Here is a 70,057-nt window from a genome sequence, read left to right on the forward strand (position 1 = left end):
GTGGTTAATAATAATAACAATAATAATAATAACAATAACAATAATAATAGTTTGGGACTTGAAATTGGTATTTATAATTAATACATTACTTATATTTACAAAGAATAAAAAACTTTACAGAATATTAAGTTGTTTTGAACGAACTTGATAAGTCACAATTTTAGACTTTTGAGAAATTATTTTTTTAATGATAAATTCTGACAAAGAAACAAACAAACAAACAAATAAATAAATAAAAATCTGTTTTACAAAAACTCCACATGGGTTGTCTAAGGTCAGCACCGCCCTCCGTTTACTGGAAAAAAACAGAAGCAGCTCAAAAATTAGCGCTGCCTTCTGTCTGAGGAGTTCTCTGAATGGAGCACTGTTTCAAAATCACTTAGGTTATGACTCTTTCCAGCTAAGATTAGTAAATGTGTCCTGTAATTTCTTCTTCCTCGTCCGGCTGTTTCAAAAAATAAGTTTTAGTTTGCCTGTGGGTGGATTAATCTGTGCGGCGTTCACGGTCCCGTCAAACTGTCCTGCAGCTGATTTTAAAAAGCCGTAAAGACGCCAGGGCAACAAGACTAAACGCTACATGCCGATTTTTCTGTAAATCAAACAGCACGGAGCTGCCGCAAATCAGAGGACAAGCACAGAAAATGTACAGTAAACAGTAAACTGCTTATTTTTCATCCGGCACCAAACGGTTTGTGTTGGTTGTTCATGCAGCTGTGATATCCCGACAGTCAGCGAACGCCTCCTGGTATCACAGTTAAACGCACCGTCGCTGCTCCCTCCGGTCTGTCAGAGAAACGCTCCGATGGAGCAGCTTCTGGCGGCGGACACTTAACTTCAGTGGCCGCTCACAGGTTAGTACCGCTTTCATTATTTCAGGGGAGTTTACACAGTTTTAGCTGTAAACTTTTTTTTTTTTTTTTTTAGCCTTACCGCCTCCGTGTGTGTGTGTGTGTGGGTGTGTGTGTGAGGCTATGATAAATGTGCAGCAGCCAACATGTAAGACGCTTCACACGTGATGAAGGTGACACAGGTTGACATCAAGTGAGCAACACGGCTGCATGTGTCGTTGACATTAAGCCTTTGTGTCTGATTCTGCTTCACTGATGTCTTTTCTGTTTTCAGACCTGTTGTAACTTGTTAAGTGTAGATTTAGAAACACAAAAAGGAGGACTGGCTTTAATCTCAGTGAGTCAAAAAAAAAAAAGCTTTCACTGATGAAGGCAAACACAAAGAGGTGCTCTTTAAAAGAGTGACCTGCATTCAAAATCGTCCTCTAATTATGGAGCTATTACTGGATAAATATACTTTAAAGTATCAAAGAAGTACTCCTTATGCAGCAGAATGACTCCTGTCAGTGTTATACTGTTGTATAAACTATTGGTCTATTATTCATTAGGCATATGTTCACTAATTTATACACATTTAGGTGGTTTAATCTATAATAAGGCCTTTTATATAACTAGATCATATGTTCTCTGGGTGTAATCTAAAAAAGTAATTAGTAACTATGGCTGTAAGGTGGTTGTAATGGAGTACAATGTGCAGGATTTCCTTGAGAGATGTTGTGAATTAAAAAGATCATAAAAATACTACGACCTCAGAGCTGTGCTTTAGTACAGTACATGTGGAGATGTTATTCACATTCCCACACGGCTGCCTGTTCAGGTCGTTACACAACACATCTTGTGAGGGGAAAAATCTTTGGCTGCCACGGTCACAGAATTTCGTTTCTCATTAAATGGACTCTTTCCCATGCAGCGTCAACCAGTGGTTTCACTGGAGGACGCTTCATTGATGGAAGCTGTTGAGGGTCACGTCCCTGCGTGCACTTCAGGGACACTCTGAGTGTCTGGGCTCTTGTCAAAGCCGCAGCTGTAGTCAAAGGCTTCTGTCACACACATGGACTTCCTGTCAATAACAACAAAGACCCCCTCCTCCACTCTCGACTCCTTCTAAAGGCTTTGGTACACACCCACAGTAGTTTGATGGTGTTTGGTACAGAGCGTCAGGTGGGAGGCTCGTCTGACTTTGCCCTCTCTCATGAAAGGTTTCTGAAAGGTCTCTGGCGTTGGCACACTGGTCCCTGACCTTCCCCTTACTCCATGTGTGTTTGAGGATGGGCGAGGGTGGCATTTGAGTATCGACGGGTGGCTACAGCAAAGTCAGTCCACTGCAGCCTGACGCCTGCACACATGGAAGGGTGCGCACAAAGACAACACAACACAATACACCGTGATAAACATCAGCCACAGAGATCTGACGGCTCACGTTCATCGGACTCGCTTATAAATAACCACGACCAGCTCACTGAACGGAAACATAAAAATGATCACAAAGCCTCTTTTTTTGTTTGTGACCTCATGTGTGGAAAAGCACATTAGACTTCATCAGCAGCCGATTTACGGCATCTGAGCTGCTGCTTTGGGTCAAAATAGTAATCAGAGGTTTTACAGGGTGAAGGCCAGCAGCTTGTTTTAACAATGGCCCCTGTTGTTGGTCCCGTTTAAATCCACTTACAGCTAGCGTACGGTTACTTTGTGAGAAAGAGGGAGGCCACAGATGGATTAATCCCATTAGGGCGTCACCACAGGCCTCAAACTTTACAGTACATCAGCTCAAAAGCTGCACAGTATTTGGTGTTTTATAAGCTATAACAGAGCTCAGAGGGAAAGGCCTGATAACAATTACGCTCATCCAGGTGGTGAAGTGAGCAAAGTTAATGAAGTTGTTTGTGGCTTCCAGGCTACTACAGTTTTCCACAGACCCTGTTTTCCTGCAATGAAACAACACAACAGACTCTTTAAACCAGCTTACAGCGCCTGCAGTAACACAAACAAGTGGATTCAGGCACATTTGCAGCTTTCGAGGGAAAATGCTGAGGCTCAAAACTGAATACGACAGAATTACACTACCCACTAACAGGCCTCTCTCCAAAGATAGAAGTTTGAAACAGGTGTCACGGTCAGTTAAAGAAAACCAGGTCTCGTCCATAACGTGTAAAGTAAAAAAGCTAAAAAACCAAGTAAACAGAAATAAAAATCAAACAGATATATTGTTTTCAATGTCACAATCACTATAGACAAGAGTCGGTTCGCGGTCAAAGTTTAGTGTGTATGTTTTCGTACAGACATGAACTTGAGGCTGATGAAGGTGTGATGCTGTAAACACAGCATATAAAATAGAAAGTCAAACAAAAGGTGTCAAAAACACATATTTTTCGCTCTTCTCTGCCCACCTCTTAAGAATTTAGAGCAGACGTGTTTCATATTTGGCGTTTTTCAGTCTCTTGTTTGCAACAGCCCCACCTGCGAAGCTTCAAAAGGAACAATTAAACCGCCCAGAGACAGGAAGTGTGGTTACACTGTCGTACCTTCGGCAGCGGAAGTTGTACTCCTCTTGCTTTAAACGCAGCATTATACAACAAGTTTGAGCTGCACAGGAGGCTGCGGGGGAGGGCTGCAGCTCTGCACATTTCAAATGTTTGAATCTGTGTTGGCAGGAGGAGTGTGTGTGAGTGTGTGTGTGTGTGTGTGTGTGTGTGTGTGTGTGTGTGTGTGTGTGTGTGTGTGGTGTGTGTGTGTGTGTGTGGGCGTGAGTGTTGGCGTGAGTATTTCAATATCAGAATCAGCATCAGCCTGTGTTTGTGTGTGGGTGTGTATGCTGATGAAGACTGTCTGATTTGATTTAATGGGGAAAAAAAGTGATATTTAAATGAGAAAAAAGTGGTAACTGCTCACCACAATATGAATATTTGGCTACAGAATTCAAATGAAGGGAGCTCTGAAAGTTTAAACAGTTGGTGAAAAAGTTGAGTCATGACTTGATGTGATCACCTTCACATAATTTTAAGGTTGATTTGCATGGGATGTATTCAGTTCAGGTCATTTAAAAGTAAAACAAGAAAAAGTGGAAAAAATCTGATGGGGCAGGCGTTGTTATACGCACATTAAAGGGACAATAATTGTTGTAGCCCTAGCTTTTACAAGGGAATGCAATTCTGTACAACCTGCCACAAAAGTGTCTGTCAGTATCTGTACATCCTGTACAACCAAACATCACAGGACTAGTCTCTCTAATAAAAACAAACAGCTGCCTGCTGCTGCTGCTGGAAACGATGCTGTGAGAACAGAGAACAGCGAGAGTGAATCAAAACTGAAAATTAGTGACCTGTAAAACCAAAACAAGATGTAAGCCCTCCGCAGAACTGAGGGGATTCCTCCTCCTGAGAAATAATCACTATGTGCAACACTTCTCACGTTACACATCATCAGTTGATGTTGACATATTAATCAGTGCAACTTTACATTATCCAAAGGTCCCCTAACAAACTACAGATCTAACACAACAAGACATTAACGTGCAGAGCTGCTACTTTAATTTTAAAGAGAGTTTTTGCACCTTAGTTTCTCCAAATCAAAATTCAGTTTCCATACTTGGACAAAAATAAATCTCTACGGCGCCAAATACTGACAGTATAAAAATGTAAATACTCTGCTGGCACAAGACATTTGCTTAATATAAACTTTACATCTACCTACTGGATGTGTCCGTGTCTGTCTAACCACATGACAGAACTGACTCAGGGTCAGGGGGAGTTACTGTAAAGGAGGTGACTCATGCCAGTTGTGACGACGATGACCATGACAAGTATTGCGGAACTAAGATGCAGTTGTATATTCCTGATCCGCGTTTAGTGTTTCAGCTCTATTAATAGTCCCCTCTGAGCCTCCTCTCCCACTTACACTCACACAAACACACACACACACACACACAGCTCTCCGGCAGGCCTCAAATATCACATCGACCGTCCCCGAGTCGAAGCCTCTGCCACCAAAGTGCTGCAGTACAGGCAGTGCGAGTGTGTTACTGTGGTTATTTTCATGGTTCATCACACAAAGAAGAGATTTTTTTTCATTTCTTTTTTCTTTTTTTTTTTTATAAGAGATTATGTTATTTTTTCACGAGGTGTTCAAAGGCTCCGCCGAGTGTGACAGCTGGTGTTTACAGGTCCTGAAGGTTTGGGTGGTTTTATGTCAGTTGCGCTGAGGTTCAGAAGGCTGCTTTGTTATCTTGCTTCTCAAACATTTTCCTGCCCCCACCCACAGTAAGCACTTTTGATTTGATTGTTTTCACAGCTCCATACGAGGAGATGTCTTAATGTTGATTTAGTGTAAAACCCTGCTTTGACAGCCAGCTGGAGCAGTGAGGAGTGTTTAAGTTTGTGGGGAAACTCGCTCACAGCCAGTTCTTGTGGCTGCGATGTCATGGGTAATGAAATCTCTCTCTCTTTTTTCCTCTCTCTCTCTCTCTCTTCCTCTCTCACAGGTTGTGTAAAGCATCAAGGGCAGAAAACAGAGAACCTCCTCCTCTGCATCCTCCTCGCCTGCAAGCCCTATCTCTGGAGGAAAAGAGGCAGTCGGCAAGTACTGCAGTGGAGCGAAAGGTTGTTTGACAGCGACACAGAAGCTGTTTCCAGCTTTTTGGTAAAGGAGGCATCATCGCAAAGTTTCCTGGAGGATTTCTTTTTTGGTGGATACTTCAGTGGAAATCAGAGAGTAAAAGTCCGCAGCCATGGCGCCTTTCCTAAGGATTGGCTTCTCCAACTTTGAGATCGATCCTGGTCTGGCCTACCATGAGGAGGTGCTGAGCCCATACTGTGCTGTCTACATGAAAGAGACCATTGAAACAGGTTAGTGACTGTTTGGGTTTGTTTGGTCGTGTGTGTTTAACAGATAGAAACAGGAGAGGATTATGGTTATATATATGTTGATCAGTCATTCAGCTGTCAACAGCTGATACTGAAAATAACCCTCAGGTGCAGCTGAGACTTAAACTGTGTTTCTGTGTCTTTTCCACCCTTAAAAGATGAAAAGTCTTTCATCGTTATAATGTATTTACAAATGTAAACACATGAACACATTTCCTGCCTTTAACAGCTTGATAACACAAAGTTATGTGACTCCACATTAATTCCAGAGCATTAAAGCTTTTACATTTGCTCCTGTGAGCGCCATATGTTCACTGGATATTTCTCAGAAAAAGGAAAAAAAACATAATTCCCCTGTCACCCAGGAAGCGATGAATTTCTGCTTTGCTGTTAAGTTAAGCAACAACAGTGGGTGCAGGAATAAATATAGAAATGTAGAAGTAGTATCTTTATTTGCAGGCTTTGCTGTTTGACAGCAGAATGCCAAAACAGTGGAAAAAATTATTAAAACATGAGTCACACAAAATATTTTCTTAGACAATCAGTTATTCTCACTTTCACTTTAAAAAAAAAAAACTAGCCGTAGCACTGTTGTATCAACTGAAGCTTTTAGCACGACTAAGGCTCTGGAACGGGCGCTGGCATTTGTTGGCTACATCTCTACGTACACCTTCAACAACAGATACGAACAACACTGCAAATGCAAGCGGGTCCATGTCTTTTTAAAATAGTAAGACTCCATATCCTTCATTTTTTAAGATCTTCATTGTGGTTGTTGATTCACGTCCAACGCCACAACTTTGGGAAACTTCCCAGCGCGATAACGGACTCGAGGCAGATATCTTTGCTCCACATCTGGCTATCTTTAACCACTGGTGAATGTGAGTGAAGGACAGAGCTAAAAACAGGGTGTCACTGGGAGGAAAGAGGAGGGTTCTGATGTGTCTTTTCCTCTTCTGTGAAACCACAAGACTGGTCATACTATGTGTGTTTCGTTTACGCTGTACAGACTCTCTTGAGGTGCAGTGTCATGTAGCTTCATTTCATTTCACCTCAGATAAATTTTTTCACGGCTGGATGACACTGACCTGAGCAAGAAAACATCTCAGCCATAACAAAAGACAGTGCTATCACAGCGTCGACACAGCTCATTATGCTTAAAATGCATTTAAAGGAAAAAAGATAAACAATACAAACAATATTCCTCCCTATCAGCACATTACTGCTCACCACAGAAGATAAACATTAACGGTTTCATTGTTTATGATGGACACATTGCTCACTGGCACCATGCTGAGTTTGTGAAATGAGGGGCTGATAAAAACAAACAAACATAAAAATAGCTCCCATCAGGCATTTTGGCTCACTGCAGCTGATTTTATCTTCAAATAAAAGCGATGGAAAGTGTCGATAAACAGCTTTTCTTTGAAGTCCTCCACAAAGTTAAGAGTGTTCGGGCTCTTACAGGTCTTTTAGGTCTTTTTTTGACTGTGCCAAGCACAAGTTGTTTACTGAAGGGAACCATTAAAAGACTTTTTTTTTTGTTTGTTTTCAAAAACAGTGTAAGCATTAAATTCCTCAGTTATGATCTGCTCGATCGGCTCATGGTAATGAAGGAGCGCGGCTCACTGGCATGTTTATCAGGCTTTATTTGAAAATGTCTGAAATGATACTGTATACCTCTGTAGCTGTACTAAAAGTTACACTGAACACAAGACCTTTGCGTGTGAGTTTCAACAAATGTTGAGTAATTGCTCACATAACCGATTTTTAGCACCGTTTCCTTTTTTATTTGTTGTGGTAATATAAATATATCCCCTGTGTTAATGGAAAATCTTGTTCGACAGCTCGTCGCTGTAGTCAAACGGCGGGTCATTCTGGGTTAACTTCCACTTTTAAAATCCTGCTCAAGAGCAGCAAACCAGCTGAGTCAAGGCTGTGGAGCTCAGACACTAGTAACAGACTTGTTTCAGTGCAGGTGAATTTACACTGTGGCTCGAGAGAATTAGGGCCGAGTCCTGCTCAGGTGTAAACATACTGAACCTGGACAAAAGATTTTAGATTAAAAAAAAAAAAAAAAAAAAAACTACAATAACTTTGAATCCAAACACTCTTAACTCGCTGTCTCACTAAACATATTTGATAATACGCCTACGGTAGATAAAAAGAAGAAAACGCGAACTCCTCTGATGCAACAGGGACTGTCGAGACATCAGAGCACACCAAGTCTACATGCCACCTTAGTGCTTTTTCAAAGAATAACACAGGAACTGACTGAGAAATGGTTGACACCAAAACATGTCACCTCTCACTCTGCATAAGAGCGCAAGGAAACTTTCTCACACCCAGACACCTAGTGTATGTGTCTGGGGAGGAACGGACATATTTTCCTCTCTGGGTGCTTTAATCAGCACAGATGGCGGCTGGCAGGGCCGCTGGTCGGACAAGCCATGAGCCGATGATGGAGAAGGCTGCAGATCACTTTGGGAGTAAAAAGCTTAGCAGGCTTTATTGTTGAAGCAGCAGGATGGCATGTGGCTGTTATGTAAGTGGATATATGGGATGTTATTGCAGAGAAAAATCAGCAGATGTCAATTATCGAGGCCAGGAGGGTCTTTTTTTTTTTTTCTGACCATGTGATGTGATTAAAAATCTCAATACTGTGAGGTCTGCCGGCCAGGTGGTCAAATACCGAGATGGTATATCCAACATCATGCAGTGCAAACTAAAGTAAAGTAGAGAAGTAACAGAAGAGAATCAGATGGTTAAGTTATAACATCATGAGATGACCATATGTTACCTAGAAACAAGTCAAGGATTTAGCTTTAAATGCCAGCGTGGGACCATAAAAGAGCATCTAATCCACTGAGAGTGATACCCTGTACGTTCATCCTATCTGCCCAGATTAATTCCTGGTGTCGGTTTTCGTCACGGGCAGGAAATCTTCTCCATTTTCACGGATGTTATTAATCAAAACTCATGAGTTAAATGCTTAAAGGATACGGCTGGTGATATTCTGTCCTTTTGTTATTGTCAACAAACGGCAACAAACGACCTAAACCAACAGTGGGTTAGTCTGTCTGTCTGTGGCTTAGCCACAAGCCCATTTTTATATATTTATATAATGTTGGCAAAAGGCTCAAACAATACTGCACTTGCTGGGGACTACTTTCACTGGCGGATTAAGCCACATTTTGCGTTCTAGTGGAGCGTACTGGAGTATGTGGGACTGAGTCAGAATAAAGTACAGTGTGTGTTCATGGTTATGAAGGAACATGTCGCCCGGTGCACCACTATGGTCGCATTTCTTTTCTGTTGCTGAGAAAAATCAAGTATTTAAAAAAAAAAAAAAAAAAAAAACAGTCCTGCAAATACAGAGCTGTCTGTATGTTCTGTCTTTATAGACAAGGGCCCGGTGTACAAGCAGAAGAAGCCCACCATGTACCCGCCGTGGAGCACCACATTTGATGCCCACATTCACCGCGGTCGCATGATGCATGTGATGGTGAAGGACCGGACAGCAGAGCTGAAGTCTGAGGCCACGGTGGCCTTGGACTCACTAGCAACACGCTGCAAGAAGGAGAACGGCAAGCTGGAGATCTGGGTTAGTGCAGAGGGGTGTGTGTGTGTGTGTGTGTGTGTGTGTGTGTGTGTGTGTGTGTGTGTGTGTTTGCATCCACAGACGCTCTGTTTGGCTCTTCTGGCAAAGTCCAGATGGGCAAACTGTCTTTTAGGTCCTTTTTGTCCCCTTTAGTCTTCTTGAAGAGCCATAGCAGGAAAAGCAGAGGTGTGTTTAATAACATTAATGATGCCTGACGTGTCTCAGTGCGACCTGTCAGTGAGCCAGCATGCACAGCATCCAGAGACCGGGACACCTCACTGGAATAAAGCCGTTGTTATTGTTACCACACCTGTGCTTCTCCCACCATGACTCCTGCTGCATCGCCCACCAGGTCGAGTCTTTGAGCGACAACAGGCGCTTCACGCCGACTGCATTGTCTGCCAAAAGGAACTAACGAATCAACAAAAATAAGTGGATGAATGAAGTCAAATACAGTCTGGTGCTAAACTTCCTCCCTCGTCCAGTCATCTGTGTGTGTTTTCTATGTGCCAGACAGTCTGTCTGCCTCAGTGCAGCCAAACAGCAAGACAAGCACTCTGCTCCTCTGTCATCAGTTCATGCGTCATCCTCCTGAATCCACACACTGATCTTTTTTTTTTTTTTCTTATGATGATTTTTTCACGATTCCAGTTCTGAGATAATACACGTTTGTTTCTCTTCGTTTCAGCTGGAGCTGAAGCCACAAGGTCGCCTTCTGATGGAGGCCAGATATTACCTGGAGAAAAGTGGTGAGTGACTCAGTCTTTTATAAGATGATTCAACCTACTGGTTATAGCAGCTACAATATACTGTAACTAGCTGAAACTGCAACCAAACGGAATCAGTTGTCCAAACAAAATCTGCAAAGCCGCAAGTGAAAATAAAAGAGATTGTTCTCATTAAGTCTGCCGCAAACCTTTCTGTCTTTAATGCTAAGCGCTCTTTGCTGTGGTCTTCCCAGAAATGACTGGTGCTGCTTCCAGAAACAAGAGGATGTATAATGCGAGCACCACACAAATCTTTTTCCACAAAATTGAATGAAAATTTAATCATTTTATGGAAAAAAAATTATATGTTGAAGCGCTGTTAAACCAAATCATGATAGAAAAAGATTTTTTTACATAAGTTTTAGCCCTCGACGAGTTCGCCTTGTGTTAGATCCTTCTCACCGGTGCTTTCCTGACATTAACACCATGCCAAGGCCTGAGATGTCACCGAGAGCTAAAAGGAAGAAGCCATCTCACGTTCCTATATTTAGACCCAGCAAATAGGAAATCACTGCAGAACAACAGGTGGCAGAGCGACTGGTAAACTCACAATCTGGTCTGCACAACTTCCTTCTCAACGACATACAAACTGTACAACTTGTTGTGACAGATTGTCTTACTGTGCTCAAAATGACAGATAATCTGATTGATTCTGCATTTTTAAAGGCACGGCCACTGTGTCACGATTTTCAGCAGAGCTCAGACTCCTTTCTAAACACACATCATGTTTTTTTTACACTTATTTGCTGTTTTTCTCAGATAGAGAATAAGAACAGAGGGAATTTTCTATCAGTCTCTTTGTCTGTTTGTTAAGATCTGAGCTTGAGGGTGAGTTACAATTTGTGCTGGAGCTGTTTCTTGGCAATCAGCAGTCGTGTACAGTGACTGTGACCCTGCAGCCGGAGTAAATTTCTCAGATCGACTTTCCCGGACGGTTACAGACACACAGACAAAAAAAAAAAAAAAAAGACCAGCTATTACATATCGTTAAAGTTAATCGCCTCATTTTTCCCCCACTGGAAATACGTCTGCAGCAGTGTCAGCATGAAGCACTCTCATCATTTCATAAAGCAAAAAGCAACATTTCTGTGTTAAACTGTAAAAATTACGAACCTGGATCATAAATTGGGGCCACAACAGAATGACTCACCCACATGAGACAGTTTAGATTAAGTCTTCGGTACAACTGAAACTCTGATGCACTTCTCAATCCACAGAAGGTGAGAAACCTAAGTGTGAAACCTTCTTGGCAGTAAGCAGTGACTCTGTCCACAGAATGCTGAGCTCAATGTCTTTGGTCTTCCCCCCCTTGTGAAATAAATCTTGTATCATGTGTTTCAGATGCTGCGGGTCAGACTGAGGGAGACCCCGAGTCTGAACGGGAGAGAAACGGTTTGTTCGCCCTGCATCATCGCCGTGGCGCCATCAAACAGGCCAAAGTTCACGTTGTCAAATGTCACGAGTTCAGCGCCACGTTCTTCCCTCAACCGACCTTCTGCTCCGTCTGCAAGGAATTCGTCTGGTGCGTAACACGCTCAGAAATGATAAATCTCCAAATGAGTCATTTTCTTCATTATCATATTAGTCATTTCACCTGTTTTTTTCTCCACGGCAGGGGTCTTAACAAGCAGGGTTACCAGTGCAGACGTGAGTGTCAGATTATTTTCCACTGACAAACTGGACGGCCGAGTTTTATTAATGATGCTTTCACCCGTTTCCCATGTGTCTCACGGTGCCGTCTCTGTGTCTCATAGAGTGCAATGCAGCTATCCACAAAAAATGCATAGACAAAGTCATCGCCAAGTGCACCGGTTCAGCCATTAACAGCAAAGAAACAATGGTAAGAATCTGCCTCACACTGATTTTCAGACTTTACACACTCTCATTGTTTCACGACCGCTCGCTCCTTCTTCCCAGCACTCAGGGTTAAATCTGGCAGTTGCTGATGCAGTATGTGTAAAAGATTTGTCAGCTTGTGGTTATAATGCTTGCTAACCAACTATTCACCTCGCATCATCACACTAGACCTTCTCGTCTTGTCTCATTTACTGCTTTTATCTTCTTTCTCTTGTTTCACTTCCTCCTCAGCCACGTGGCTGATCGCGTTTTGCAAATCAGTTTGCGAGGCCAAACCCAGGCTGGGGCCTCCGTGAGGAGGTGCATGATGTGATGTCTGTCCACCGTGTTTTGCAGATCCACAAGGAGCGCTTCAAGATCGACATGCCCCACAGGTTTAAAGTCTATAACTACAAAAGTCCCACCTTCTGTGAACACTGTGGGACTCTGCTGTGGGGGCTCGCCAAGCAGGGGCTCAAATGTGAGGGTGAGAGGCGGGAGCTTTATGATTTCTGTGGCTCTATGCATCTTGTTGTGCCTTGTAAAGTTAAGCTTACACCTCACTTTCTGTTGCTGTCACGTGCAATGAAGAACAATAATTATGCAAAATTCTCAAACACCAAATTTTGAAAACACAGCAATGATAAAATGACAATGTAGCCCACAACATGACAACAGCTGCCACAGCAGCAGATATTTCAACATTTCCAGTCAGAAATATGCACAGAATTCTTTGCATGTGTTGGACGATCGACCAGAAACAAACTGCAGCTGCCGCAGCAGGTGGGCGATGCCGTGTTCCATGTGACGTTAAACACATGCAACAACAACAAAAGGAAAATCGCTCACATAAAATTTGAGAACAATGTTATTCCCTGGCTGTCACAGTATATTATTATATACTCTTATTCAGAACTGGAGGATAATATATCATCAATTAATGTCATTGAGCTAAGTAGTTCATTAAATAATGTTATTTTTGTAATAGTTTCTAATGGCTCATTATTACACGGTAACCGTGCTAACTCTGTCTGTCCCCTGCAGAATGTAGCATGAATGTCCATCATAAATGCCAGAAGAAAGTAGCCAACCTCTGTGGGATCAACCAGAAAATGATGGCTGAAGCTCTGGCCATCATTGAGAGCAAACAGCAGGTGAGACGCAGTTTTAGTGTCTAAAAATGGTTTACACGCTGTTTTAGTGACTTTTCTGCCCAGTTAAGATTTAAGACATTTGAAATATTCTGCTTATATCGTCTGTCTGATGCTGGTCCTACCTTCAACCTTCAGGCCAGAAGCACCAGAGAAAGTGATATCATTGGTCGAGAAGGTCCAGTAGGTGTTGGTCAGCCAGGCATGGTCCGAGCTCCATCGGGGTTAGTAACGGGTTTACCGGCCACAGCTACACCTGCAAACAAAGGTACACCAGCTCTAAAATCACCCTTTTCATCACACCTGTAATTTCCTGCTATTTAATAACGCGCTGTTCTTTCATTTGTGTTTTCTGACATGCCTCTTGTAGCAGAGTTGCAAGGTGTTTCGTGGGAGGGACCAGTGGACATCAGCAGGTCGGTCAGTGAGGTCGTGACACTCGAGGAGCCTCTGTACGCCGTCCCAAGGAAGGACCACAGATTCATCATCGATGACTTTGTGCTACATAAGATGCTCGGGAAAGGCAGCTTTGGCAAGGTACTGGAGATGATCTGGTTCACGGAAGAAAAGCAAAGCACAGAACAGGATTTACATCAAAACTGAGCAACATAGTAACAGTAACATCGAGGGTAAATATTTAGCATCAGTCTCAGATTTGCTTCATCATTTGGCAATAATAAACTGTACATACAAAAAAAATGTCAATTATTCAAAAAGGAGAAGTGAGATGCGGCAGAGGTGTTTCTCCAGGAAGATAAATTAGAAATATACAGCAGATAATTGCATTGTTTATGGAATTTCTTACAACTTAGACTTTTTATAGCTGTCAGAAATAATAGAGAACACCTTCAGGGGAAAGACGTTTTCCATTTGTTTTTCATAAAAGCATGATAGTTCTTTCTAATCAACAAGCAGCTTTCACAAACCACGTAGTGAGACCTGTGGTTTGTGCAGCCAGTTTCCACAGAAAACCACAGATTTTCTCTTTTCTCTGACGTCCGTGGCTCTTTGCACCGGAACCAGCGTGAGAAAGCGGGGCCTTACACGGGTGGGCGACACGAAAAGAACAGTCCGACAGCTGCAGTTTTTCAGACGTTCTCGCCGTGTTTCCAGGTGTTTTTAGCCGAGCTGAAAAAGAGTGGGCAGTTCTTTGCAATCAAGGCTCTAAAAAAGGATGTGGTCCTGATGGACGATGACGTCGAGTGCACCATGGTGGAGAGGAGGGTCCTGTCTTTAGCCTGGGAAAATCCTTTCCTCACGCACCTTTACTGCACCTTCCAGACCAAGGTAACAACCACGCACTCATCTGTACACGTGAAGTCCAACCCTCCACAGCTCTGACGTCTGTGCATGTGTGTCCAGGAGAACCTGTTCTTCGTGATGGAGTATCTGAACGGAGGAGATCTGATGTTCCACATCCAGAACTGCCATAAGTTTGACTTGCACAGAGCCACGTATGTATCCGGTCGAAAATCACAATCACAAATTAACTCAACACGTCTGTCAAGATGCATGATGGGAGCTTTGTGCTGTTTGGCGAGTTTTCCCACACGTTCACTAAAAAGACCAGTAACACTCTCCATCGTTTTCCTCTTCTTCGTTTTTGTCTGTCTGCAGCTTCTATGCAGCTGAGATCATCTGTGGGCTCCAGTTCCTTCACTCCAAAGGAATCATTTACAGGTAGAGTCTCAGTACAGGCTGGAAGCTAATGATACACAGTTCAGAGTTTTCTGTTTTCTGATTTCTTTTCTCTGTCTTGCCTCCTCCTCCTGCTCCTCTGTAGAGATCTGAAGCTGGACAACGTGCTGTTGGACTCTGAGGGCCATATAAAGATAGCAGACTTTGGCATGTGTAAGGAGAACATGCAGGACGACTCCCGCACATCCACCTTCTGCGGGACGCCCGACTACATCGCCCCTGAGGTGACCGCACTCTCTGACCTCATACAGCGCGTACAGCACTGTGGACTAACGGTTAAATTAACACCAAATCGCACAGGGTTGGACAAATCCTGCAGCTCTGAGCACATTTCACATGTGACAGGTGACGGAGCCGATGCAGCTGCTGTATCAGTTACAAAACCCCCTGCTGCTGGAGTGCGCATAAAGAAATATAGCCAAGGGCTAACTTGTGTTATATCCTTTAAGCTCTGTGTAATCATTTGGCACAACCGGCCTTTTTCTCAGCAAAGGGTGATGTCGAGGGAACAGCCATGAATTTATGACGGCATATTGGAATCAGAGGAAACATTAGAGGCTGCCTGTTTTAACAGTGTGTGTGTGATTGTGTGTGTGTGTGTGTGTGTGATTGCGTGATCAGATCCTGCTGGGGCAGAAGTACAACAGCTCGGTGGACTGGTGGTCGTTTGGGGTGCTGCTGTACGAGATGCTGATCGGTCAGTCTCCTTTCCACGGCCGAGACGAGGAGGAGCTGTTTCAGTCCATACGCACAGACAACCCTGTTTATCCCCGCTGGCTCACCAAAGACGCCAAGGACATTTTAGTCAAGGTCAGACCTGTTTGTGTTTATACACCTGAATGATTTGTGATATTAGGGGAAGTAATTAATCTCTCGGAACAGTAACTCAGAAATTCTTTTGTTTGGGGACAACATCCCTGCTTTGTCGTAACGATTTTCCAGTGAAGTTTTAGCTTGTATTTAATTTTTTTTTTTTTGGTTAAATCAATAATAATGTGTGTAGACTATTTAACCTCAGCTCTGGTGTATTTGTGCTGCAGCTGTTTGTTAGAGAGCCTGAGGAGCGGCTGGGAGTGAAAGGAAACATCAGGCAGCACAGTTTCTTCAGCAGCACTGACTGGAACGCCCTGGAGCAACGACACGTGGCGCCTCCCTTCAGGCCAACCTTAGTAAGTACAGCTGGGTCTACGTACAGGCTCAAAAACATGAGACAAACCCACATATTATATATTGGATATACAATATATCGATGCGGTTTTCATTTAAGTTTCTGTTTCTTGCACACTGACGCTCTTTACAGGCAACAAAGCAGAAGAAACTCAACTCATTTAAAGGAACTAACATAAACTGAAATACAGTGAAAAACACACACTCCTGAGATGACTCACTTCATTAAAACTCAAAATCATTTACACCGAATTTTGTCATTTTCTGGAAACATCTGGATAAAATCACAACTAACACATTAAAATATAGATAACTGCTTCAGTAAAGGAGTCAGTAGAAACAGGTCTGGTTAAGGCACCTGACACCTCATCCCACCTCAGACTAATAGGCTTTTTTCTGAGATATGAAAGTTATGAAAGCGTTTCTCATTACTGCATGACTAAAACCTTAACCAGTGATTAATAAGTTAACCCTAATGCCAACGATGACTGGCAGCGTTTTAGTTTTTTTTTTCAAAACAATGACTGGTCTTTTGGTTTTGACTGTCGATTGAATAAAACAAGAAATTTGATTATTTTACCTTGAATTTTACAGCTGAGAAAATAATCTGCGCCTTCAGAGGGAAATGTATTATTAGAAGGCAACACATTCTACCCGCATGAATGTTTGATTATTAACTGAGAACATGCATATTAAAGTTTGTTTTTTTTAATTCTACCCTCACAGACGTCGCCCAGTGACTGCAGCAACTTCGACAAAGAGTTCATCAACGAGAAGCCCCGGCTGTCGTGCGCCGACCGGACCCTCATCAACAGCGTCGACCAGACGATGTTCAGAAACTTCTCCTTCGTTAACCCGGGGATGGCTCGCATCGCAGCCCGCTGACCACCTGACCAACAACCTACTACCTACAAACAAGCCACTCAGTCACAACCAGCACAACTGTAACTGAAGCAAACTGCAGAGACTTTAGACGGTGAATGTCACAAAGCTCAACTGTGTCCATATACATGATGACAATAACCACTAAGGAGGTGTCCCGGGTATAGGACACATACAAACGCAACTGTGACGAGATATTTGTTGCATGTCCTTCCTGTCTCCATCTACATAAATAAAAATAAACAACTTACAGGACATAATTTACCTGAAGTCCATTATGATACCTCATTTATAATTAGTCAAATTCATGTTTGCATAAGTCGTAACTCGCCAGTTCCTCTCAGTTTAAAAGCATGTCGTTAATTACCTATAGAATTCCCCCTCAAGGTTATTCATCCCCCTGAACTTGCTTATCAGGGTGTTTTTATCGATAGAAAATGTGCTAGTCATTAACTTATGGTGCCTCATATTACTTTATGAAGTTCACGTGTTCAAGAAAAGCAAACTGAGAAATGTGTTTACACCAAATTAAATCTATTGTGTTACTGTTTTATTTCTTGTCCTATTCTCGAGCATACTGAGTCGTTTACCTCCACTTTGGGCACAGATGTTAAAAATACATTTTAACAGCCCTTTGTTGTGTAAATAACTGTAATGTAAACATGTTGATATAATGTACTGTTGTAGGAATAGATCTGTTATTGGGTAGCAGAGGTAAATGACAGGGTTTTTTTGTTTATGTATGTTTTCTTATTGTACCTCAGGTGTTTCATTGCTGTTTGGATCAGGTACTTGGATCCCTGCACACTGTAGTTTGTTCTGAAACCTGTACAATAAAAATGTGTTTTTTTGTTGGGATTTTTTTTGTGTAGACCGCTGTCTGTTTTGTTTCTGACTACAAACAACTTTTGTTCATGTGTAGTCATCAGACACCCTGAGAGTGTGAAGGTGGAGGTGCTGACAGACAGAGGAAGTGTCTCAGTCTTTCCACTTGACATTACACTTAAAAATATATTTTCCAGCGTTCCTAAGAAATGCTCAAAGCCTCTCAAATGGCTTACAGAAGCTGTTTACAACAGTCAGTGTGTGTGTGTGTATATATATGTTTTAGCTTTTGCTAAAAACCAGACATAACAGCATCTTAGAACTAAGTTTACGGACTACAGAAGTCTAGAAAAAATATATTCAAGACCTTTGCATTTGAAATTTAAGACTTCTTTAATGTGTGTCCTGCACTGTAGAACAGGTTGGATACAGTAGAACCTCATCACCTCAGTGAAACTACGGATATTTAATTGCATCACATGCAGCATTTAACAGGAAGCTAGACAACAGAACCACTTCTTTTTTCATGAGTATTTCTTCATCTGGAGCTTTCAGTTGACATCAAACCTCTTCCAAGTAATCGAGGATAATTTCATGTAAAGTACGTAGTACTTCCTTTTAACATGCCTCCACCCACACAACCGGGGTTTTATGTGGAGCGTCACTGGGCTGGAGTCATTAAATAACAGCATTCCTGTAGTTTAGTGAGTAACAACATAAGGAACAAGATGAAAATCCCACAAACTATGGCGGTGGAAACCAGATGGAGCAGCCGTAGCAAAACACAAAGAATGAATGAGCTCAAACACACTTAAACAGACATTTGGCTACTGAAGATAAAAATAGTGGCAACAAACATTGTCATGAGGTTGTAAAGAAGACGAAAATAATGTGTAAAGCTGCAGAGACGCTTGATGGCACACAGAGGGGGATAACACACTTGTGGTGGCTGACAGGTGCTAAGACTAAAAACCATCCTTGTCTCCCCAGAGGATTACTGGATCTGACGCTCTATAACAATAGTTGAACATATATTATCATCATGGAGAACAATAACAGGACAAGTGCTAACACCAGCACACTGCCTACCATGATGGGCAAGCTGTTAAATCATGGCTACCTTTTGTACCAGGAGGGTGGTTTAACTGGCTGTTAAGGTGGGCTCTTTTAAAAAGCAAAAAAAAAAAAAAAGGCGCTGCAGAACTTGCCTGAGAATCATCACGTTTTTACGTTTTCTTCAATATCAGAGTAATCCAGTGACACTTGTCTGTACAATCACGAGTAAACTGCAAACTGGAACGGCTAACAGCTAATTCGGCTAAATTAACTTTCCATAATGTGAACAATTATAGGCTAAAAACGAGGCTAGTTGTAGCTGAATACATGGCATTCAGTCAATTATAGTCCAGACCTAGACTTTTACATCAAACATCACTTTTAATGTTTAATGTAACTGATTTTTGTCTGTATAATCTGGAAACGCTGGTTGTAGCATAGCTCTACCTGTGAGTTCACCTTATTTCAACACTGCAGCCCCGTTCAGGGAGTTAATCCCACTCACAACCGGCGTCTCTGGAGCTTTTCACTGACCACGTTTTCACTTTATCATACCAACATCATAATAATTCTCCTTTTGCATATTCACCAGAACTTTGTCCCTCTTATTCAACATCTCGGACTGTTTTACTTTCCCATAGCATCTAAACGTGTTAGCAAACCCAACTTTGAAAACCCCGGCAGATCAGAAACTTACCACCGTTTTGAAGAAACCTCCACGTTCCTTCACGACTCTTCAGACCAAAGGAAGGAAAAATAATCTGCCTGCTGCACATTAAAGACCATTTTAACTCGTCTCACAAGACACCGCTGTTCTACCGAAGCAAAGATGGCAAGCGGAAGCGATGTGTTGCCGCGGTGCACACCTCAATATCTTTCCCCAACTTTGGGGGTCAACGGTCATTATGGCGAAAATTTAACTAAACATTTTTAAAAACTATTTTCGTAAAACAGCCGGGAAAATAAATAAATACCAAATAATAGCAGTACCCAAGGTTGGTTTGAGTCAAGGCTTTGAAAGTGTCAAAGCAAACGTCTCAAATGTAAAAAACAATGATTTAGAGAGGCCCGAACTGGGGCTAAATATTTTCAGACATACTACTTTACATGTCATGATAAAAAAAAAAAAAGGACACAAACCTTGCTTTCTAAAAAATTATATTGCCTTTAATTTGCATTTTGACTAATCCCTTCTCTTGGCAACATCTGTGCTGAAAGCAGGATGTTATGCTGCAGCTGTGACATTTATTCCACTGAGAGGTTGTTGTTGTTTCTCCAGGCCATGACATGACTGACCATACTGGGATTTTTCCAGTCTGTCTGGACTGCATTTAAAGCCCAGTGACAAGCAGCAGCCTTGTGGTAAGTTTCCAAATAGGAATGCTTTCAGTATTTTCTGTAAACACAGCAACTAATGTGAGTTGATATAATATTTTTTCTGCTTCTGACGTATAAAGCATCACATTACATTTACCATATCTGAACACCACTTAAATTCTGGTCATGTTTCAGAATGAAAACCTTGACTTACATTTAGATTTTCCATTTTTCATTTATACTGTATTCACCTTCCAATGGCCAAAACAAAACTTGTCCAAGCTGGTCTCAGTCACATTCTCATTCACACTTACTTCATTTTTGATCGAGACATTACATTCCTCGTGTTCAACAGTCGAGACACATCACACACAGAGAATTATTTCACCATCACACAGAGAACAAAAGATGTGCAGTGCTTCAGGACATCACAAGTTTTATGAGTGGGCAGGAGGTTTTTTTGGGGGCACACACACATTATGTTTTCATGATTCTTCATTTACATTAATTCTTAGGTATACCTTATTTCTTGTGTTGTTATTTCTTTAAATACTTGGCATAGAAACAGCTGGATGGCTATTGTGTAATCACATATGAAAAAGGTACTTCAATGTGTTGATACATATGGTCTCAGTGAGTCCAGAAGGACACGTTTGTCCAGGCCAGAGTCCCCTCATGTGTCAGTCCGGGGAGAATCCTCATTCCTCAAGAGATACAGGTTTCCAGAACCAAGTGTAACTTAATGCCTCACCGAAGACACCATGTAGAATGTGTTTGCCTTCACATCTAATGTCTCATCTTTGTCTGTCATGTATTAATTATGGTCTAGAAGGACCTGCATAGGCCACTGTAAAGGGCTTTATACTGTGACAGTCCTATAGTCCTGTGTTCCACCCTCCTCGGCTTTACGGATCCGATGCAGCTGAAACACTAAACAAACCATAAAGAAATTTCCTTCACACTTACTAGTTCTTTAATGTTTGTCTGTAATGGCTTGTGAATTTCAGGATGACCCTTTTATCAGGTGAACCACAACCTTCCTCCTTCAGTACTGATAATCAGGCAACTTCTCCACGAATTTCAACTTTACATTTCTAGAACTTTCACTCCACTTTAAATAAGATATGGGTTATTTTGATACGCAGGAGGCAACACGGTGTAATTATAGAATGATTTTTCATATCATGTAATAACTGTGTGTTCCCAGCATCAGTTCAGGAGCGCTCAGGATTTCATCGACTCCCGGTGGTGCCGGCAGCACTACTTCGGTTGAGGTTGCGGCTGAGCTGGGGAAAGTGTACGGTGGGTGTTCTGGATGTGGGGCCGTAGAGACCGAGGTTTCTAGCTGCGGCTGATTTCCTCGGCTGCTTTACGCAAGGGAACGGGGAGAAGACGTGCTGTTTAGGAGTGGAGGTGGTGGAGGAGAACGCTGGGGTTGACGGAGAGGCGGAGATACGAGATTTGGAAGATGAGGAGACAGAAGAGAGTGAGGGAGTGGAAGGGCAGGAAGTTTTGTAAAAGGCGGAGGAGGCAGGAAGAGAGAGAGCAGATAAGCTATTAACTGATGAAGAGGATGGGAGGTGGAATGTGGAGCTTGGTGTTGGCGTGGAGGGTGGTCTAGGAGAGGATGAGCAGGATGGACCAAGAGAAGGCAATGTTGGGACCGCTGAGGGGGGTGGACTCGGGGTGGATGGGGAAGAAGAAGGGATGCCGGAGTTGGAGGAGTGGTGAGGTGGAGGTAGCACAATGGAGGGAAAGTGTCTGTCAGAGCTTCCTGAACCTGAGGATTCGGACTCTTTGTGTCTGTTTGAGGATGGCGGAGGAGGGAGTGGAGGGACTTGGGGTGCAGGTTTAGACTCTGGGAGTGTTGGCCGTGTTTCTGGGTTTGTACTGATGGGGGAGGTCAGGTTTGACTCGTCCTCTAGATCCAGGGAGTCCAGTTGCACCACCACCTCTGCAATTTCTGCTTCTTTTGTCTCATCCACAACCTGTGGAGCTTCTTCACATACAGACCCTGTAAAAGAGAGATCACGAGGTGGAGAAACGGAGGTGTCACTCCCCTCTTCCTGTTTCTCATCCTCTCTCTTGGTTTCCTCAATTTTTGTCTCCTCTTCACCCTCCAGTCTCACTGATCTTCCTTCCTCCTCCTTGTCATCTTCTCTTTCCTCTGAATCTTCAAAGCCCAGCTGTGCTCGAGCCCTGGCTATATTCCTCCGATGAACCCGGACATGAGCACGCCAAGGTGACCCGGTGCCTCCTCCAGAGCTGCCTGGAGATCCACTGCTATTGGAGGGCAATGAGCCACAGCGCTGCCTGGCCGGGGAGCCCTCGCTCTGGGACTGAAAAGCAGGTCGAGCCCCTGGCAGTGTGGATGTGCTAGTGGATGTGGGTCTGGAGCCCCAGGGACTTCCGCGTGGTTTCCGACCCAGAAGGAGGTGGTTGATCACAGAGCTGGAAGGGTTGAGTTGAGAGGCCAGGACACGGGTGGCTGGGCACTTGTCTGGATGAAAGGTGAAAGATAAAGGGACAAACAAAGACAGACTTACAGTTGATGCTAAGCACAAAGAGTCTCTAAAAAAAAAAAAGAAGAGGCAAGAAAAGAAAAAGATATTTGAGATATTAATTTCAGAGTGTATGTGAAATTGTGAAAATATTTTCATTGATTAATATTTAGTTGATTTCATTGATTAATATTCTGTTGATTGACTAATTCAATACTTGTGTAAACAGTAAATTAATGGCAGAGATGATGTAATTGTCCATTTGATCAGACAGACAGCTGTTCAGAGCATCTGCTGCCAAAAGCTTAGCACGTCCATCAGACACCAGAGGGTGTCCTGAGCTTTTGGTTTGTCTCTCACTGAAAAGACGGTTTTTGGATTATGGACATAATCATGTCTTGCTCTTTTCCTCTAAAAAAAAACTTAACATTACATTACATAACAGTCGTCTGCAGTGTTTTGGCCTTTTCCCAATGTCAGTAAACCATGTTAATGTAAACATGACTTTATAAAAGCTGATTGCTGAGGCACAGAGTTTAAATGGTGATTAGAGTGTAAAGCGATGAGTGTGTGTGCAGATGTTTGTATCTGAAGGGGAGTGACATCAAAGCTCACTGTAATACTGTTACACAAGCCTCAGAAATCATATGTTAGCAAGGGATGGGAGGAGCGGCAACAGGCAGAGTTAGAGTTTGTTAATGAGGGTTAGTAACAGGAGTTTGCCCAAAACTATACCACTACTGCAACCAGAACAAAAGCATCACCAGCTGTCCCAGCCACAGTACATCCTACACCAAACACTGCACTGCAGCCACCTTTGCTGTTTTTAGAAAATGAACCATACGCGTACAGTGTGAACCCTGCAGCATTTTGAGAGCGTGGTATGAATTCACGTGAGAGCAGCCATAACCTGATGTTGTAAATTTAGTCACACAGTGTTCACCGTTATACAACCTGGAAGAGATTCAATATTTTTGAGCCAGAAGTTCCTGCACCAGATTTCCAATGTTTCTTTTCCCCCACAGGGTTTTCAGTTCATCAAGAAAATTCTCACAGTGGTTCAGATACGAATGATAGAGCTTGTTTTTTCCCTACAACATAGAATACAACTGTTAAACTGCACAATGTACTGTACAATGTCAGCTGTGTACTTATCTTGACTGTGCGCGGTTAAAAAAAACATGACAATCATGTTCTTTTTGTGATTGCAATAGACTATATTTTCTAATTTATCCCAAATTGGAAGAAGAATTGGAAATCTGCCTTGGGAACCCCTGGTAAATGTATAGTACTACTACCCTCCTTAAATCAGCTGACTGCTTTTCAAACACCAATGATTGATTAGAGACCCTCAAATCAGCCCCAGAACACCCAGTTTCAGATGGTTCGGCACCAGTACCCTCAGTTTGTTGGCTGGTACTGTCGCTGTTGAGAGACTCCTGAAGAACTCCTGGACTTGTGGCCACTTCAGGTCCAAGTCCTATGAGTCACACATCATCGTAAAACATCTGACTTTCTGTTGTAGCTCGGACTTCATCTTTATGCCTATTTACTAGCTTTTTACTCTTCCCCCCACCTGTGCGTATGTAGAGTTGCATAGCCTGTTGCTGCTGCCGCCTCTTGATGCGTGTGTACTGCTTCTTCAGGGCGTAGATGTCGGTGCTCATCCGCTCCATCATCATGCTGTTGATGGCTGCTTGATGCTCCGCCCTGGCGCCTCCTCCGACTCCTCCGCCTGCCCCTCCGGCTCCCACTGCTCCTGGGCTCAGCTCTGCAATGTTTCCCTGCTCTGCTCGCTGGTCTGGAGGTAGAAAACAGAAGATCAGGTTGACCCAGCTTTTTACCGAACAAGGCTTGACTTTTTTTCTGCTTGTTAGGATTTTTGTCTTGACTGTGATGTTTGCTTTGACAAAGACGAATTTGTGAAACTTAAGAGATTGAGGTCAAGGGCTTTGGTTCAAAAGAAAAAAAGTAAAGATTCCAGCAAAACACATGAATCAGACGTAATCCAATGTGCCTTTTTTTAGGTCTTCTAAAGCTCCTTTTCTTACTTATTTGCTCACCCACTTTTGCTTTCATCCTTTTTAATCAAGATCAGCTGACCACTCAAGACAGCAAGAAGTACCAGAAAGAAAAAAGCCTCTTGATGCTATCTAAAGTAGACGATGCAGCAAAATCTGGCTGCGTTTCTGCTGAATTTATTTTAGGACACTGCACATGACTGAGACTGTTTTGGAGACCACAGTAATGCATTCAGTCTTCAGTTACTATATTCAAAGACTTTGGCTCTGAATGAAACCACCCCACACATGTGAGTCACTCCTTCCTGTTGTTTGCCACTGATGGCAACATGAGCATTTGAAGACAAGCTAAAAGTGCATTGTGTTGAGACATGTTTGACATTCACTTTACTGCATTTCTGTTTGTTTTTGCTTTATTTTCACTGAAGTGGGTCAGTAAGTTATTTTTCCATCAGAAGCTTTTCCTGCTTTTGTGCTGCAAAAAAACAAATCCAACCCTGTGGCGCACAATGTAAAATTCACTGTACAAGCCTGTAACAGCTGGCAGTCTAGTTTGTTTACTCTAATTATACTGCTGTCTCAGAGTGACTGTGGTCATGATTTATTGATGTTCACTGGCGACATGTAGCTCTTAAAAAGGTTCCTGTTCGAACCACGTCGAGTCAGTTGTACTGAGATTTAATTATGAGATTGAATTAAACTCTCAGGTCATTTCAAAATCTCTCTCTGGAGTGTGACCCTCAGGCTATTTGCCTTTTTGTCGTTGAAGGAGGAGGAAGTGGGGATTTGTCTGGAGGAAACAGATCAGAGCCGGTTCGTACTTGAAGTCAAATCGAGGGCAGAACATGAGGATTTGGGGCAACAGCTGGCCTCGAACCACTTGTCTGCAGTCCCTTCTAACCTCTCCCTGGGTTACCATTTAAATCCTGAGGGTCATCTCTTATGTCTGCTGCACTGACCTTTGAGATGTTTCTGGTATCTCTGCAGCTCAGGGGCCAGTAGGCCACCCAGGGGCCCGAGACAACCGAGTGCAGTCACCACAGAGTCTTCATCATCCATGTCGGCGTCATCATCGCTCTCCCAGCTGCCCAGACCACCACTGGAACATGACAATAACGTCTTCATCACCAACACTGTCAGTATCACGTTCCAGCTGGTCTGACTGTGCTCAGATCAACCTCAGATCACGAATGTATGTACTGGAATTTCTCAGTATAAAACAAACCTTCCATTGGATTTGACTGAGGTAGGGAACGGAGTGATGTTGTAGGTGTATTTCTCTCTCAGCTCAGCCAGTTGAGGGAAAGGAAACACTGCCATGGAATAAACCTCCTGACAGACAGTGGGGTGTATGTTAATATCACATATTGTATATCAATTTAACAACATCATGGAATTGTTTTAAAAGGCGTGAGCAGTTTGTTTATCCCTCACCTGCATGAGTTCAGTAGGATCGATGAGGTTGTGCTCCAGCATCTCCTGAGTGAGACAACCCATCGTGCTGTAAAACTCATCTGCTGTCTGACAGTACTCGATCCTCCTGGACAAAGACACAGGGAGGAGGGGAGACAGTGGTTGAAAGACATGAAAACCAGGGACAGGGGAGCAGGGGGAAAAGACGAGGACATAGAAAATGAAATTTAAAAAAACAAAACACATAAACAAAGGTTTGCTTACTCTCCCAGTCTCTCCCAGATAGCGAGGGCCACCCGAAACAGCACCTCCGACCCCTCGAAGAAAACCGAGTCCCAGATCTTCAGCACGGTGGACGCCGGCAGGCAGGTGGCGAACATGGTAAGGAACCACTGCATAGTGAAGACGTTGGTCAGTGGAGGCTCGTAACTGCCTGAAAGAGGGAGACACATGTTATTTGTGATATTAGGTATAATGTGATTAGTGCATACACACGCATAAACACTGACACACACACAGATTTGTACCTCCAGCCTCCCTGTTGGCTGCTTTCTGAAGGTGGTGGAGGTGCTGGGACAGTCTGGGCAGCTTTAGACGCAGAAGGTCTCTGAACACCGCCATGTCCACTGACAGGAGGAGACATTACACGGTAACAGGATAAGTTGGTTAGAGATTAAATATAACAGTCAATAAAGTCTCAGATCAGTAGGTACCATGGGACACAGACATATTCCAGACCTTACAGTATACCTAACATTTTCCCTTTTTTATCCTGTTCAGGATGTCTTCAGTTTCAATATACATCAGCTTGTGTGTGCGTCACCGTGTTTACCTGACAGTGCTCGAAGGTTGTTGGCAAAATAACTTTCTGGCAGCACTTTGTCAATCAGATAGATCATGACCTGAATACAAAAGAGCAGAAAAAAAGAGAAATCTGTTGCAGCACAGTGTTAAATCATATCAAAACAGAAACTCCATCAGAAAGTTTAACTCCAAAGACTTACTGCATACAGCATAAAGTTTGAGCATCATTGCTGTAACATCATTACTGTTGTTGAGTGCGTATACCTTAAGTGCATCGCTCTCATTTCCCTCTGTAACTTCCAGTATGAGAGCAGCCAGGACATTGAATCCTTGGCAGTAACCCACAGCTTTATTCCAGCGGGCGTATGCGAGCAGCACCCTCTTCAGCACCACCCTGTCCTGCTCTCCCTCCTGGCCACAATAAGAGCTGCAGCCAGTCCTGTGCAGGTCCTGGATATGAGGAGGATGTACAGCATGGATTAAGGCACAAGCCTTATGCTTTAACCTCAGCGGTCAGGAGAACAAATACATACAGTTACACCAATGTTTCACAGCCACACTGTGCTCGGTCTGCTGAGGCTGAGGCTGGGCACCGTGCTGCTGACTCAGGACACACAAATACACATGCAAACACAAAACACAAGTGCCTGGAAACTCCCCTGCACATATTCTGTGCACACACATTTGTCTCATCCACAAACCCAAAGACAAAAATGCTATCTGGTTACCTTGACGATTTGAATTCCGAGGGAGTCGTCGTCTGGGTTGCTACGCTCGTTAAAGGCAAAACGAAGAGTCTTCTCCCAGTCAATAGAGATACTGTGCAGGTACTGGTCTGCTAATGTTAGCCAAACCTACACAAGAACAACAATAGTAGATACACAATGAACTACATAGTGCTGCAAAAATACCTGTGACTCTAAGAAGGTGAAGGAAACTAGAGAAATGGTTTCGATATCAGGAAAGACAACAAATACAGATTTTCACTAACTGTCCCCACGGAGTTATATGAACAAATATTTAAACCTTCCTTCCAAAATATTCTCAGGTTTCTGTTTCCTCCAGCACTTCTTTGTTCACAGTGACTCGTTTTGTTTTGCACGTTCACTCAAGAGACAAGATTTCATTGTTTATCTCCTCTGACAGGATGAAAGTAATTGCTTCCATTTCTTTGCTTGCTCATCCCAGGAGATAAAGTTAAGATGTGTGATGAATGGAGCATTGTAGACAAAGTGCCTCCGCATATTTTTCTTTTAGAAAATGCTGTCTCTCTCTCACGCCTGTAAAACTCTGCTTGCAGGTTAACAAAAACAAAGAAAACATACTTTTCTTCTAATAGCACAACTGGGTCATCAATTTCTTTTCCCCTCTGGGTTCAAAACAGATACAAGGAGGACAGAAATTCATAAGGTTTTATTTATCAAAATGTTTTTTTGTATGGAAGATATTTCGGGTCCAAACAAAAGTAACACCCACGGGTCATGGCTCACAGTTCACACAGGCGTTTACTCAGCATGCAACAATTACAGGGCTGCAATGGAGCTGCTAAATTTAGCTTTTCAAAATAATCTGCTTCTTAGATTTTCATGCCCAGTGAGGCTTGCTGAATTCAGCAAAGCACTACATTGACAACAAGGAAAAAAGGCAACTGTTCCAACAAAGCCATGTGATGTACTCAGTTAAAGTTTCATACCCTCTTCCTCCATTCCTTTGGTATCCCAGTAGGAAGCCTGGCCACTGCTTTAAGGGCATCGTACCACTGTAGGCAGGAAAACACACACAGTTTTATTTTACATTTTTAATTAACCAGCACACTCCCACTGAGGCTGTGGTTGTAAAAGTGTAACCTGCCAATACAATATTAATAAGTTAAGAGAAAATAGATTAAGAAAATAGTTAAGAGAAAAAAAAGAGTAAATCACATTCACTAAATCACTAAAAGCAGAAACAAAGCAGAGCATCTGACAAACTGAGGTCTCTGCTGGAACATGCTGAATTTAAACTGAGCTGATGGGCTGTAGCTCACCTGCTGGAATCCATTCTTTCCCAGCGATGGTTCAATGGTAAACTTCAGCCTCGTGTCAACTCCTGCAAAATAACAGAGACATCTGGTTGGTTAGACTAGTGCTGAACCACGCGTGGACGACTGTCACTGTCAACAACCCCAAGTTCCCAAAAGTCACTGTACAGAAGATGACAAACTTAAATTTGGAAAAATATTAATAAAATGATCATATTTTATAATGTATGTGTTCAAACTATATACACAATGTGTGGTTATTTTACTATATACACTTTATTATGTACATGTGAGCATCATGTGTGTTGGTAGGCTCCTGCCAATGCTTAACTGATCTCGCATATAGTTTCACTAAGAGAGTTTATGTTGTGAATGAAAACGGAAAAAAAGCTTCAGAGAACAGTTTAGCTTCACTCACACCGGAAGCTGTGGGCGTTTTTTTTTTTTTTTAACCTGTGCACTAAACTGCCGCGATGAATGAATATATTTAACCGCCATCAGGTGGTATCATAATCAAATCGCCTAGAGTTGTTATATATATATATATATTTATACCGGCTGTAGTTTTGATATTTAATCTTTCAGAGTCTGACGAGTCGCTGTCCACTTCCTGGTGGTGCTGAACTCCTTTCGATCTCCGCCTCACTGAAATCTCGTAAAATCTCTTTGCAAATACACACGAACTTTCTTATAGAAAGTATTTAGACCAGTAGGCTAAAGCCCCGCCGAAGACCAAACGGAAATGAAATTTTGATCTGAGGTTGCGAGGGATGGTCCTGATATGTCTCGGCTCTGGGCCAAACCGCTCCGGCTGCAGCCATTTCTCCTCCTCCCCTCATCCGGCAGAGTCTCTGGGGGATCAGTCGCTCTCTCACAGGGCAGCAGATTACACTGGGAGTATGAAGAATATATTTATCTCTCCGATAACAAAGCCAAAATAAAAGACAAAATGGGTGTTTAACCTGCATGGTCCGCCTCTGTCGTTCTGTCCTGCGCCATTCTGCATGAGCGCCGCTTTATTCTGCGGTTTGCTCTCACAGCTTTGGGAGAGGATTAACACGGAAAACCCTCCTACTTCCCTGTCACAGATTAGTCCAACAACTCTGACACACAACGTGTATTTAACTGAGGTCGGCGGCATCAGCGCGGTCCAGAGGACACACATCGTAACAGTTGAATTTCTCTGAGGTTGAACTGAACTGATATGAACCCAGCTGAGACCAGTGGAGGATGAATGCATGACCTATATCATAATTTCCTACAGATGCATGAAAACAAAGCCGTAACCCTTGGTGGTAGCTGGTGTTCGGCAGCTGCAGAACTTCTCAACAACAAAATAAATGTCCAAAAAGTCACATATCAGATCGTTTGAAACAGGTTATATGAAACTGGTCATCTGTACTTCATTTACAGATTTCAGTATCAGGCCAGCTGACAGCACCTGGTGTCTGTTTCTTTAAACTGTCAAAATGTCCACATTCCAGCAAATGTAGAGAGACGTGGATGTTTTTGCTAGTTACATAGATGAAACCACACCTGAAGCTCATCAACACTTTGAACTCATTGGAAGTCAGATTGGTTATTCAGTCAGGTTTAACTCTCAGTGATGAAAATCACCTTAACACACCTTAAGTTGGTTAATTGTAATGTGGCAAATGACAGGAATTTATCAGCTGACAATTTCAGCAGCCAATTAAAACTTTATGAGGGTATCTGTGAGAATGTTACTGGTGTTTGCCCATTAAACCACACGCTTACACATAATCAGTCCTGATGTTGTACCACTTTGTTTCCATAATGTTTAATACTAAATACTAAACTATGCGATGAGCCTGTCCGATCCGGACACGCGTGTTCTGATGGGTCACCTGGCTCTAAGGTGCAGAGCAGCCGGGGTGCGCTCCTGGATATCCCGTTCCGTTTCTTCAGGACGTTGCTGATGATGTTACCGACCCCTCCCGATCCCTGCTGCCGCTGCTTCACGCCCACCCTCGGCCTCCTGCCGGCGGCGGGGAGCCGCTCCTGCCTCATCGGGAATCAAACCGTTCAGTCCGCTCGATCACCTCATCGCTTTGTCCCCGCTTGATTGCGTCTTCGCCGGAGAAAGAGAAGCCATCCCACAGGCCTGGGGCGCAGCTGATCCTCCAGACGCCTTCCGCCAAGACGTTAAAAAAATTAATCGATTAAACTGATGTTTCAAATCTCTTCCGGTGATGGTTTGTGTTTCCGACTCATGCCCAAAGAAACGACAGATCATTCAGTTTGTTATTCTCGGTGCAGTGAAATCCAGGAAGACATGTTCATGCGACTCAGATATCTAAATAAAATATGACTGAAATGTCAAAAAATAGCGGTTGAAGAAATAAGGGTTTCTGCTGCTTGTGGTCGGTAGAGCTGCTGAGGCTCTACACCTCCTCATCCTCCTCCGGCGCAGCGTCACCGGGAGGAGGTGCAAGGATGGAGGGATGCGGTAGGATGCAGAGACACGTGGGGAGGAGACAGAGAGGGATGAGGTAATGGTGGAGGAGAGCATGAAGAGAGAGGGTGGAGGAAGGATGGATTTTTGTTTCCTTAACCCACTAAGTGTTTGGACAGCTAATACAACAATCACAGCTTGTACTGTAAACGTGGAAAATCAAACTCAGACAGGGATCTGACGTCTGAATAACAGTCCACTGAGGAAATACTGAAATATTCAGATTAAACTGTAAACAACCCACACGCACAGAGAAGGTTTTATTCCTAACATTAAAAACAACACGGAACAAAAAAGTCCCACTGGATCATCTACAGCCCACGAGGTGAGACAGGATTTGATTTAAATACAGCAAAGACCTGAGGCCAAATGACTCACTGCCAGATAAAACATTTAGATTCTCCTCTCTGTGGCTGCTACTACCAGCTATTTTCATCAAAGATCAATCTATCAATCATTTCTTCAGTTAACTGATTAAAAAATACCCATCACAAGTTCCTCAGACTGTCTGAGCAACAGCTCAGCTGGGTCTGAATTCAAAACAAAAATCATTCTTTAAAACACAGTGTGCACTTTCCTCATACCTGTGAGGCACAGCTTCCACCGAGACGCGAGCCTACAGTCCACTGCAGACTTAAAACTGAGCAAACATTGGCTGACTGATTGATACACAGTCACCTACTGAACCAAACGGCTTGGCAAATAAGTAGAGGGCAATCAAAGAGATGACATTTGCAATCTAAATCCATGAACCACGACTGCTTCCTGAGTGGAAAAGACATCCAGTATTAATGACGTTTTCAATCAATATCTGCAAACAGCCTTGATGACGATAATGAAAAAAAGGCCTTGATGTTAATGCTTCATAGCCGATGCTGCATCATAATAAATGACCTTGCTGCTAGATGTTTTTGCCACTGCTCTTAATATTGTATTTTCTTTTATAACTCAAGATACAGGCCGGCTCGTTCCATCTTCATGCTACTATAAAATGCAGAGATCAGATTAATATTAGTACTGAAATGGCCGTGTGGTATTTTACACCCTACCTCCATGTGAGCCCACCATGCTGCATGTTGAAAGAAAAAGACAGTTAAAAATAAAAGCAAAATTATAACATGCACCTAAATTCTTTCAGTTATGTTATGTACTTTTTTCTTCATTTCAAGCACAAAAAACTGAACCACTCTAAACACCTGTGGGGAAAATCCTTTACAAGGCTAACTGTGTGAAGAAGCTCAGAAACTGTCGGCTGACATGTTAAATGTTTCAGTAAAATGAAATAAAGTTGACATCATAGATTTAGTCCTGTTCTTATTCTCCAAAACTTCCAACAAGTTCCTGGTTAGGCTTTTGAATTCCCTGTTTATATCAGTGAAAGATGAGGTTTAATCCATAATCTTTTCCCTGGAAAAAAAAATTACCTTATCGGCCATGTTATTACAAACATCTCTTACATAACAGAATATTCAATTGAATTGTTTCAGGAGCAGCTTTGAAGCTGAAGAGTCGGGAGATTGGAATATAAAAATGAACATACAATTTCCCCCGAGTCTTTCACTCTGGGCCAAAGTCACAGTCCATTATGTAAATTCAAGACCGTAATTTTCATACTACACTTGATACGACAACTAGTGCATGCAATGCATTCACCCTGCTTGGCTTTTTGTACTTTTGGCTGAACTTTGAAATGTGTTTACTCTGGATTTTAAGCCTGTGATTGGTTTTCAGAGAACCTGATCATATTAAAGATTTGCAGAAAATCACATGAGAGCATAAAACTATGATTTTTAAATAAAGAATATAATTCTATTGACTCACTTTTCTTTGTTTGGATTGAAATGCAAATTTTAAAGAAGCTTGTGGTATTACACAATAGTGGATTTTGTTTGTGATACTATTTCGCCTTTATAAAAATGAATGGGTCCTAATAAGAACTCCCACAAGGGCTTTCACAGCAGCTGCATTTGTACCTTCTTCACTACAACTGCAGGCCCCCAGGAGCCCTTGTGAGTGTTTAGTATTAAAGCAAAGAGAGAACTATATATTCTTACGTCGTTTCTGTGAGACAGCTTGAAGACACGCTGTGATAATGTCATAGTTCTTCTGCAGTTTGTGGTGGAGTCGGTCTCGTCTCTTCAGCTGGCGAATCAGCTTGGCCGACTGCAGGCCTGTGCGATATTTCACCTCCTGGATGATCGCATGCAGCTCCTCAGGGGCTGAGAAAGCACACAGAGATGTCTAAAATATAATGTATTCTAAATAAGGCCATGTGATAAAGTTTGGACTAACATGTGATGTCTGGACTCAACTGAACAATCAGAACATCACAGTCATTTGTCTGTTTTCCAAGCTGCAGGCAAAGAGGAAATGAGAACCAGAGCATCGCCCCACATAAACACACATCCTCCTCCCATTCACACAAAACCTTTTTAGGCTGAAGAAAATCTGATTATTAGCTGAAGATTACACAGTACACGAGACATTAACAAAACTAACTAACTTTAAAGCAAAAGAGTATAAATGCAGAGTAAACACCAGCAATAACAATAATGAAGAAATAACTTTATACTGAAACTGCTATCTGCCACAAATGAGGCAGTCATCATCCAGACAACCAAAAAGGTTTTGTCTAAATCAATGGAAATAAAACTAATCAATTTATTATTCCTTTATGTCCAGTATTAAGTCAAAATATTTGCTCTTTATGGCTTTAAACATATCTGCTGCTTTTCTTCATTACATCTTTGGATTCATTAATTCATTAATCAAAACAAATGACAGATTAATTAATAATGAAAATACTCATTATTTTCGGATATGAATAATAATCATCTTTTTGCCTCCATTTCCAGAAAAAAAAACCCCTTGAAAATTCACATTACCCCTCATCCACAGGGAGGTCAGACACCTATAGACAACTCCCTGGAGCTCCAAGGATTTTCCTGAAGCACATTTTAGCAAGCTGAAAGCTTACTTAACGAGCTTACTTAATATACCACTCAGCTGCTGACCAATAAACAACTGTATAGCTTTACCAAAAGAGACCTAAACCTCACTACAGCCCTTACTACACACATTAGAGGCAGTGTCCACATGTTTTATCTGTTCTTTGAGACATTATCAGAGCCCTTCCTCTTCCTGAGTGGCGGCCGTCTGCATTGTTTAACTTGACTGAGGCTCACATGCGAAGAGGGCAAACAGTGAACTCGCAGGCCTGGCAGTATTTACTGTAGGATTCCACTTTAACAGAGGAAACAATGGCAGCGCGGCACTCACAGTAACATGCCTTTCAAGGCGCTGAGGCAACACTAGAAAATGAGCTGTCAACACACTAATCGTCCTCTGGGTCTGAGTGTGTTTGTGTCTGCATACTCCGGCTGCTTTCTCCTGATTTCTGATTACAGCAAACCCTTGCAGACCAGCCAGCTACACAGCTTGATAAACCAAACAATCTTAAAAAGGCACATACCTCATATTACAGACTAGTTTTATTGAAGGAATTATTGCGCATATGAGTAGTTCACGAAGCTAAGAGCAAATCCATGTCAGATTAAGTCTCATATTATTAAAGTTCATCTTCTGTTTGCTGTCTCCCTTCCTAGGTGACTTAGCTTTAAAAATACTGTTGTAGTGTAACTGGTTCCTGTGTGGGAGTAAATGAAATGGGTGGATAATTTCTGATTTCCAGTCATGGCCTCCACAATGCTATTTACTGTTAATTAATTGTATTTTCTAAGGATGCAACGGCCCCTAATCTGACCTTACTAAGCAGATCAGGTATCTGCCAGACATGACCAATACACATTAAATAGTTTCTTTGTCTTGGCCATAATAAAATTCAGTGTATCTGCTAAACATTTCAGTACTGGGAAAATATCCTGAGTCGGATCCATAACATTGTCATTTAAGTTTACATCTGATATTTGATGTAACTGTGATGCTTAGTGTGGCTGCAGATAACTAAAAAAAACACTGCTTGTTCAGTACATGCAACCTCTCTGGCCACTGGATGGCCTTGTTTATCCAGCATGCATCTGTCTGCAGGGTGAACACATTCTTCACCAGCCCATGCCACCTGTGGTCAACGCCCCTGCAACACACAAACACCTGTCCACACGCCCCTCACCTTTCTGGGCCAGGTAGTTCATCTGATGCCTCCTTGTGTGCTTCTCCTGGAGCTCCTGGAGGAAGCTGGACCCGGAGTTACTGCGGCCCAGGAAAGCATCTGATCCAGACGCCTCGGTGGAGCTGTCCCAGCTGTCCACATTCCTCCTGCTGCCTCCACTGTAGGTCTCATAAAGCTCCACCAAGAGGCAGTCCACTATGGACGTCCTCGGAGCTTTAAGTCCATCACCTTGGAGTTCAGAGTCACTGTCACCGGTCGAGTTGGCCCTTTGGGTGGCAGTACCGGTGCCAGGAGGAGCTCCGTGCTCGCTGGGGACCTCCTGCTGTCCCGGAGGTGATGATGTGTCATTCGGTGACTCAGCGGTGCTCGTCCACTGCTGAAAGCCGGAGAAATCCTCCTGGAGAGAGGCGGCCGAGTTGACAAAAACGCCGCTCTCGTCTTCGGAGAACACGCCGCCGTCGCATATGTCAACTTCCAAAAGTTCGTTCCCATTCAATTTCAGCTCCGACGCCATTTCTCCATTGGCGACAAACTTAGCTAAGACTAACGCTCTGATCCTCCGATAGTTCTGACGGCTCGAACTGTCATTTTTCATACAACACCGCTAATGTTTGAAAGTTTTCTCCGAGAGTCTCGAGGAGGACAGAGCTCGCGGACCACTCCATTCACATCCAGAACGGTAGAAACTCGCCCGACAGCTTCCAGTTTCCTCCTTGTGTTCCGGACTCGATTTTCCTGGTCCCCCCCCTCCTCCCCTCTCCAAGATGGTCCAGCCCACTCTAACTTCTCAACGGCTGTCGAACTTTCTTCAGGTCGCGCGACAGGTGCAGCAGGTGCCTTCCAGCTGCAGCGTTGACCAATCAGAGAGGAGCCGAAAATGTCTCGGCCAATCCGCTTTCACCTTTGAGAAAAATGCAAGGTGGCAGTGAGGCGGCAATCAGAGTACGGCTGTTAGTGTAAAATTAAAATGTAAAATTCACTTAGACAACATTGAACGGCGTAAATGTGAAAACCAAACTTTACTATGCAGGTAGGTAACATCTGTACAGCATTCTCTGTCCTTTGACTTTCGATTCAGATAATGAAAAACTTCCTAAATACCCCTTTAATGGGGAAGAAACCTCAGTCTACTGTACTAGCTACTGTGGCTAGCTAAAATCAAAAGTTGAAATGATGGGTAATCATATTAACTGTTAACTGGCCGATTAAATAATTGAATGATAGTGTTAACTACTCGTAATATTATTGCTTTAACGCAGTTCCTACAATAATAAACTGTATTTCTGCTCTGTCACAAAGTACACTATATTCACAGACGTCTGGTTTCCATCAGTCTTCGAGTCTGCTGTAGCCACGGTGACCTACAGTAATGTGAGTTTTCCATGTGTAATTATCATAATTAATTGCTGCCATTCATTACATAGCATGTCTTTTACTGTACATAATTCATAGCTTGAAGATACTTGATTTTTTTAGGTCGATACTAATATGGATACAATTAAAATAATGTCTGTATATCAACAGATATTTTTCCCTATGTAGTATGTGCTTTTTCCCCCATAAGCACATAGCATAGCATAGCAAGAATTGTGGTCATGATAGAACTGGCGAGGACACTTAACACTAGAAAAAAATGATAGTAAAATGTGGAATAGAAAAAATGTCTGCTTCAGACATATTTTGCTGCAGTTGTGGCTTATTGGCTGCTATGATATATATTTATTATTGAGCCAATGTCAGCACATTTATGACTGATTTCAGTCGTCATGCTATTACAAAATTAGAAAATGTCATTTGATTTTTAATTGCAAAAATATAGCCAATAGAATACACGTTTGGCAAACAGCTGTCTGATGTTTTTGCTATCTTAGACGATTTAACAGGCAGTTTCTATTTGTATGACAGACGCTGGCAGATTTTTTTTTATAATCAGAAAAACAACATACAGTAATGCAGCGATAAAACTCGAGATAAACTGCCTGGGAAAATGACAGATCATACATCCGTCAGTCAGGGGGCATCGTCCCGTCTTCAAATCAGCTGATTCGGGCTTCCGTAGCCGAGCAGCACATGACCAGGAAAGAGGGAAGTGCTGTCTCAAACAGAAACGGGGCCGAGTGTGTTCCTTGTTTCTCCACCGCAGCTACACGCTCGGTCACAACATTTCACGCCGTTAAAAGGCTCAGAGCCGAGGGAAGAGACGGACAGACTTCTGCCGTTTATGACTGAATGGTGAAAATGGGCTCAAATCGCTCCGGTCGGCCGACGCTGTCGCTGTGTTGTCTCCTAATCTGCGTCACTTTGTGGAGCAACCTGAGCAGCGGGGTGTTTGCCAAATCACACCGGAAACCAAACATTGTTTTGATCCTCACCGACGACTTGGACATCGCTATCGGGGGTCTGGTCAGTGAGTTTCTTTCTTTCTTTTTTTTTTTTTCTTAATCAATTTAGTGCTTTTCTTGCTTGTCGCTTATTATTTAATGTCTTGTTTGACATGTGTGTTTACACGTTTTGTGGGCATGTCATGGGGAAATATGTGATTAATTGGTCTTAATTTGACATTTAGTCCAGGCCGATTGAGCTGACAGCTCACATTCCTGGTTGGACACATCATTTAGGCATCTCACAGAGTCAGCAGCCTTATCACCTGCTCCAATCCGCTCACACAGTTTTCAGCAAACACCCACCCTCCTTCTCCAGCCCCTTACCTCTCCGAATTCCATTGGAAAAAATGGCAATTTAAGCTGTATGCAGAGTGGTAGCTTGCCAACAGCTTTCACTGTAAAATTATCTGGCAGATCTTTTCAGATAATGATTAACACTAGACAGCCTAACATGTTGCAAAATATCTCAGCACTAGAGCTGCAAAGATTTGTTGATCAATGTTTTCACTTTTTTTTTTCTATATTTAACGAAAAAAAAATAGATTAATCAAAAGGACAGCTTTAGATAGTTACATCAATCAAAGAAGTCACAACTAGGGCTGCACCTAATGTTTATTTTCATTATCGAATAATCTGCTAATCATTTGCTTTATAAAAGATCAGAAAACAGTTAAAACACACAGTTAAAATAAAAAAGACAAAAAATGCTCCAGAAATGCAGATTTTAATGAAACATTCAGTCTTTCAATGAACATCTGATTGACAATTGTTTTGTAGATATATATAGAGATATATTCATCACAACACTGGGTCAGGTCATTTACACATTAGTGTTCTTTGTTTTCCTTTAAATGAGATGACATAGCATTACCATGTTAGGCACTGATGCAGCAGGCTCCAGAAAGAACAAGCTTAGTCATGGAGGCTGTAAGACAGAGAAATGCAGCTTCATGGTGCTTTTGTTGATGGCTGTAAGAAAAGAAAAGGAGATTGTTGCACAGTTTAAGTGTATTTGAGTGACACAGAGGCCAGTAAATGATTCAGTTAATGTTTTTTGCATGATAAGATAATTGATTACAGAGAATTTGTCTCATCACACCAAATCTTTTCCCTCCAGAGTCCGCTTAACAAGACGAAAAAACTAATTGGAGATGCAGGGATATCATTCACAAATGCAGTAAGTATCATCGGCCTCCTCTGGCGTCACTCACGTTGTTCTGTCTCACCAGGGATCATCTTAAAACAGAGCCATTTTCTGTCTCTCTGGTGCCCTACTTCCTCAGTTTGTTGCCAGCCCGCTGTGCTGCCCCAGCCGAGCCAGCATCCTGACGGGGAAATACCCCCACAACCACCACGTCATCAACAACACCTTAGAGGGGAACTGCAGCAGCAAAGCTTGGCAGAAGAGTGAGGAGGCCCACACCTTCCCTGCTTTACTGAAGGCCCTCGCAGGCTACCAAACCTTCTTCGCTGGGAAATACCTCAACCAGGTGAGGGAGAATATATTTCCAGCCTTTCTTCTGCCTGCAGCACTGGAAAAACCCTTGAATGAGCAGGATAGTGTGTAACAAAACAAGGTTTACACTAATTAAGATCAAGGTCCTCATTTGGCCTCAGAACAAGGCTGGTGCTCTTTGTTCTCATAGTATTTCATTTTTAATTGGTCAAGAAGGGAAATCTGCAGTTATCTGAAGAATGGAGGGAGTTAAAAATAATTTTCCTCCATGGTGTAGTTATGTTTACATCTGCTAACTGCAGAACAAAGCAGATTAACTTCCCGTTGTTTGTTAAACTGCTCTGAAGGAAAAGTGATTGCACTGCACGGTTTTCTATGACCCATATCAGTACAGTTCCACACTACATGTGATCCATATTTGGACTTTACAGCTTGTCACATATTCATCATTCATCGAAATGAACAGTACATGGAAACTATTCTTTTTCTTTCTTGCCGATTTTTAAACTTAATCATGAGGCGATTGTTAAAAGTGAAAGCAGTCATCAGATGAGTGATCATGTTGTTTGTCATGAGAACTGATGATCGAAGGGGAACCAAGACGTCCTGTTTATCAGTATGTTTAAAGGGTCACTTCACTCAAAAATCCTGTTTTTATTCTTCCCGCTTTCCCTATTTTCACTTTGTATTTCAGTGTTTCATGACCTTTTTAGCTTTTGACCCTGTGCTTGTGACCTTTGTATTTCTAGCTATGTAGTACATTGATCTGTCATGTGACTGATAAATCACCAGATGCACAATGCACACAAAAAAACATTATTATCAACCTTTTCTTACCTTTCTCTGATTCTTTAGGTATTTGACATTTCTGATTATTTAACTCCTAATTCCTAAACAATCCCTCTTCTTTTGCTTGTCCGGGCTTCAGTTTCCCTGCCTGGGCATCATAACAGTTTAATCGTCTTATATTTATTCATATCTTATTTATCATATACTGTGTATATGTCATTAAATAATCAATGTAGCTTGGCTGTTTGTGTGTTTCAGTATGGGCACTCAGAAGCTGGTGGAGTGGAGCACGTTCCTCCAGGCTGGAACTACTGGGTCGGACTGGTAAGACTCGTAGTTCAAATATTTAACCTTTTAGCCTCACATTTACTCTGAGGCTCCGTCCTGTCTGACATCATGCCACAGTTTTGGGCTGAATGAAGCCTTGAGTCACCAAACTAGTCCTGTCATTAAAAAACCTAAACCTCTTACTTATTCAAATCCAGCCGAGTTTGTTTTGAACAAACCCGAAATAGAAATGAGAAAACAAAGGTTTATTTCACTTTGTTTTACTATCTCAGAACTTTAGCAAAAATGTCAGAATGAGCCTTTAAAGCTCTGTGTTGTCTGAAAAGTTTTTCACATATTGTTTTATAGTACAGAGATGTACAGAGGTGTGAGGTTTAGCCTCACAGACCCTCCTGTGGGACGTTATTTTTTTTTGTAACAGCGCTTCAGAGCGGTGATCTGAGTCTGGGTTTATGTGGTCATGTGACTGGAGGGTCTCTGCAGAAGGAGCTAGACTAATAAATTGGCTAAAATTAGATTTTCTTGAATTTTACAGAAGTCATTACACAGAGGTCACGTAGAATACGACTGCAGTGCAGACTAGTGTTCAGTGTTTCTCACTGAGCAAACACAGACATGAGAACTGGTCTCATGTCCTGTCAGCTTCTCATACGGTTTCTGCAGCCACACCATGTCAAACAGCTGCCGTGAAGCATGGAAAGCACCGATTTGAAGGCTTATCTCGGATCTTGTGTCAGTTCATGTGACCGTGATCAATTTGAAACTTGATGAAAACAGTGTTTTTGATTTCAAATGGCCGACGCCCAGTGATAAGAAAGCTGCTACTTGTTTGTGTGGAAAAAAAAAATAAAAATCATGGCCTTATCACTACTGTGGCAACAAGAACACGACTGAAATTAGCTTCTCAGACTGTTTTATTAGGAAGTCCTGTGGGGGTCATTTCAGTCCTGGAGCACTTGCATTGTTATAGGGAGGAAAATCTCCATTTATATTGTTTATAGGCATTATTATAGAACAACTGTCATTATTCTTTCATAAAGTAACAACAGATTAAACTCAGTTTAATCTAATTAGGTGCTAATAAGTTAAATGCAAGCTACAAATCTTGCCATGCACTGGGGAAATCACTTATAAATAAAAGCGTTTTTTCTTCTGAGTGGTTTATACCTTGCAGACAAGTGTATCAAGAGTATTTCATGGCAACATATAATACTGTCCTTTGTATTTTCCAGGAGAAAAACTCTAAATACTACAACTACACACTGTCAGTGAATGGGAAGGCTCAGAAACATGGAGCAGACTACAGCAAAGACTACCTAACAGACGTACTGGTGAGAAACACTACGAAGGACCAGTGTTGTTGTTCTGCACATTTTATATTATTATATACCCTCCTTGGTTTCTTCATATTCTGTCCTCAGTAAGTTTTACTTTTGTTGTCGGTTTTAAAAACAAATTAGAAGAAAACACACAAACTGAGTCTGTGTGATAAATTACTGAGTTTACTTGTTGCTCTAAAGCCAAAGAATAATCACACTCTGTGAACGTCCCCCCTTCTCTCTCTCTCTCAGGCCAACATGTCTCTAGACTTCCTCCAGTATACATCCAGCTACCAGCCGTTCTTCATGATGGTGTCCACACCGGCCCCCCACTCTCCCTGGACAGCAGCCCCTCAGTACCAGGACCGCTTTAATAACACCAAGGCTCCCAGAGACCCTAACTTCAACGTTCATGGGAAGGTAGGAACCTTCTGAACAACTAAACAAGATCATTTTCAGTTCACTGAACCCTTAAGATTTAACGAGGCATGACTTTGGGAATATTTTTGTACTTACTTACCGTTTCTCTCTGTAGGACAAACACTGGTTGATCAGACAGGCTAAAACCCCCATGTCCAACTCCTCTGTCCAGTTTCTGGATGACGCCTTCAGGAAACGGTCAGTCTCTTCACCTCCTCTCCTTCCTCTGTCCTTTCCATCTCTTCCTCTGCTTTCTCTCCAGTATCAGCTCCTCGTCACACCTCTTCTCTTCTGTCAGCGCTTGCTTTACTTTTACATAAAGAGAGAGGGACACGTGTCATTTCCTCATGTGATTTATGCACCTTTAGACCTACCTTAGAACAGATAGACTCAGCTGCTTTGATGAACAAAAACACTTCTCACACTGGGGTTTTTGTATTTGGGACGTCACTTTATTCTGAAAAGCCTCTGTGCTGTAACACTGACATTCACAGTCTTATGACACTGCAGGTTTCTTGTTGTTCATCCTGACCTGTAGGTGGCGAACTCTGCTGTCAGTGGACGACCTGGTGGAGAAGATAGTGAAGAGGTTAGAGGTCAGAGGTGAACTGGACAACACGTACATCTTCTTTACCTCTGACAACGGGTACCACACTGGTATGTACGTGCATGTAGACACATAAATCTGTCCACTGTCTTTACCTTTACCAAGGAGAAAATGTTTTGATCCTGTTTGTGTGATTAGTCACCAGGATATTTTAAAACAAGTTTTGTGAAAGTAATGACTTTATAGAGTCTTTGTGGAGGTGTGTGCTCTGTTTCTTTGTTTTCATACTCTGTTTTTCTTTTTTCTTTCAGGTCAGTTCTCTCTTCCTCTAGATAAGAGGCAGCTCTACGAGTTTGACATCAGGGTTCCTCTCATGGTCCGTGGACCAAATATCAAACCCAACCAGACCAGCCAGGTACAGACAAACATGCACACACCTGTGTTATGTTCAAGCTTCAGACTGCACCTGTTTCTATAACTAAGATTAGAGCATAATATCTTTTTTTTTTTTTTTTTTTACTGGCTTTAATGTGTTTATTTTTAGCGGGTTATTACCTGTGAATGTAGTTTGTAAACCTGATCAAAACTGCACTTAAAGTCATAGATATTTATTTGATCACTGCATAAATGTTCACTGTGGGTTATTGGGGATGACATTTATATTAATGTGACTGTAAACTCCACCACTTACATAGAACAACATGTTTCTGTAGGTTTGTTTTTTTTTCCTTTATATATATCAAACCCCTCAGACACAGTACATCCATTCTGCTGTGTTATTCTGCCTTCCCTGGAGTCTGTGTTGGCCTGAGCTAAACTGAATTCATCATGTTGTCAGATGCTGGTGGCGAATGTTGACCTTGGTCCAACCATCCTGGACATCGCCGGCCTCAACGTCAGCAAGACGCAGATGGACGGCATGTCCTTCCTGCCCGTTATGGTGAGATCACTGAACTTAAACGTTTTTACACTTAAGTCACACTACCAGCCCAAAATGTTCATTTCATTTATTCTGTCAAGGGTTAATAATAATCTTCATAAACAAGAGCTTAGGTAATAATAATTAGTCTTGCAATTGAGGTTAAGATGATGATGATGATGATTATTATTATTATTCAGATAAGATTAAATTAGAGTGACAGTATTTTAAAGCTGTTATCAGTGGATATTTGCCATAAATATAATAATATGTACAATACCACACTTGTGTACATCTGTGTGTGTGTGTGTCACAAGGAGGGGAGGATGAACAGCAGCAGCTGGAGGACAGACATCCTGGTGGAGTACGAAGGAGAGGGAAGCAACGTCTCCGACCCCGCCTGTCCTCTGCTGGGACCCGGAGTGTCGGTACGAAGGGACGGGGAGATGTAACCATAATATGATCTGTAGAGAAAAGAGCAGAAAAACACATAACTGTCTTTCTTTAGGAGTGTTTCCCAGACTGTGTGTGCGAGGACTCGTACAACAACACCTACGCCTGCGTACGAACCCTCGCCCCCTCTGCCAACCTGCAGTACTGCGAGTTTGAGGACAACCAGGTACTGTTGGTGTTCACATCACAGCTCTTATTATTTGTTATATTCTTAAAAGGTTAAGAATGTTTAAATGTGCTTTGTAGCGTAGATCCACATGTGCGAGTTAAAAAAAAATCAGTACTTTTGTGCCATCTGGTGGTTGTAAATGAAAATAAGGACATAGTAATGCTTTTATCTGTGTACATCCCCTGTAGGTGTTTGTCGAGGTCTACAACGTGACGGCTGATCCTTACCAGTTAACGAATATCGCAGACTCCATCGGCCAGGACTTCCTGGAGAAGATGAACTACCGGCTGATGATGCTGCAGTCCTGCTCCGGGCAGTCATGTCGGACACCCGGCGTGTACGATCCAAGGTCTGTTCAATGCTGCGAAGTCTGATGGAAAAACAAACAGCTAAACACTCTGCCTGTGTATCATGCTAAATTATTTGCTGGGCTTCTACAGAACTTAAAAACAGTCTCTCGAACATACAAGCATTAATTAACTGTCTTTTCTCAGGTATAAATTTGACCCACGACAGATGTTCACCGGCCACAGCTGGCGGCTCAGCAGACTCAGACAGACGATGAAATAAGAAGAACAGGAGAAAGACGAGGAGACGGAGGAAGAAGGGCTGTAACATATTTTGTATTCAGCCTTTCCTGCTGTTGCTGAATTGTTTTCAGGCCTCCAGAGCCAGTTGCTTTTGCAGATGGATGGAGAAGGGATCAGGTGGGGTCATATTTTGGGAATAGGTGGGTTGCCATGGAGACAGGAGGCCTCTCTGGGGGGGCAGGACCCACCTTTTAAAGCTTTCAGTTAGGGCTGCTGTTTAGTGAGTTTGTCAGCAGGTGTGCAGCAAAGCCAAATTATCATTAAGGATGGATTTACATTTGACCCAGTTCTTACACTTAAATATTGGCGACACTTTATTTCATGGGTCCCATATTTTCCTGACAAGTTTTTGGAAACTTTCCTCATAATATCCTAAAAATTAGCTGTGAATTATGATGATACACCCCCCCCCCCAAAAAAAAATCCTGTGCAATTTGTTCCTAATTATAATGGACATGGAGAAAGTGTTAGTTGCTACAGTTTTTCTGAAAACTAAGAGGAAAAATAAACTAACAAAAATTCTTAATTAACGAAATCAGTCACATTATTTTCCAGGTCTGGTCTGTGGACGTGAAATTTCATAGCACAGAGTGTGTTTTATTTGTTGACCAAATTCCTGGCCCCACTGAAACCTACATGTTTTCATGTACCTCAACCAATATGCAGCGTGAACATTTACAGATCTGTAACGTGGCGGCTCAAAGCCATGAAGAATCGAAATTTAGAATTTTTAATAGTCTAAGACTGAAGAAAAATGACACGTTTATGAACTATTTTCATTTACATACCACATCATTTCCTAATTTTACTTGAACATAATGAGCAGGTGATTATTATCAGTAGCTACTAACACTTTCTCCATTTCCATTATAACTAGCACCAAACAGCCAGAGAAATATCCCAGTAACTTACGGCTAAATACCGGCTAATTTTTAGGAAATTATGAGAAAAGCTTCCAGGAAATTAGGTGGAAAATATGGGGACCCACAAAACAAAGGGTTAGTCAGGACATCATATCAATGATCCAAACATGGGCCAGTTAACAGACACGTTTCCATTTACTCGTCTAAGTGCAGGATATCAGGTTGGTTTTTTTTTTTGGTACATTCAGATAGTCCTCAAGAATGGGTTAGGGTTAGGGAATGTAGCAAAAAAAAAAAATCCTCTGTTAGACAGTAAAGGTACGGTCACATTACCTGCATACAGCCCTGAGAAATGACATGATAAATAAATATTGGTCTGAGGGACGCAGCACTTTGTTGACTGTTAGATTGATAAAACTAAAATCAACACCTAAATAACGTCTCTGTGCAGCAGTGTTTCTGTTGGAGCACCTCCGCTCAGTTAGAGTTAAACAAAGGAGAATTCTGACCTGTGAGTCCGTCACACTTGTCTGGAGGTCGCAGCAAAACAGGAAACCTGCGCTTAAATTCGTCTGCTGCGTCGGCTTCGATGGGTGTGAGCGGGAGCAAATGTCCGTAGGATGGAAGAGTAATGTGATCGTACCTGGAGCAAAAAGAACAAGGTGGTAAAGAACAAGAAGAGAAAAGAGCGCCACCTACAGAAAAATCTAACTTCTGAAACAGGCAGTCCAACAGAAAACACAATGAGTGCCTAGAAAGAGAGATGGAGACCAAGGCCTAAAACCATCCCCCAGCCATTACTTCACAGTTAACACTGTACTACATATGTGACAGTTATGAGAAGTTATATACTGAAAACAGGCAACCACTGACTGACTGGTGGCTTCAGAGGAAAGGTCGACAAACTCGATGCCAATTTGGACAAAATATTTTGGTCACAAACCATCAGAGGAATCACAGGAGCTGTTGTGCTCAGTGACAAGAGGCCAATTAAATAAACGATTTAGAAACAGAATTGTCAGGAAATGATTCCTGAGACTCGTTAAAACCTCCATCCAAGTTAAATTCACAAATCTGATTTAATGGTTCATAACTGACACTGCAGACAGACTCAGATAAACACTCAGACATGGTAAGAGTGTCGTCTCCAATTCTACATAAAGTTGTGTTGTATTTTTCTAAACTGTGAGAAGTGTTAGTGCGTCACGAAATTCATATTAACAGTCACTTTCCTCACTGTTCTAACTCTCTGTTATTTTAATTCGTCAGCGTGCTCATGTTGGGGAGAATTCAACAACTTAAAATTAAGTATTTCACGTGTGTAGCATTTCATTCAGACAGTGTTGAAACACTACTTTGGTTCAGTACATAGATCGTCTGCCTAATGAGAAGGAGGCGGCAGTGATTTTAGATTGTCAGGGTTTCAGTCAGGTCAGTTTTAGACTGTTCTGTTATTTTTTGTTTGGATTTTTAAAATTAATTTTAGTTTCTAACAATTATTCAGACTTTCTTTCCCACACTAAATATTTAATTTGACCAGGGAACAGATTTTTTTTCTTTGGATTTATGTTTATGCCATAAACTACACTTATACAAAAACACTGAATTAATCATTTCCTTAATGTTTTTATGACCTAAATTGGAAATTTCTGAAAATTTCAGTGTTTCCTATGCTGGGGTTTGGGAGTCCACATATTTATATTCAATAGACTGATATCAGTCAACTGGAGACTCCTGGCAAATAGGTAAACAGTTATATTTCCCAAATGTTGAACTGATCCTTTGAAGCTGATTCCTGCAGATTCTTAACATCTGACCAAAGATTTGATTTGGAGACTTTTGAGGGAAATTTTCCACCAAGTTCAGAAAGTGTCATTTGTTGTGAAAGACCGAATCTTTTTGCGTGTGTTAATTTTGATTGTGAATTACTTTCTTACTGACAAGCAAGCAAACACAAACCGGCTGTTACCTGTGAATTTTTTTGAATTTAATCTGTTCCTCTGCTGCCGTTGTTGTAATTCAAACAGCTCTTTCTTCCTCTGTGGTCAGTTTGTTCCAAGTCTCAACTGGACTGGATTTAAAACATTTCATGTGAGAACACTGAGATTAAAGTCCTGACACCACAGGACTCGACAGAAACACTCTGTCATTATTGTTCGTCTTAAAGTCGATCACTTTGTTTCAGTTCACTGATGCACTTTCCAATCTGTCAGAACTGTTTTTGTTGTTTTGGCACCTTTTGGTTTTATTTTTCAGAGTAGTTTTTGATGATGATGATGATGATGTATTTTTGGCTTGTGTTTTTGTCCAAATAAAGAAATTCTCAATATCACAGAACAGACTTTCGTTGACTTTTGCTGCATAGTGTTTAAAAATGTGAATGTAAACAAATTATTACATAATTTTCCTTTTAAAAACTTTCTGCAATTCTACATTTTACAACTTTTAGGCCGCTGAAGTTAAGTCTTTTAATTTTTAAATTATTTTTTTTTAATTGTGAAGGTTTGAATATTTAATTATGACATTAACTTTTTAAAATTGTAATGATCATTTATCAAATTTAATGTTTTTCTACCACAAAAAAATCTTAAGATTTCCTTACCTTCATTCCTCAGCTGCTGCAGCCACCTGTCGGGAAAAGGAAAATCTTTATTTAAACAGACAGTCAAGTTTCCGTTTTGACACTAGAACAGAAGAAAGACAAAACGCACAAGTGCTTTGCAAATAGAGATGAAACTAATGATTAATTTCTCAATTCTTAATCAATAAACTGTTCTATTAAATATCAGGAAATAATTTTTAAAAATACCTGTCACAGTCCAAAGAGGCGTCTTCAAATTCCAACCAGCAGCCCAAATACTTGACAGTTTGATATTAACGGTTTACCTTTTACCTTCATACCATTTAAAGTTTTTCACTGGACTTAAGATGCTGAAATTTCAATAAAAACTGGACAAAGTGGGGCGTTCTGAAACTTTTGACACGTGGTTTACTTTCTTACAATTTTCACAAAGTCTAAAATTAAAATATCCAGGGTTAATTTAGAATTCCTCAGGGGAAAGTTAGACGATTTTTTTTTTGAACAATCAAGGCTGCATCTCAGCCTCAGGGCAAAAGCAGATGAAATTAGGCCAATGTGTCCAAGAAGAATCACTATTCAGAGTCCATTTAATCGTCCAAGTAGCTCAAAAAAAAACTGAACTACTAACAGATCCTGTGTGTTCAAGGATGTGTGGGAAGAATGTAGGTATCATTAAGTGTCTCTGTTAAAGTTTTAAGTTTTATTCCTGTTGTAAGGAAAGTTGATGGGTTCAGTCAGTGTCTCCTCTGCTGCTCGTGTGCAGACGTCCAGTCCAATAACAGCTTGTGAGCCAATTTATCACAAGTTTCTGATAAACTTCTGACAGTTTAACAATATAATGTGAAGTGTTTTGGGACACTTCACGTCTTTTTGTGCTAAAATGAGGACATTAGATTTTTCTAAAAATGGTCGGATTAATCCACAACATCCACATGTTGTTCCAGATGTGAACGCTGACTAAAAATGATTAAAAATGTCAAATCCAGACGCGTCACAAATTTCCTCGTAGCTGCTCGACACGCACAGAACCTTAAAGTGTCCAAAAATAAAAAAGAATGAGCCTACATTTAGTGTTCTGTGTTCACTCAGCTGCAGTCTGCCGTCAGCTCTCCCAGCCTTCCAGGACGGGCAGGAACGGCAGGTCGGTGCTGCCCAGGTAGGTCCTCCCTCGGTGCTGGAAGACGTCGCTGATGGCCCACGTCAGGCGGCCTTCAGGGTCGTGAAGTGTTCCCACCAGCTCACCGTTCAGCCCCAGCTCCAGGACCAGAGCGTAGCGCGGCAGCAGGAGGTTGTACCAACTCAGAGGAATCACCTGGAAACACAAACATATCAAGTTTAATATCGTCACAGTTGCTGACACACAGCCACCTGTGTGGAATTAAACCAGTTATAAAAGACCTTAACCTCATTTATGTTCCTCCGCTGTGATGAGATTCACATTTTGGTGAAACACTTCATAGCTTTTTGTCAATGTCGGTGTAAAAGTTTTAAATAAAAACCTTGCGCACACATGAAAATTCACTGTAACATTTCAATGAATAAAATAATTAACTCCTCACTAAAATTGTGTCAAACCTTTAGTGAAAAAAATAGGGTAAAGGGTAAAAAAATAGAAGAAATAAACATTAATATTTTAGCATATATGTTAATTTAGAATTAAATAAGAATTGATAAAGTTTGGAGGAAAGAAGAAATGGTAACACTTCATTTTACAGGTCTGTAAATTCCAATTTACTTCCAAATTATCTCCTAAGAAATTTCCTGGAAAGATAAGTAATAAGTAAAGCTCAGTTAAAATCCTTTTAACTGACGGTCCTTTAAAAAACGTTTGCTGTCAGATCACCTGTGTACATTCGATTCCATATTAAGACTCACAGGAAAACACTTTAATAAACGGTTTGTATAATTCTGAGATCATGTTTAAATAAAGTTTAACGGAGCTGAAAAACAGTTTAAGTGAAGAGAATGGTTCATAACACATTTCACAGCTATACCCAAGAGTTCACCAAGAGTTCAGACCTGCTCCCTCAAGAGTGTGTGTGTGTGTGTGTGTGTGTGTGCACGCGCCACAGAGCAGTGTATTCAACTAAGAGCTTGTGTGTTGATCTAACAAATCAACACACATTGTTACTAAAGGGTCCTGCCCCTGTCCTGTCAGATTTCACACTATCTAGTCTCGGTGCAGCCTGGAACAAAGCCTGTTATTCTCCACTGACTGACACACAAAATAATTGAGAATCACACAGCGTTTCACAAGGAGCAAATGCATCATGGGAAAGTAGATTTGGTTTTAACTACTGATTAAAAAATGCTCCTGTGCATGGCCTTAAAAATGGAGTTTGATCTGTTCTGAAGGCTCAAACCTCTTTGGTTAATATTAGCTTACTTTACTTTAACTTTAAGTGTGGCTTTGATTAGTTTATCTTTTTAGCTTATAGTTAATCTTAGCTTTCAGGAGCTAATTAACAATTTCAGCATAATACTCATCCATCTGATTGTATTTGTTTTCATTATTTATTTTATGACGTTATCAGATATTCAGTAAAAAAAAATAAAAAAAATAAAATAAAATGTAAAAAGTGAAATACACTCCGACCTTGGCCAGGAAGCGTTTGACAGCAGGGTACGGGGCGATCATATCCAAGAATGGAGGCATGAGTTTCCGGAACCGTGGCGTCGTTATGCCAACCAGGAATGTTCCATGGTCGCTGAGGCGGATGTTGTCAGGGTAACCGATCATGTTGTCCATGACGATCTCCTTGGCGCCAGCCTTCGGGCCCTTTAACCAATATCTGAGTGTAGAGGGAAAATATTTGTCCTCTGAGTAACTGATGTCTATCGTATCATGTACAGTAGCTGTGTGTGCGTTTGTACCTCAGTATGCGTCCGATGCTGGTCTCAGCCAGCAGCAGGAAGTCCTCGTCGGGCGACAGGACGATGCCGTTGGGCATGTAGAGAGAGTCCAGCAGGACCTTCACACTTCCTGTCTGAGGGTCGTAGGAGAGGAGACGACCGAGACTGTTCAGCTCGATCACCTACAACGTCAAACACTTAAATTCAGCTTAGTTTAGTTACGTTTCATCCATGGTAACAGCAAACACCTTTAACTGAGGTGAGATGTGGTTGAAATGCCCAGAGATAATAAGTGGACCTTGAGAAAAGAAATCTTTGTAACACTACATTTTGTTAGTTTAATTTTAAACCTTAGCTTAGTTAAGCACAGTTTATTTTTGTTCATATTAGTTGAGCTTAGTTTATTTCAGTAGTTTATTCAGCCTGAGAAATCTGTTTTCTGCTGAAAGCCTGGTGGGAATAAGTAAACACCGTCTCTCCTCAGCAGTGCTCAGCGGTTGGTGGAGGTGAATACACTCTCTGCAGCCTCTCTTTTCTTTGGGTAAACAGGCCAGATGGACGGGTAAAAAGAAAAGTGTCCTCATGTGCTTTTTTTTTTTTTTTTGGAGAGCTGCGGTTTCCAAGCAATGCTGAAAAAAACCTTAATGAACGCTGCCTGCATCAGCTTTCCTTTGCTTCCTTTGCCTTATTATCTACAGAGTCTTCTGGAAGATTCCTCTGAGACATGAACATGAACTGATCCATGTTTTTCTTCTCCTCACCTCCAGTTTGACGTGTCTGCGTCCCCAGCGACTGGAAGAGTCTGTGAAATAAATGATCCCAGTTTGGGAAGAAATCTCGAGGCCGTTCAGAAAGGCAAAGGGGACGCCGTCAGCACCTGAGGACAGAGAGGACAAACAGAGGAAAGAAGGGTCACGGACAAGCAACTTATAATCAGCTGGGCTTTATTTAACCAGCACAGACACACACACTATACCCTGTGAGTTAGGCAGCAGCAGAGTCTTTTCTCCAGTGTTTGGGTCGACGCTGTGCAGCCCAAAGTAAGAGTCAGCAACGATCAACTGACCGTGACGATCCAGGCGAACACCATGAGGACGACCACAGACAGGCTCATAGTCTGTACTGCTGCCTGCAGACACACACAGTGTGTTCAATTATGTGTTTGTTAGAAAATGGCTTCATGGTTTAAGACGTTACAGAGACTGATGCTGATCTGAGCCGAATGGGAAAACTTTACTAAGAGGCCAGGCGGTCTTACTGACTCCGTGTTAAAAAACAAAATAAAAATAGTAACACTGATATCAGGTCATTTAGAAAAGTGTGACTGTGTGAAGGGAAGTGCTGGAGGAAAAGAGAAAGGATACAGAGGCCTCTGTATAAACACAGAAGAAGAAAAACAAACCACATTCTGGTAGATTCTGTCCCATCTGTGTGATGAGGGTGAGACTGTCATCAGGACCGATCCTCCACAGCTTCCCGTCCACTGTTCCTGTGTACACATTATCTGAAACACACACACACATAATGAAATGTGTGATGTGAAATAATCATTAGTTAAAACCATATTTAGACCACTGTTTCCCTGACAAAACTAAATGTGCGTGATCCAGACTCACACACACAATCCAGCATACTCACCGTTCTCATCAGCAGTGAAGGATTCTGGTCCGTGTAGTTTACCGGTGAACAGTCGCCGACCCTTCTGCAGATGGGTGTTGACAGCCAGTGGCCCCTCGAGGGCCGGAGGAGGCCCCTTCAGTCTGGAGGAGCAAGTCAGGATTTGAATGGACTGTTACCAATAACTTAGTCAAACTATGGTTCAGACATGTTGTGATGGACGACTGAACGAGCCCACAGGGCACAGGCCGCTGGGCCACAGCTTCTGTTTGAGGTGACTTAATATTTCTCAATCAAACAATTGCTAAAAGACACAAAACAACCACGAAAACTACTATAACACAGAGACAAATAACACAAGTTTAAAACCTTTTACTGAAACATTTCTATGAGATTATCAGTTTTTATATAAAACTATTTGTGCTTCTCTCTGCTGTCAAAAAGTTCCTCTCTCCACTTTCAAATATAAAGAAACGTGGACTCGTTTATCATCTCTGTAACAGCTGAACCCAGGCCTGTGTGTGACAACATGCATGCGTGTCCATGCTTACACGTGTGGTCTGGGGTCTATGGGTGAAGGCAGCAGGTAAACTCCAACAGCCACAGCGAGCACAACCACAGACAATGATCCCCGACCCAACCTGACAGAGAGCAGGAAACACACACAGACTCACCATTAAACACACACTTACACACACTCACACACACACAGAGCAGCTGAAATCCCCAATTCTCTTTATTCCTTTATTTGTTAAAGAATTTATCCACTTTTTGGGGCATTAATTGTTTTAAATGTACTAAACCTTTCTGCTGAACACATCATATTTTTCTAAAGTTCAAAGTACCTAAAGTTCAAAGTAATATGTGAAATATAGTGTGTGTGTTAGATTTTGTGGTCGTGGTGTAAACAAATAACCATCTGGGATAATAATAATAATCAATAAAAAAAAATCTAGCATGTGTTTACAGCTCAGTGTCTGCAGTGAATTAGTCCACAGTGTTGTGTCACACCGGCTGAAGTGAACTTTGACTTTGTATAAGAGGCTTCACAGGACGTGAACAGCACAGTTACCTAAGTGGAAATGTCACGTCGAAGTAAATAAATAAGACTGCACAACATTTTCACCGGTAACACTCAGAATCAGTATCTGCTTTAGCCAGAGCTTTGCTGAAGCTACATGATGCTTTTACACACAGTGTCATGCATCACTACATCCTCACATTAGTGGTTTGTTGGCTTTGCGTCTCATTCACAGGTTGTATAATGTGTTTTTACTGGAATATGAAGCGCTGTCCCTTTAAAAATTCCTTAAAACTTAACTTGGTTGTGCAATTCATCCTGACACATCTGGTATCTCTGGGATGTAGACAAGATAAAAAAAGCTTTGCTGGTTCAGCAGGACTGAAGAGGTTAATGTGCAGACTGTTGGTGGAGGAGGGAGACTGTGTTTGTGCAGACTCTTTAAAAAACTTGAAACTTAAAAAATGATTTTATGTAGAAATTATTCAGATATTGTTCCCCTGAGACTCTTAACCAGCACGTAAATCTGATTTTAACTGTTATTCGTTTCTCAACAAGATGAGCAAGTCAGCTAATGTTGCCAGGACAAGCTGACAAAGCTCTGCAGTGGAACAAAGAAAAAAAAAATCTGCATGCAAAGTGTCTCATACGGATGCATCATTAAAAACAGAGCGTTTTTGTGAACAGGCTTTTTGCAGAAAGCGCCAGAACTCCATTCTAAAATATGTCCATTTTATTCTTTCCTGCACGCTGCATATATTACAGACGCTAACATACTTTACAGGTGTTCAGATGGTGAAGTCGGTGATCTGAACGCCAAGATATGTTTAGGTAACACTTCAACATTTCCCACCGTCTCCAACCGACCGCAGCCGCGTCTTCCGTTTGTCTTAGCTCAACAGGTAACAGCTGAACCGACTCTTACAGCTTATTTTATTTAAATATCAGGTGCTGTATGTGTATAATTGAAGCCGAAGCGTAGGTAAACTCAGAGTGGTTCCCCAAAACGTCTTGAATTCATTTTTTACAACGCGTCTGTTTTGTGATAAACAAACAAACATTAAATTGTCAGATTTTTTGAACGCGGTTTGGCAACGCGGGGGAGCTCTCTCATTCTTACGGCGTTTTCACAAGTTAAAAGCCAAAACAGGCGAACTGCGCCTTTTATTCTGTGAGAGCTGAATTTAAATAAAGAGTCAAACTTACATCGTTGACTTCTGAGTCGGCGTCTCTTCCCCCGCGTCTCACTGAGCGAACCGAGGAGCGACAAGCGTGTGTGAGTTAGTGTTTGATACTGAACGGTGTGTAAAGCTCACCCGAGTATAAACGAACACATCCGGTACGGACCTTCAAAATTAAAGCCGGTTCATTTGCGCCTCAGTACGGGTGAGAGGCACGTTACTTAAACGCTTCTCTTTTAAAGGATTGTTTTAACTTGACTGCATTACTGGGGGAAATGTACTTTAAGAGATTAAAATATATATTATATTACATAATATATATAATATTTTCTCATTATATTTCTCTCTGTGTAATTCAAATCTCAAGACCTCACATAGGATATCGTTATGAGGCTTTTATTTTGAAGGCAGCACTGTCTCTCAACCTGGATCTTTTCGGGCTAAACTGCTGCAGCTTTACAGGTGACAGAGTTTAGAGCGTGTGTGTGAGACAGCAGGGGTGTGGGGGGGGTTCCCACTTCTTGATTGTGAGGTTATTTGAGTTGGGGTCAAACAGAGGACAAGAGGAGGAGCTGCTGCTCCTGCTCCACACGACAGAACTGCTAATATCTCTGTATCTACATTTAAATCTTTTAATTTAGTAAAGATCTTTGTTGGTCTGGAAGCTGCAGTGGAACACGGGGCTGCAACTAAGGATTATTGTTAAAGATAAATAGTTTGATGAATACCAGGAAGTTGAATGGATGAATTAGACAAGGAGTAACAGGGTCCTGTGTGGTAAATAACCAAAGGTGTGATTTAAAGATTAATCAAAGTAGTGGCTGATTCATTTTCTTTTGATTAAGTAAAAAAATCTGCAGAATAATCTTATGAACTGTTTCTTAATTCAAGGTCAGACAAAAACAAAAGAATAGCTGCAAAGACACATGAAGACACTCCGACACACACAGACCTTTGTGTTTTAATTTCACCTTTAATAGACGCAGCCCGCCTTGTGTGAGGAGAGGCCACGTTTGATTCCAAGAGAAACCGAGAGATATCTACAAAAATAAACCTGCCTCCGTTAACTGTTCGCCCGCAGAGAGGAAATCTACATCCGATGAAACCTCCACTCTCTGCTGCAGGTTTGATTTTCTGTTGCTGTCAAATGTTTTACGAAGGCACTGCCGAGGCCACAGATCGGGACGTTTCAGACCGAGCTCAAAGGCCAAAATTCAACTAAATCTTTCAATAAATAAACCTTCCATTGAGTAGACAGATTAGTGAATTGAAATAAGGTGATTTGCCATTTTAAACCTCCTCTGTGCTTCTTTTCGTCCTTTCTTTGATTCTAAAGACGACAATAATTTTGGATTTTGCAGCTCAGGTCTGAAATTAAAACCCGTGACCATTTTTCTTCAAGTGTAGAACGACAACAGAGCGAGCTTTGTGTTTTCAGATGCTCACAAGGAACGAGATAAACCTGATGAATCAATGAGGATCTACTGTGTTGTCTGTAATCTCTGCCTCCCCGTGTACAACAAAAACAGTATCACTGGAAAATAAAATAAAATCAGTAAATAGCAGAAGAGCTACACGCAGATCTTTGGCATTTTAACGTTACAGTCTGTGGCTGTTGACACCAGAGTCACAGATCGCACAAAACTCAAGAGAACTGACCTGAAGAACCTAAAACAGGATCAGTTGCTGATTAATTTTCTGCCAATTCAACTATTAATTAATCAACAAGCCATTTTAGCTCGAATATATTTGCTGTATTTGCTTTGGAGTGAAATATTCTGAAATTTTTGTCAAGAATAAACCTTCAGGCTCAAAATTCAGGCAATAGTTTGTACGTTCTCTGACTCTAACTACAACTGAACAGCCTTAAAACCAGATCTCTGAATACACAACAGGTATCATATATCAACTCTTCATACTTAAACACTACTGGCCCAAAAGCTTCATAATAGATAAATTGATCAACAAGCCCTAATTTATACAACCAGCCGCTCTGACAGCATTTGAAAAGTAGTGTTTGTTTTTTATCTTGTTGCCAAAAACTACTTTCCAAGTGACGTCTGTTCGCTGCTGTTTCATACACATGCTTTAAAGTCGAACAGCCCAGTAGTGTGTGCAGAGAGCGTGTACAAGGAGGCAAACAGGAACACATGCAAGAGTCGAGATTCAACCAAACGTTTCACAGTCTACAGCTAACACCGAGCAAAACATACGCAAGCTCGTTGAGACGTTAAAAAATAAAATGAGCTTAAAATAAGAACAAAAATAACTTCTGTCACACTGTACTTCCATTTGTTAAAACAGAAAAACATATAATAATAAGGAGAGCTTAACAACACCTTTCAAATTAAGATGACAGCGTATTAGATGTTAAGATAAAGTACAGAGTGTGACGGCGGTGCTTTGCGGATTAAGCCGGAGAAAAAGAAAAATCAAAAACCCGTCTTCCCTGAATTCAAAGTTAAAGTGCCCCAAAAAAAAGAAAAAAAAAGAAAATGAACTGATACAACTAGTCTGGTCTGATGTGTTTAAACAGCTAAAGTTGTTTAACAGATACATAAACAACAACATGGCTTTAAGGTTCATTAACTGTTTCTATGCAGACTTTTGTATCACGTTAAATTATTTCATACGGAGGCAAAAAAAGAGGCCAAAACAGTTTGAATCTTATCTCTGAAATATCCAATACTGAATTTCAAGTCTGAAATTTACTGATAATTCAATAACTTCTTTATCACCCTCCTGGCACCTAAATGCACAGGTCTTTCAGAAAATTGGTGGAGTGAACCTTTAGATGTCACAATTATGGTTTTCAGTTTTCACTTTTTAGATTCAAATCTTTATGTCCTTTTTTTGCCTCCATAGATTAAACCCAGTGTTTGATAATAGAATAAATCAGGGTTAAAACCCCTTTAAATAAAACTCTCAACTATATATGTTTTTCCCTCCAGTGGGAAGAAGCCTCTAATATGTTTTTGCTCCAGGCAACACCACAAAAATATCTTTGGTTATAACAACAAAAATTAAAAATAAAATCTATGTAAGATAATTAATACATTTGACACAGAAATGAGAGAACAGTTGCAGTGTTTGTCCACTGGACGGCGGTGTTGTACAACATCCCTCTACAGAAATGCAACCACAGCACCATCAGTTTGACTTCATTCAGTACCTGCAGCTCAAACAACCAAGCTTTTTTACATCAGTTTTAATAAATGATGATAATTTAAACAGTCTGAAGTGTAGTTCTGTTTGTCTAAATGATTGTCTTTGTGATTTATCTTTACTTGTTTGTCTGTTGTTTCCTCAAACACCAGAATAACTGCTGATTCAGAAAGCAAAAAAAAAAAAAAAAAAGAAGAAAGATTTTTCTACAAGACTACACTGAAAAAAAAAAGCCTCTTTGGTCTCTAAGCCATAAATGATAAGTTACATTTGCCAAAGAAGATGTTGCATATATATTTAAGGCAGCTATTTACTTGCATCACCATCAACAGGCCTTTGTGACCTTAAAAGGAGCTTTTCATGAACCCAAACTGCACAAAAAGGCCTCAACTTTTCAACTGTTTTACCTTCTTTTGCACTTGCTGACGTACATTTATCTTTAATCTTTGATCGTCTACTGCGTATTCCTTCTGGCCTAATGTCTACCCTCCTCTCCTCATATTTTCCCCTATTATCCAGCAGAAGAAAAAGCTGAGGTCCAGGTTGACAGGGAGGTCAGGGCTGCGCGTTTTAACTTGAGATAAGAGGACAAAAACACAGGCCTTTTAAAGCAACGAGAACGGGACAATGCAGCCATTTTTCCTCCTGTTCTCTGCAGCTATCTGCACTTACAGACCTCCTTTTCTCTCAGCAGTGGATTACAGGAGCTTTCATAAATGCAAAAAACGAACAAGCAGTTAATCACGGTGACTTGCGGTTTGAGGAAATATCCCGTCATCGTCCCCGAGGCCACAGTCACACTGCTTTTTATGAAAATCCCTCACATATTCTGGCTCCTCTGAAACAAAACTTATCCTCTTCTGTTCTTTTCTTTTTTTCTTCCTCTGTCTAACGTCTGTTTTCTACTTCCTCTAAAACTGCTCAGTCCACTTCCAGAAACCGGTCAATTGTCACTTCTCCCTCCTCTGACCACGCGGTGTCAGAGGTCAGGGGTCACGTCTATCCGAATCACATCAGCGTGTTCAGTTCATGCCTCATCAAACAAATGCAAACAAAGTCTTTAAATCCCACCAGTTCATCATCCTCATCATCCTCAGTCTTCACTCCACATAAACAACCAAAACTCATCTACTTCCTGTGCTCACAAGCTTCTGAGACTCTGTTATTCTGTTCTTTCTATTAAAAGCTTTCCTCTTCCATTATGTGTCAGTATCTACAGTCGAAGAGTGTGTGTGTCTGTTTTCAGTCAAAGTTTCAGGCCAATTTACTATGGAATCTGAAGTGTGCCAATAATAATAACAATAATAATAATAATAAAAGATTATTTAAATCTGCAATAACATGATGCATTATGAACAAAAAGCAAAAAAATGTAAGTATATATTTACTTTATTTTTTATTTAGGTCCTATATCATATCTAATAAGTGATTTCTGCTGCTTATTTATAATGGAATAGCTAAATTAATTGTAAATAGTTTTATTTTGTATATTAATTTTTGTTATCCGACTGACTAATGTGTCTGCTCATTAAATTAAAATAGTAAAAGTTACAGCAGGATACAAAGGATTTATGAGATGGAATATAAAAAGGCAAACGCGTTAGCAAATGGAATAACAAAACTACACTTTCCATAAAGTAACTGTTTATGTTTCGCCCCTGCTCTGTTGTTATATTTATTTTGACACCTTTCTGTTAGAATAAAAGCAACAAGAGAAAAACATCTGTATCGACTCAGATTATCATTTTAACACAAAAAAAAAAAAAAAGAAAGACTTTGGCACACTCGAGACTCCACATCGGAAATATTTCTCAACTTTCAGAGTAATTCAAGTGAAACATGTCAGCTTCTTAAGCTCCAGCGTATTCTCTAATTTCTCTGGTATTCATGTCATGTAAATACAGATGCAGATTCTGGGTCTGTTTGTGATTTTAAACCGACAAACTTTAAATCCAGTGACATCTGATGCTCATGTTGTTTGTGTATTTACCTCCAGTAGAAGTCTGGATAAACTATTCTCTGTGTCTGTGTCAGCAGTCAAACTGTTGCTCCGCCTCTGTAGAATAAACTAAAATAAGACTTTGTTTAAAATGAAAAAAAAAAAAAAAAAAAACAAACAATAAAAAGCTTCACCCATATAAATTAAGAAAAAAAATATGTACAAACCTTTAAAACAAACAAATTAAATAAAACTCTAACTCAACATATGGCCTTGAGTCTTCACGAAAACCGAGGGAAACAAAAAGGAATCAGATGAACTGCATAAATTATGTGACAGCAGGACAGAGTGAGAGAAGAAGAAGAAGAGAGAGAAGAGAGGGATGGACGGAGAGAGGGAGAGAGGACGAATGAATATGGCACAGTTAAGTGAATCTTTGGTGTTTGCAGGCAGACGGAGCACAGCGGGCAGCAGTCTGAAGTCTCAAACTCCAAGATGAATCAAACTCCATCAACCATTCGAATTTTTGTCCGTTCGTCCCTTTAATCACTTGTCCTTCATTTGCTGTCTCTGAGTTTTTTCTGCCGTCTTTTATCATCCCTCTTTCCGTCTGTTTCATCCCTTCTTCCGTGCACTGGATCCTCTCCACTCATTCTGTGTTCACGTCCCTCTCTCTGTCAAAATTTACACCATTTTCTCTGAGGAGGTAAAAATCACCTCCTCCGTCCCCCCAGGGGGCAGCAGTCCTGTCTCATGGAGGTTAAATCCTCTAAGAGGTCCCTCGGACCTCCCTCAGCGCCTCCTGCAGTCTCTGGCGGTAGGCCTCGTAACGGCGAATTACAGCCTCCTTCTGCTCCTCCTCCTCCTTGTCGAGGATCCGCAGGAAGTTGCGCAGCTCGGGGATGGAGAAGGCGTCCCACTGAGGAGAACAGCAAGCGAGAGGGTTTTTAGTTTCCCATGGAAACAGAGAAGGAAAAAATAATGTCAAGAAAAAGATTCGAAAAGAGATTCTTAAGATTCATAAATACAATCAAAGTTGGAGGAAAACTGAGAAAAAGAGAATGATGAGGGAGGAGAAGGGTAGAAAGAGATCTCAAGTAAGATGGATGAAGATAAGATGGAGGAGGAAGAAGAGGAGGAGAGGAAAGCAGAGAGCAAGGAGGACAGAGTGAAAGGAAGAAGGGAAGGAGGAACAGGTGAGCAGGACGAGGAGGTGTAGGGCAGAGATGTAGATATGGAGGATGATGGGTGGAGAGGAGGAGGGGAGGAGGAGGAGGCAGGGAGGTGTAAAGTCACCATGACTTCTCCGGTCTGTTGTTCCCTCAGTACGAAGCTGAGCGTGTCGACGTCGGGTCCCGCCATCAGACGAAGAAACAACGGCTGCTCGCCATCCGCCAGCTTACACACATACACTGCAACACACACACACACACACACACACACACACAGAGACACACACACACACACAAAGGTTAATTTAGTCTGTACATTCTGTGCTTCCATCAAACCACATACATGCAGGCAGCACTGCGGTCTCTGCAGTTAAATCTTGCATTTCGTGTGTGTGTGTGTGTGTGTGTGTGTGTGAACATATAAACAGGCATGGCAGAGGATGAAAGGATGGGTGCGGCACATTAACGACCAGTAATTTACAAAAACAGAGGGAGAAGGAGAGAGATCCGTGTTGTTAGACTGAGCTGATGTTTCAGCGAACGGTTTTATTTTCTGTATCTGCAGCTCGTTTCCACTTATATCTGGTCGTGTTTCTCACTCTGCAGTAGTTTTTTTTTTAAAAATGCTCGCGTTGTCAGATCGGTGAAGATGTTTTCTCGAGTGTGTTTTGTCTGTTTGCACGTGTTTTCTGAAGCTGCAGTGTGATGAGCTCTCAGGGCCACCGTAGGCACAGATCCTCTCATCTGACTGCTTTCAGGAAAACGAGTAAAAGAATTTAGCAGACAAATGACCTCGACTGGAGCCGCTGTGGTTCATCCTGAAACTGAAGGTCACAGACATTTCTCCATTTCTAGGTCACAGTTCAACCAAAACTTTATTTATATCCCTGATGAAACAGCAGAAACAGGGCTCCACCGCCTGCTCGGTTTTAATGACTTTATTCAAAGATTCACCCCAACCACTGTCTGAGAAGCTTTGTATCTGAGCTCATGTACATTTGCGGTCTAAAATACATCTGTTGTCAGACGTGTCTAGACGCAGTATTTTTTATTAGCAGCCTGTCTCACTGCACATCTCCAGTAACGAGCGAAGACCAGACCGGCAGCTTGTATGACAGAAGTAACACGCCGGGGAAAAACACCCCGAATCTCTATAAAGGTTTGGGGGCAACATGTTTCACAGACTTCAAACGAGACATAAAAACAAGTCACACAAATTCAACGAGTAAACAACTGACTCTGGGTTTTGTTTTATGGTTTAAATTCATGTATGAGGCCAATAAACTCAGTCACTTGGAGACACTCATATCTGACACCCAATGACCTGCAGCAGCTGTTGATTCATAGAGTGTGTGTGTGTGTGTGTGTGTGTGTGTATATTCCTGGTGAGCTGTTGATAGTGGGGAGAGCCCTGAGGCATCCACCAACCAGGGGAATGAGAGTGAGGCATCCAGAAATACACACACACACACACACACACAGATCGTCGACACTATGTCAGTGCCAAAGCATCTGATGCCGAGCGTGGCACGAGTGGCATGAAACACAGTCGCCTGTCGTGCTAACTCTCTCTCTCACACACACACACACAGACACAGACACACACACACACAGGGTCGGGGGGCTCAGTCTTACCCTGCTCCTCCCTGCGGTAGCGTTTGTACAGGGCGTATTTAGCCGGGTTGTCTGCGACTGTGAACTTGTTCAACAGGGCGACGATCACCTGCACACACACAAGAACAAATCATCAAACATCCTGATGGAGACAGAGACACCGTGAACCTGGTCTCATATCACCGCAACAACTGCTGACACCGAATTTATTCAATGTCAGAATAAAAGGGCTGAAGATCAGTGACCCTTTTTATTTCAGGTGTGTTACTCTTTAGCCTGGTTGTCTGCTGACACGTTTCTTTTCTCTTTCACTGTGTTTGAATATTGTTTTAATGACTTTATTTGCCTCTGAACTGACTCAGTGTGTGAAAGGTCCTACAGGAGAACGTCTGCTGCAGCACACTGATGTGTTCAATCAGTGCAGGTTAATGAACACGTCAGAGCCAATCGGGTTTTTAATAAAAGTTCAGCATCAGCCTGTTTCTGTCCAACCTCGACTTCAACCCATATGTCCTCACATCCTAATTAAGTTATTCAGCAGGCTGGGAGGTGTGTTGATGTATGTGTGTGTGTGTGTCTGTGTGTGTGTGTGTGTGTGTGTGTTAGCCACCTGTCTGACGGTGTTATTGGAGCTGATGTGGAGGGTGTTGATGACTCCTCGGGGCAGATAAAAGGCCTCCTCCACCACGGCTCCTCCTCCTCCTCTCTGGCCCCCCCTCACCGTCACCGGCCTCCTCAAATCCATCTGGACTTTGATGAAACCAGTATACACACCAGAGGAACCCTGAGGGAGAGACAGACAGAGAGAGAGACACAGACAGTTATAGTCCAACCTCATGATGTTTACAGAAAAATCACAGGTAAACGTACGACAGTATCACCTGATCTGTTTGTCTTCGGTTAACTGAATATAAAGTTTCCAGAGCTCTGGTCTCTCCAGATGAAAACCAGTTCACCCAATTCCAACCAGTGTGTCCCGCAGGACAGATGGCCCCAGACGGAGGAACAGCATCCTAATCTATTTACTCCATATGGAGCCTGGACAAGTGTGCGTGAGAGTTTATGTGCAAGCGTGAAGGTTGTAAGTGGACAAACAGGATCAGTGTGAACAGACGTCAAAAAACACAAGCCAGCTAATTAATCTGCAAATTGAAATTTTAAGAATAATACACTGCGGTGTGTAGTATTACTGTCCAGGCTTCAATTGTACTGTGATATTAATCTGAGGCTGTACTGCTCCGGCCTGGTGGACAGGAAGAAGAGAAACCTGCATCATCTCAGACGAAGCTGAAGACGTAAAGAAATAAAAATAAGAGATAAGACAGAAATAGAAAGAAAGAAGTGAACTACATGTCTGCAGGCTTCACACAGTGATGTGATCAGCTCTGATCATTTCAGCCATGACCACAGTTCATTTCCACTACACCTGAGCTGAATTCATTTCCCCTGTATTTACTGATTCTCTCAGGAACTCAGCTGAACTTCCCCTTTATGAAAACTCCTGGGAAAAATACATAATATTTCAAAACAGAAGGTGAAACTCCAACAAAGTGCCTTCAGTTCCTGACTATTAAAAATGAAGAAAGATCTGATGGTGACGTTGCACGACCAGTTGTACAAGGCACGTCTGAGCGGACTAAACCTCTGCTTCGCCTAAAACCCTTCATCTCCGCTGGATTTAACGCAGAGTTATTGTGCCTCGCGGTGTGAACACAGCCTCGCACACCTTTCACGCTGCCAAGGAAAACACTGTGGGGGAGAACAATCGCAGGAATAACATCACATCACTCTGATGTGACTGCTGAGGAATGCTGGGAGCAGGAGGAAGGCTGAAACTTCAGCACACCTCGGATGTTAAAAGTTAAAGCCTGTGTGACTTGGCATGTTTGGACGCTGCAGCGGGTTATATATTCATATCAACATGTTTCTTCTTGTAGCAGGGACAGAAAAGTTGGGTAAGTTTTCACCTAACTTAACAAACAGTTCAGGTCTTCACGATGATTATCCACCTTTTTAAAATAAGTCTTAATGTTGTGTGTGATGGCGGCTTCTGCTAATTAAATCTAAAGGCACAGTGCACCTGTTTTAAAAAGGAGAAATGAGAAATCACTGACTCAGCCAGTGTGTGTGTGTGTGTTCCCCACTCACCAGTGTCATTTTAAGGTGGTCTCTGGTCACTGAGTTGTAGTGCTCGATCTTCTGCCTGATTTCCTCCCTGCTGAACTCCGTCCGCAGCTCTCTCTCCTTCTCCACATCCTGACAGAGGGAGAAAGAGAATAAAAGGAAACGTGACATGATAAGTCACAAGTCGACCCGAGATGGTTTCAACAGTGCGGCCTCTGTTTGGACAATAGCAGCAGGACATGTGGATGAGTAGGTTTCCTCATCCAAATCAACAGCGTCATGTGTTCGTGTTCTTCAGGTCCCTTCCTGCAGCTCCTTCTGATCATGTTCCTCTTTACGTCTTTTCACAATTCAGACGTTCCATATATTTTTTGAAGCAGATAATCGGTTACATCCGTCCTGAAGCTCTTCACATCAGGGCAAAGTCAGAGCATGAGTTAGTGTGCCGACCTCTCGTTTCTCTGTCTCTAATCTGCATGGTGATAGATGAGGTCATTAGAATAAAAAAAATAACTTATTATGTTAATAAAGATTAATTATGATGAAAAAAAAATCTTACCACTGCTAACTTCTACTGCATGCAAATTTACATTCCTGCAGAAATAATGATAAACTAATAAAAGAAGCAAACTTCTGACATAAATCACACTGGGTAAGTGTTAAATGTATTTTCTGACACTATCTGAATCTAACAGAAGCTGAACTGATTCTGTACCTTTGTGATGGAAACCATAGGATGTGAAGGCAGCTGGAGCGTGTTTGCTTTGTCTGTGTTGCATATGCAGAATGTACTTTAAGTCATTGCACAGGGCTCTGGGGCACAATAGAGCATTATGGTGTCTTTCATGTGACCCAGCCCACTGCTATGATAATAGTGAGGGAGGAGATCACTTGCAGAGGTCACATTTGTGGTGTACGTGCACTGAGAATAAAACACAACGCACAATGCTTTTAGAACTCGTCTCATTTGAGCACACGCCTTCCGTCAAACTGCTGTACGGGCGCCCAGGTCGAAACCACATTATCTCAGGCTCACACTCGAAGCGCAGACTCGAGGATCCCGGTGCTGGAGGGTCAGCACATGACAAAAACACATTTCTGATCAGCCCGGGTCCCATGCTGAGCGACTGACTTCTAATTTTAGACCAAACGTGGAAACAACCTCCTGCAGGACAGAGCATGTCATGTCGCACACAAAACAAAACTCAAACACAGCAACAAAAACAAAAAAAAAAAAATGTTTCCAAAGTTGGAAAAGTCATTAGTTTGAGCCACGTGGACTTGAAGAGTGTGCGTAACTGATTCAAACAGCTTGCGATGTGTGCAGCATGTGTAGCTTCACTGTATGTGAGGACTGAAGGGAAGCCACAGTCATCAGTCGACGCTGTGTTTCTGTATAAACAGCCGTAGAAGGTGGGGAAGGCCAGAGGGCGGGGAAGGTCAAAACAAAGGTCAGCTGATAGAGAAAGCTCCAGATAAAGACGACACACAGACACGTGTACGGTGCAGAGGCAAACATCTGCACGTGCAGGATAACACGACTGACACAAGGTCGAACACACACGCAGGAACCTCGCGAGCTGATGTACTCGGTCCAACTCTTCTGATCAAATCAGATTTAAATTCAAATCAGCTGCGACTGCAGAAAACAAACAAACAAACAAAAGTAGAGTTATAATTTAGGTCACACGACGGACAAAGCCAAATCTGTTACATAATCCGTTATAAAAAAAAAAAAAGGCTGTCGACTGACCTCAGAGCCAATTAAAATGTTTTCAAGCAATCACTGCACGATGCACGCTGCTCGGTTTGGACCAACCATCTCCACCCTGACCAACAACTTACGCTCAGAAATAACGTCTGTCCACAACTTTGGACCTGATTCATATGATATGATATGAATCACATGACTCTACACAGAGTCAACGAGTCACAGACAATAAACCGAAGAGTCAATGAAGGCAAACCAACGCTGTGACCGTCAGGGCAGTGATTCGTCCTGATGTTTTCTATCTTCTGTCTGTACAGAGTGAGTGAGTGAGTGAGTGAGTGAGTGAGTGAGTGAGTGAGTGAGTGAGTGAGTGGCAATGCAGAGTCTTTAGACTGAGTTTAATTCCCCAGCGTAGTGTGTGCTTACATGGGCATAGTGCAGCTCTCCTCTGCATCTATTAAAAACCACACACACACACACACGCACGCACACACACACACACACACACACACACACACACACACACACACACACACACACACACGCACGCACGCACACACACACAGTCCAGAATCCAGAGAGGCTTTGAAGGCACATACACCCATATATGGAAAACACACACTGCTCAAGGAAAAGACAAGGTGCCAATACAGCATGTGCAAACACTGCAGACTCACAGACACACACACACACACACACACACACAGACACACACCGCAGCTCTGAGAGGTTCTAACGCTGTAATGTGTCCACTGATAGGTTTACAGCTCTGAGGGAGAACAGGAATGCCAGTCTGGGTGTGAGCTAAAGTGAATTATATACAAGAGCAACATGAATCTGAGAGACTTTAGCTCCACCCCCGATGTCTTCGATCGCACGTTTAGATTATATTAAATGAAATCCGATGATCTCTGCGGGGGAACTGGGCGGTCACACCAGGAAGCCTACAGAGAGAGAGATGAGGATTTTAGATGAAACGACACATCTGGCCCAGTCCGTGTCCATCACAGCTGTTTAACTGTTGAGTTTAGAGCTGATGATGATCAATTAGTGGATCAGAGGAAAATTAATTTGCTGCTTTTCCTCCTAAAATCAGCTAATCAAGAAAATAACCGTGCGATTCATTAACAATACACTGTCCTTTGCATATTTTAGACTGGATTATTAGATGATCAAAAAAGTTGCTGATTAATGTTCTGTAAATCAACATGATTGACTGATCGACTCAAATAAAGTATTTTTGGTTGGACTCTAATAAAAATGTTAAAATGAGGCAGTAAAGTTAAAGGGAAAATATCTAACACATGGAAGTAGGAGAGCTCAGTAAAACCGGTGTTCCTGACCTGCATGTCTCACTCTGTCTGTCAGTCTCACAGAGACAGACACTGACTCATCAGGATTAAAGGGGGGACACACGCAAGGACAACAAATCTGATCACACAGACACACACACACAAAGTCCTGACACCATGAATCTCCCGTATCTTTCCCTAATGTGCGTCTGAAATACTCCTGATGAACTGAATTTCGTCATCGTTAAATTCTGACCTTTTCCCACAACCAGGCTCAACTTTAAGCACCTGCCAGGTCAGATGAGTCACAGCGTATTAGCAAGAGGTGACAGGTAAGACGATTAACTGTCATCTCACCATCCACAGAGAAGAAAAACGACAAAACAAAACACACAGAAACAAGAAAAAAAAAGGGAAACATGATAAACGATACTCCCTCAGGGGAATCCTTCCTCTCGTGACTGTGGAGTGTGTGTGTGTGTGTGTGTGTGTGTGCATGATCATCTGTATGTCAGGAGCTAAACCTGGTGACCTAGTAGATTAAGTAACTTCCAACCTACATTAGCTGCCCTTACACCGCACCCTGACTAGTTAAACCACGGCTCAGCTGTTGATCTCACTCATACACCAATTTATTTATGGCCTTTAATAGAAGCTGCCATTGCATCCACATTTTAACAGAGGTTCCACTGAACTTAGGCTCTTGTTGCTGACCCCCGCCCCCCCCACCCCGAGCTCCTAAAGGAGTCTTAACATGTGTGTGTGACCATCATTTTATTTATACAGGCCAGTATTAATATTTTTGAACTGGAGCAGCTGATAGCCAATGTTTTCTTTATTGCTAATTCTGGAGATTTGTATGCCAAAAAAAATCACAAGGCTCCAGTGTTTCCTCCAGACTTTTGTTCTTGTCAGGGTGGAGAAGCTTCTGAAACAACTTTTTCATGGACATGATGGCGTTTTGTTTTTTTTTGTTTTTTTGGATGATGGTCATAACTCCACAGAAACCCATGATAATGAAAGTCTTTGTGGCTGGAGTTGCTGCCAGTTTTAATGTTGAGTAAAATCTTCCCACTCGAGACTGGAATGATTCCTCAGAAAAAGTTTTACAATTAAAAGAAAAACATTTTAACAAGCTGCGGTCAGAAAGGAGGCCCAGTAATATCAGAGCTGGGTGAAACGGACCCACAGTGACTTTACTGGCCGCTACCACTGTATCTCTCGTGAGAGCGTCTATGAGTTTGTCCCATCCTGACTGTTTGACGTCCAGGACACAGAGAGTTAAGAGGAACTGGGAGAGTGAGAGCGACCAAATCCAAACAAACAGGAGAAGCGGAGCACAGCGGAGCTGCAACACAATGAGGTCATGGTCCTATTTAAGAGCAAAGCGAATCCTCCCACTGAAGCTGGAAGAGCAACACCGGACAAAAACGAGAAGGGAGGACAGACGACAAAGACACTAACTAGGTTTCAGCAGAAAGCCTCTTGTAGCAGCATCACTCCACATTATATCACGTCATTAATAATGTAAAAGCACAGGCGATCACGCTCAGCTTATGTCTCCCAACACTAACAAAACAGGAAGCTGGTCAGTGGAGGTGATGGGTGAAATCCTGGTGTTCACACAGTGTGACAGTGTGCTGACACAGGCTATCAGTGAATACTGGTCTATGTTACTGGTTCCACTGCAGGTACTGAAGGTGGTGAAGTCTAAGGCCGTCTAAGTTGTCTGGTCTGTGTCAGTCCTGTTATGATAGCAGACGTATTCCTCTGTCCAGTCCATCTGTCAGCTCTAGAGTAGGACAAATAAAAAATACTTTCCATGTATAAAAACTGGCTGCACCTAACATTGGCTTGGTTAAAGTTCATGTCTCCATACTGCACTTGTTGCACGAAACAGACGAGCATTAAAAAGCAGAACAGACTCTGCTCTGGGAGCCAGGGCTGGAAAAAGCAGAAGAGAAAGGGGGAATAAAAGGTGACGAGACAGAAAGAGACGAGTGAGGGAAAAACAGCTGCAGGCCCGAGGAGACAGAGAGACACGCAGAACGAGAGCCTTGTTAAGTTTTATCTCTGTCTCCGTGTCAGAATCTCCCCGTTCTCAAGCTGCTGTTTTAAAAATAACCGAGCTGGTTTAAGTTTAGTCTGCATGTGTGAGAGCGAGGGATGGCATCGTGTTCCTCAGCCCTCTGTGACACACACCTGCAGCATTCCTGCCT

General features: G+C 42.0%; 5 protein-coding genes and 1 long non-coding RNA gene across 11 annotated transcripts in view; 2 read left to right on the plus strand and 4 right to left on the minus strand.

The window, feature by feature from the left end:
• The first annotated feature begins 722 nt into the window (after positions 1-722).
• prkcq (protein kinase C, theta) lies at positions 723-17,667 on the plus strand. Of its 3 annotated transcripts, none has more exons than XM_041029984.1 (18): positions 723-851; positions 5,326-5,689; positions 9,112-9,311; positions 9,997-10,057; positions 11,417-11,597; positions 11,691-11,722; positions 11,830-11,915; positions 12,269-12,398; positions 12,956-13,065; positions 13,201-13,330; positions 13,433-13,599; positions 14,176-14,349; positions 14,425-14,516; positions 14,680-14,742; positions 14,846-14,984; positions 15,382-15,570; positions 15,801-15,929; positions 16,654-17,667. In XM_041029984.1, the coding sequence occupies exons 2-18, from the start codon at positions 5,572-5,574 to the stop codon at positions 16,810-16,812; spliced, it is 2,160 nt and encodes a 719-aa protein (XP_040885918.1). In that variant the 5' UTR covers positions 723-851; positions 5,326-5,571; the 3' UTR covers positions 16,813-17,667. The 3 variants fall into 3 exon arrangements, with proteins under 3 accessions (XP_040885918.1, XP_040885919.1, XP_040885920.1); XM_041029985.1 differs by lacking the exon at positions 723-851 and adding an exon at positions 4,987-5,104; XM_041029986.1 differs by lacking the exon at positions 723-851 and having other exon boundaries at positions 5,146-5,689; positions 13,436-13,599.
• Positions 17,668-19,862: 2,195 nt separating this feature from the next.
• Positions 19,863-36,101, minus strand: tbc1d30 (TBC1 domain family, member 30). 4 transcript variants are annotated; one of them, XM_041030636.1, is made up of 15 exons: positions 35,372-36,101; positions 33,297-33,461; positions 28,773-28,834; positions 28,440-28,505; positions 27,475-27,600; positions 27,011-27,196; positions 26,775-26,844; positions 26,470-26,568; positions 26,207-26,375; positions 25,964-26,069; positions 25,755-25,861; positions 25,489-25,628; positions 24,085-24,309; positions 23,908-23,988; positions 19,863-22,507 (listed from the first exon to the last, which is right to left on the minus strand). In XM_041030636.1, the coding sequence occupies exons 1-15, from the start codon at positions 35,964-35,966 to the stop codon at positions 21,240-21,242; spliced, it is 3,465 nt and encodes a 1,154-aa protein (XP_040886570.1). In that variant the 5' UTR covers positions 35,967-36,101; the 3' UTR covers positions 19,863-21,239. The 4 variants fall into 4 exon arrangements, with proteins under 4 accessions (XP_040886570.1, XP_040886571.1, XP_040886572.1 ...); XM_041030637.1 differs by lacking the exon at positions 23,908-23,988; XM_041030638.1 differs by lacking the exons at positions 33,297-33,461; positions 35,372-36,101 and adding an exon at positions 30,635-31,152.
• A 1,354-nt stretch (positions 36,102-37,455) lies between these two features.
• On the plus strand, positions 37,456-47,900 carry gnsa (glucosamine (N-acetyl)-6-sulfatase a). Its single transcript, XM_041030120.1, has 14 exons — positions 37,456-37,774; positions 38,873-38,932; positions 39,039-39,245; positions 40,259-40,324; positions 41,521-41,619; positions 41,860-42,027; positions 42,143-42,225; positions 42,566-42,684; positions 42,886-42,989; positions 43,413-43,514; positions 43,811-43,921; positions 44,002-44,112; positions 44,304-44,464; positions 44,610-47,900. The coding sequence occupies exons 1-14, from the start codon at positions 37,601-37,603 to the stop codon at positions 44,683-44,685; spliced, it is 1,641 nt and encodes a 546-aa protein (XP_040886054.1). The 5' UTR covers positions 37,456-37,600; the 3' UTR covers positions 44,686-47,900.
• LOC121176132 lies at positions 42,159-46,211 on the minus strand. The gene is made up of 3 exons (XR_005892898.1): positions 46,078-46,211; positions 44,343-44,485; positions 42,159-43,957 (listed from the first exon to the last, which is right to left on the minus strand). It is a non-coding gene; the product is annotated as an uncharacterized LOC121176132 (long non-coding RNA).
• Positions 47,901-48,180: 280 nt separating the features above from the next.
• Positions 48,181-54,933, minus strand: zgc:194209 (uncharacterized protein LOC570908 homolog). The gene is made up of 9 exons (XM_041030266.1): positions 54,847-54,933; positions 53,171-53,260; positions 52,641-52,762; positions 52,405-52,506; positions 51,979-52,131; positions 51,764-51,879; positions 51,024-51,184; positions 50,746-50,941; positions 48,181-49,461 (listed from the first exon to the last, which is right to left on the minus strand). Coding segments are annotated over exons 1-9 (1,152 nt in total). The 5' UTR covers positions 54,849-54,933; the 3' UTR covers positions 48,181-49,251.
• Positions 54,934-55,774: 841 nt separating this feature from the next.
• Positions 55,775-70,057, minus strand: part of rassf3 (Ras association domain family member 3) — a 26,333-nt gene continuing 12,050 nt past the window's right edge. The window contains exons 2-6 of the mRNA XM_041030040.1: positions 64,860-64,967; positions 63,322-63,495; positions 62,733-62,820; positions 61,222-61,337; positions 55,775-60,844 (exon numbers count right to left, since the gene is read on the minus strand). Of these exons, the coding sequence (XP_040885974.1) occupies positions 60,695-60,844; positions 61,222-61,337; positions 62,733-62,820; positions 63,322-63,495; positions 64,860-64,967 (636 nt within the window). The 3' untranslated portion in view covers positions 55,775-60,694. The remainder of the gene's footprint in view (positions 60,845-61,221; positions 61,338-62,732; positions 62,821-63,321; positions 63,496-64,859; positions 64,968-70,057) is intronic.

This window comes from Toxotes jaculatrix, chromosome 22 (assembly GCF_017976425.1).
Source record: "Toxotes jaculatrix isolate fToxJac2 chromosome 22, fToxJac2.pri, whole genome shotgun sequence".
In the NCBI taxonomy this organism is placed as follows: Eukaryota; Metazoa; Chordata; class Actinopteri; family Toxotidae; genus Toxotes; species Toxotes jaculatrix.

Coding starts and splice junctions, on each gene's coding strand:
- zgc:194209 (XM_041030266.1), bottom strand. Junction 52,132..52,404: donor ACAGAATCTACCAGAATGTG/GTTTGTTTTTCT, acceptor GTGTGTCTGCAG/GCAGCAGTACAGACTATGAG. Junction 51,185..51,763: donor GCAGACACGTCAAACTGGAG/GTGAGGAGAAGA, acceptor TTGACGTTGTAG/GTGATCGAGCTGAACAGTCT.
- gnsa (XM_041030120.1), top strand. CDS start 37,601: ATGGTGAAAATGGGCTCAAATCGCTCCGGTCGGCCGACGCTGTCGCTG. Junction 38,933..39,038: donor GGATATCATTCACAAATGCA/GTAAGTATCATC, acceptor CTACTTCCTCAG/TTTGTTGCCAGCCCGCTGTG. Junction 42,028..42,142: donor ACTTCAACGTTCATGGGAAG/GTAGGAACCTTC, acceptor TTCTCTCTGTAG/GACAAACACTGGTTGATCAG.
- prkcq (XM_041029984.1), top strand. CDS start 5,572: ATGGCGCCTTTCCTAAGGATTGGCTTCTCCAACTTTGAGATCGATCCT. Junction 9,312..9,996: donor ACGGCAAGCTGGAGATCTGG/GTTAGTGCAGAG, acceptor TCTTCGTTTCAG/CTGGAGCTGAAGCCACAAGG. Junction 11,723..11,829: donor GCAGGGTTACCAGTGCAGAC/GTGAGTGTCAGA, acceptor TGTGTCTCATAG/AGTGCAATGCAGCTATCCAC.
- tbc1d30 (XM_041030636.1), bottom strand. CDS start 35,966: ATGAAAAATGACAGTTCGAGCCGTCAGAACTATCGGAGGATCAGAGCG. Junction 27,601..28,439: donor CAAAGGAATGGAGGAAGAGG/GTATGAAACTTT, acceptor GTTCTTGTGTAG/GTTTGGCTAACATTAGCAGA. Junction 26,569..26,774: donor CAACCTTCGAGCACTGTCAG/GTAAACACGGTG, acceptor TCCTCCTGTCAG/TGGACATGGCGGTGTTCAGA.